At 37.7% G+C, this 70484-nt stretch overlaps 6 protein-coding genes and 1 long non-coding RNA gene across 16 annotated transcripts; 4 read left to right on the forward strand and 3 right to left on the reverse strand.

Moving 5' to 3' along the window:
* Window positions 1–912: 912 nt before the first annotated feature.
* On the reverse strand, window positions 913–1351 carry LOC120105767 (uncharacterized). Its single transcript, XR_015967902.1, has 2 exons — window positions 1211–1351; window positions 913–1113 (listed from the first exon to the last, which is right to left on the reverse strand). It is a non-coding gene; the product is annotated as an uncharacterized LOC120105767 (long non-coding RNA).
* A 240-nt stretch (window positions 1352–1591) lies between these two features.
* On the reverse strand, window positions 1592–8145 carry LOC120103824 (uncharacterized). Of its 2 annotated transcripts, none has more exons than XM_039120532.3 (3): window positions 7684–8145; window positions 7464–7569; window positions 1592–2064 (listed from the first exon to the last, which is right to left on the reverse strand). In XM_039120532.3, the coding sequence occupies exons 1-3, from the start codon at window positions 7879–7881 to the stop codon at window positions 1982–1984; spliced, it is 387 nt and encodes a 128-aa protein (XP_038976460.1). In that variant the 5' UTR covers window positions 7882–8145; the 3' UTR covers window positions 1592–1981. The 2 variants fall into 2 exon arrangements, with proteins under 2 accessions (XP_038976460.1, XP_038976461.1); XM_039120533.3 differs by lacking the exon at window positions 1592–2064 and adding an exon at window positions 5067–7010 and having other exon boundaries at window positions 7684–8025.
* A 1092-nt stretch (window positions 8146–9237) lies between these two features.
* Window positions 9238–16966, reverse strand: LOC103703711 (fanconi anemia group I-like protein). Of its 6 annotated transcripts, none has more exons than XM_088702711.2 (13): window positions 15844–16966; window positions 15669–15750; window positions 15367–15555; window positions 15007–15071; window positions 14430–14916; window positions 14225–14341; window positions 13853–14044; window positions 13676–13757; window positions 12594–13561; window positions 11340–11850; window positions 11071–11261; window positions 10468–10924; window positions 9238–9378 (listed from the first exon to the last, which is right to left on the reverse strand). In XM_088702711.2, exons 1-12 carry the CDS (start codon window positions 16833–16835, stop codon window positions 10475–10477), a joined length of 4326 nt encoding a protein of 1441 aa, XP_088558837.2. In that variant the 5' UTR covers window positions 16836–16966; the 3' UTR covers window positions 9238–9378; window positions 10468–10474. The 6 variants fall into 6 exon arrangements, with proteins under 6 accessions (XP_088558837.2, XP_088558836.2, XP_008784882.6 ...); XM_088702710.2 differs by lacking the exon at window positions 9238–9378 and adding an exon at window positions 9442–9727; XM_008786660.6 differs by lacking the exon at window positions 9238–9378 and having other exon boundaries at window positions 10258–10924; window positions 14430–14672; window positions 14757–14916.
* Window positions 16967–19528: 2562 nt separating this feature from the next.
* LOC120107306 (glyoxysomal fatty acid beta-oxidation multifunctional protein MFP-a-like) lies at window positions 19529–36465 on the forward strand. Of its 2 annotated transcripts, XM_089924746.1 has the most exons (18): window positions 19529–19997; window positions 20506–20577; window positions 20672–20728; window positions 20815–20871; window positions 20966–21033; window positions 21135–21216; window positions 22750–22805; window positions 22925–23227; window positions 23309–23395; window positions 33625–33799; window positions 33921–34042; window positions 34166–34329; window positions 34400–34654; window positions 34844–34965; window positions 35122–35243; window positions 35553–35701; window positions 35798–35936; window positions 36025–36465. In XM_089924746.1, exons 1-18 carry the CDS (start codon window positions 19904–19906, stop codon window positions 36058–36060), a joined length of 2160 nt encoding a protein of 719 aa, XP_089780872.1. In that variant the 5' UTR covers window positions 19529–19903; the 3' UTR covers window positions 36061–36465. The 2 variants fall into 2 exon arrangements, with proteins under 2 accessions (XP_089780872.1, XP_038976451.3); XM_039120523.3 differs by lacking the exon at window positions 23309–23395 and having other exon boundaries at window positions 19609–19997.
* Window positions 36466–37293: 828 nt separating this feature from the next.
* LOC108511163 (bidirectional sugar transporter SWEET16-like) lies at window positions 37294–40262 on the forward strand. The gene is made up of 6 exons (XM_017841920.5): window positions 37294–37485; window positions 37562–37598; window positions 37706–37916; window positions 38009–38170; window positions 38603–38722; window positions 39734–40262. Exons 1-6 carry the CDS (start codon window positions 37449–37451, stop codon window positions 40055–40057), a joined length of 891 nt encoding a protein of 296 aa, XP_017697409.4. The 5' UTR covers window positions 37294–37448; the 3' UTR covers window positions 40058–40262.
* A 6801-nt stretch (window positions 40263–47063) lies between these two features.
* Window positions 47064–56625, forward strand: LOC103703710 (bidirectional sugar transporter SWEET17-like). Of its 3 annotated transcripts, XM_088702715.2 has the most exons (7): window positions 47064–47208; window positions 47334–47370; window positions 47481–47691; window positions 47895–48059; window positions 52130–52249; window positions 54263–54332; window positions 56173–56314. In XM_088702715.2, exons 1-6 carry the CDS (start codon window positions 47175–47177, stop codon window positions 54308–54310), a joined length of 615 nt encoding a protein of 204 aa, XP_088558841.2. In that variant the 5' UTR covers window positions 47064–47174; the 3' UTR covers window positions 54311–54332; window positions 56173–56314. The 3 variants fall into 3 exon arrangements, with proteins under 3 accessions (XP_088558841.2, XP_088558840.2, XP_017697419.3); XM_017841930.5 differs by lacking the exon at window positions 54263–54332 and having other exon boundaries at window positions 47068–47208; window positions 56173–56625; XM_088702714.2 differs by lacking the exons at window positions 52130–52249; window positions 54263–54332 and having other exon boundaries at window positions 56173–56584.
* A 5038-nt stretch (window positions 56626–61663) lies between these two features.
* On the forward strand, window positions 61664–62581 carry LOC103703624 (uncharacterized protein At5g01610-like). Its single transcript, XM_008786537.5, has one exon. It carries the CDS (start codon window positions 61761–61763, stop codon window positions 62325–62327), a length of 567 nt encoding a protein of 188 aa, XP_008784759.3. The 5' UTR covers window positions 61664–61760; the 3' UTR covers window positions 62328–62581.
* Window positions 62582–70484: the final 7903 nt, after the last annotated feature.

Here is a 70484-nt window from a genome sequence, read left to right on the forward strand (position 1 = left end):
CAGGTAAGGATGGTAATTTATGATCCGATCCGTCAACCCACTTTATGAACGACCCACTTATAATATATTTGAGTTTGACATAAATGAGTTTAGATTGTAAATGAGTCAATCCGTCTAAAACTAAATATTAAATAAGTTGAGTTCAAATTTAAACCTTTTGGCCTATTTAATTCATTTCATAATCGGGTCAAGTTATAACCCAACCCATTTAACCTCTTTAAAACTAATTTAATCTGTTTGAAATCTATTTAACCTATTTCTGACTTGTTTAACCTAAGTTGCTTAACCTGTTTATTATGTTTAAATCCATTTAACTTATTAAAAATCCATCTAATCTATTCAATAAATAAGTTATGTGGATCAAATCAAATTATTTATTTAATAAACAGATTTAATTCAAATTTAAAATTTTGACTTATTTAATAAATGTCAGATTTGGATTAATAAATTTTTGATCCAACTCACATCTAATCCGACCGGATTGTTACCCCTACCAATAGATATACCCTACCAACAGATAGATTAGTGTCATATACAGTATTGTACATGCTTATACTTGAGTGGGATAGAAATATATAATCCTCGGATGAAATAAACAAAAAAAAAAAAATGCTGCACGTGCAATTCATGCGACTCACCAACTTGACTAAAGGCAAAAGTGGCGAGAAACGCAACAGTACAGACATCTCTCAAACCCCTCATTCGCGAGCATGATAGGATATTATCTACCGAGCAGTATCGTAATAAGGATGGCAGAGTGCCACGATCCTCGAAGTGCAGGGCCCCTTTTCAGCTCACCTTGCACACTCCGCACAGCTTTCAAAGGCGAAGTTGCAGCTATTTCTACCATTTTATCCAACAGCAAATCATGGCCTACAGTATAGACAATTCCAAATTAACGAACCCAGAGGCTAAAATATATTTTTTCGGATTAAAAAACAATGTTTCCATATAGTATCTCTTTCCTTCATGGAACAAACACCCTTCTCCAATTCCATTGCAGCAAGCAAAAGGTGCAGTAAAATCAGCAGATCTAGACCTTACTAAGTTACTAGGCAGACAACCACCATTGCACCTCTTAATTAATAAGCCTTGCGAATCCTTAGGGGGCCACTACAATCAAGATACAACCTAATCAAGAAAGATTGCAACTAACAATATCAGACTAATTCCACTCAAAAAAACAAAATATCAGACTATCACCAAGTACCTGAAATGGATTAGAATCCCTTAATCCTGAGTAAGGGAGGCTACGCTTGAACTCCGAAAGGGCCAAGTGGCTTACAGAGAAGTTTCCCAGCAGCTGGTGTCATTTGTTAGTAAGCAGGCGGGCCACATCTGGCTCAAGTTTAAAAACTCAACCAAGAGAAATTCTAAAGAATGCAGTCCAAATCCAATATGCTAATTTGGCTAGGATCAGATCAAACTCTCAACAGGTGCAAATAAGGCTCCAATAATCCTGCCAAGGGGTGAGAAATTTTGAAACCTACTGTAGTTAAGATCAGTTCATCACTGGTTCATGTTCAAGGACTCCAAATGACAATAATCCCTCAACCTTTGCATTACCATGGTCTGCTACATCTAAACACAATGAAGAGCAGGTCAAAACTGGCATCAAGATTGTATTACAAGTCACGCATTACAAAATCTTTTAGCTCTCATGTTTGCACAGAAATATTCCTGATTTAATTGACAAGGAACTAGCTCTGAGCTTACAATCAACATGCGCTCTCACCTGGCAACAATAAACATCATTAACATTTAAAATTTTAAGCTAACAGTAGTAAATACTTTCTAAGCTGATCAGTTCAGATTACATGTTCCAACGCATTGCTAATTGCACAGATCGACCAAGATATACAGGCAACGTGTAGGAAAGCCAGGGCGAGAATTTGCAAGCTAGGAAGCTCTTAACTAATAGGATACAGGTACTTTTACCAAAAATAGGATACAGGCACTGGCTGGAGCATCATTGTCATCGTCAACCAGATTTGAATAACAGCACTGCCTTCGAATCTACATAGAAATAGATGAAGTGGTTGGTCTCATGCGTCACATACGAACCTGTGCAATACAACCAGAAACCAACAGAAAAAGAATATTTACACTCCATGGACAGATTAACTAACAGAATGAAGCAAAATAATTACCTTAATCCATAACAATTAGTTTTAAAATAAAGCGACAAAAAGAAAGAGGGGAAAAACTTCAAGCCAAAATATGGAGATAACTATGACATAATTACAATATCTATGCATTGAGTAGAACTTCACAGTTACAAGTATACATAGTTCAGTCATAATCTCGGTTCTCCCCTCTCTCCCCCCCCCCCCCCCCTCTCTCTCTCTCTCTCTCTCTCTCTCTCTCTCTCTCTCTCATACTCAGTTAAGCCAAAAAAAGAAAAAGAGGTTAATATAAGACCTGATCCATTATGCCAATACTAAAGTAGCAGTACCATTTGTGATAAAGAAAAATTTTGAGAGATAAAAGTCCATATAACCAAGAATGAACTGATGGTTAAGCCGAAAGTCAAGAAGACAAGATGGTCTCTGCTATTAACAAGGGCATCAAATTTACCAAAAGTAAACTGCATATGTGGATTTTTAGAAGCTAAACGGATTAGAACTCAGCTGCTTTGGTGTTTTAGAATTTCCAAATATGAGATTTACCAAGGAGAAAGGGGACGGCGTAACGAGATGTAAAAGTGAGTGGGTGTGATGGAAAATATATGGTAGAAAGATGCAGAGCAATTTTTTTGAGCCGAACAATGGAATAGTCCAACATGCATTTCATAAGAAATGAAATGGAAACAAAAAGCAGAATAAAACAACAAGAGAGAAAAAGAAAAAAAGATAATAGCCTCGGAGCCCAAACAACAAGGTCCAAACCCAACCGAATTCCACCTAAAGCCCCCATCACATAACAGTATGTCCCAATTGAAAATGGCCCACCTGCAGGCCCAACAATTTGAATTCAAAATTCAAATGGGCCAGCTGGAATCCTCAGTCATCCAGCAGGCATCAAACTCTGTGCCGCATGATGGGGGACCAGATCTCCACCTACTCCACTATGATGCAGAACAATTACACGATCACATAAACACAACATAAACAGCAAGCCGTATCTTATCAATTTAGAGCAGGCAGTTTCAATTCCATTTCTTATTTCCTCTCGAACACAAGCTTGTGCTCCCATGTTTAAAACTTGAAGCAAATATGTTATTCAAGGATATGGTTCCAAAAGGGTATGGGCAGCATTAGAACAACAAACTTGTACAAAAGATGTTGTAGCTTGTCATCATTTAGAATTTGCATACTAGTTAAAGAAAGTCTTCATGAGAATTCAGAAAGTACATGGACATGAAGAGAGAGGAATAGAGAACAAAAACAAACGGAGACTGGAAATATCTTAATAAAATTCATTTTTAGAGGAATTCTTCATATGTCAGTTTGTGCATGTTATTTATCGTGCAAATATAGTGGGTGCCATGGATTTTGTGTAATATCATGAATAAGTCATCATTGTAAAAAGTGAGACGAATAATGATAGCGGAACTGCCAAGTGCATCATTAGCTTTTCCCTCGCTTCCATCCATATTACCTAGGATTGGTGAATTTTTCACAAAAATGATGCCACTCTAGCCTCAACAAGACCGCCACAAGAATGCCAAAAGTACAATTATTTATATAGACTTTATAAAACCAGCAGATCCCATATCACTAGCTGGACAGTTATATTAGAACAGCAGATCCATGACAGGCTATCCAGTCATGGTCCAAGCAAAGCATTATAAATAATCAGAAAATGGAAAAGTCCGTTCAAACAAATGCAGATCAAATTACAAAGCATGAGTTTGATCAAGAAGAATGTCATACAGTAAATCAATCTTGTGAAAAGAAAGGCATAAATCTACACAATTTACAGCTACAACAAGGACAATCAAATCATTTAGTTACAATAGAAGAAACCAAGAGAAATTAACTGATATGGGACAAGGAACCCCCCACCTCAGGTTCCATGCCAAGATCACCCAGGAGTCGAGTTACCTCAAATTATCACTTCAACAGAAAAGTAGCCCCTGGTGCATCAAAAACATCAGCCCAAGCTTTCAATCTAAAACTAATGTTCGATGGATATAGAATAGATATCCATGTCTTGGATGAACCCATCCTGGTAATACCAACCTAGATTCAGGGTCCTCGTTCGAGTTTAGTCAACATTGCATCTGCTGCAGGACATGATGCATCAAAATGCCTTAAGCATGCCTTAGCAATAATTTAATCAAACTTGAGTCCATTTCCCTTCCTGAGAGCACCTACAAGTCCTACTCATGGCAAAAGAACCTAAAAAATAGAAACACAGCAGGTTATCCCTCTATTTTTATAGGGAATTGTGTTATTCTTTAGTTGAGTGCCTACTTCCTACATTTTCAGGTGACTACATTGATTCCAAAAGAGCTTGGAGACAGCATGGTGTTGATCCAAGGAGGCTGATGGGCAGCCTGCTCCAAGCCAAGGCACTTATACCATGTTTGAGAGATAGTTCTCATAGTATGTCAATTAGCCACAGTATCCCTTTATTACTCATTTGCTTTAATACCCATATTATTAGTTATCCAATGCATATTTTACCATCACTTTAGAATAATAATTTTCCTTCTAGGATATAAGAGGGACTTCAGGTCCTGACTTCAATCAGACCCAAGCTTGTCTTCTACCCACAAACAATAAATATCCCATTTCCACAGCCAGTACTGCAATCAATTCTGGATGTGCTTGCTCAGACCTCACATGACCAATCCTTCTTATATGGTGCCATGTCATGTCATCTAGCCCAATAATTTGATTGTACATCATTCAGCATTAATTCAAGCAATTGTCAAATTTCAGCTATAAGACAATGAAAGGACAAGAAAATGAGGTTTTTCCATCTAAATATGGATGAAACCTACAAAAGAATGAATGCAAAAGACTTCACTTCTCAAATTCATTTATCTTGCAAACAAGTACAACCGAATGGGATCAACAACCATGACCATGCCACATGGAACTAAAATTATAAATGGATTTATTTATTTTTTTGCGCAGAGGAGGTGGGGGGGGGGGGGGTGGATTGCTAAACTTTTCTGCACTAAAAAACAAAATCAACCCAAACTTATAGGTATGGCAAAACACCAGTTACAGGTACAAAAATAATACATCAGCTATTTGGAAAGTGTATCTAAAGGTTATAGTTTAACAATTAGATAGTGAACACATCCAAAAAGACTTAACTAAAGTAAAAAAAAGGTTATGTAATCCAATAATCAAGTAATATCTTAGAAACAGAAGAAAATGTCAAGGATGTTTTACATTAACTAGAGATGCATTAGATTATCTGACAGTGTCTGCTAATGCAAATATTACAAAAATACCCATAACTGCCAAAAACGCTGGTGGCTTTGTGCTCATGCAGATCGACATATGAAATTTATTTTCAGGCTTACGGAATGATGAAAACATATAGCAAGAGAAAAGATATACACACAGTCTTTATAGGCTGCGGAAAACATGCATACTACTACTAAAAGTAGTTTGGTAACCATCAAAAAAAGGCAAGAGAGGTCATATACATATCATTTTAGATATGTATAAGAATACAGTGATATGTCTGCATGCAGCAAGAATAGTAAGTTCTAGTGGTAGTGGTAGCCTGCACCAGGAGTTAGGATTATGCCCTCATATCTTTTCATCTTAATAGAAAGACAGATGGTATTACATTGAACGTGATTATGTATACTATTTATGAATGTTGCAAAGTTGAATCAATGAGACAAAAATAGAAATTAATGGGAAAAACTTATAGAAACACGGATTGAAAAACATTTACTCCATCCAACATAGAGTTCTATTTCCAGGAGAATCTTGGAGTAACTAAGCCTTTATTACATTTATAATATATGAAACAGAGAGACAAATGGAGCATCCTATAGATTTGAAGCAGGTGGGTAATGAGAAGTTGGTTTGCCAAATCACCACATGCTGTTAAAACTTGAAGAAACATATTATAGAAAACAATAAAATGATAAGAATATATTAAACGAACTCTTGACATTGAAGAAGGTTCACTTAGATATATGGCTTGAGAACATGTGGATGTTGAAGTGCATATGAGATAAACCAAGGGATAATTATTTTACTACTTCAAAATAAAGTTTCGAGTTGCAATGAACAGGAGATTGCTTTTTCAAGAAAGGATTACGCAAACTTTGGCTCATAGGAAAACTAGGCCTTCTGATAGGTAAAAGAAGTTGATGCCTAATTCATTATCTTAGTCTCCAATGAAATGTTCTTGGTTACAGCAATGACTATTATAGCTTCTTCATCTTGGTGGCAAAAGAGTAGAGCATACTTTGCAATAGCTGACATGAATAACTCGCAAGCTGAAAATTTCACACATATGAAACAAGTTTTGGCAGCTTCTGACCTACATTAATACTGCAGTGATTGTGGAAAGCTAGATGCTGAGAGTCATATCAGACTCCCAAATATAGATACACATGGAACACTTCAGATCTTGTAATGATCATGAAAATTTGTGGATGGCTGGAATTAGCATTTCATAGTTACTTGGTAAGCTGATATCTTCATTCTGACATACTTTGAGCAAATGCACAGGAACAAAAATCCTAGTTGAGATAAAGTTGTTTTTCTATATCCAGATATGTTAAAAGGTTTTATATTGCAGTTTATCGAAGATTTCAGCTGACCCAGATTGCATGGATTGGCACATCAACAGGCAGGGACAAGCTACCATTTTCTTCAGTATGGACTCGGCATTCAAACCAGAACAGAAACCATCTCTGAGAAAACCTTGTAACAAGACTGTCGATGCCTCAGTGAACTTGTCCGCAAGAATAAGCATCAGGCCCTCATGGATGAACAAAACCCTCTTCTACTACCTTCAAAAAGATACTCTGACAGTCAAGGAAGAAGCGCTAGCTTTGCACAGGCATGACGTTGCCAAGCATCCTTCGTCAAAAAAGATATCAAAAAAAATGAGGTTCAAAAAAAAAAGAAGGGAGGGGACAAACATTCCAAGAACGCTTCTAATAATTCGCAATAACCATCATTTTTCTATTGATAATCCCAATTCACATATTAATACTAACTAAATCTTTTTCAGATAAACTGATAAATCTCCAGGTCATGCTTTCTCATCAACATTTTCTTTGTAATTCTTTTTTGTTTTCCTTTATCCTCGTGACAAGCACATAGATCAAGTTCTAAATCAGGTAACTTCTTGACCATGCACCAGTTAATTCATTACTCGTGACTTCATCCAGCTAAAAAGCATACAGATATAAGTTCTTGGAAGTTAGTACCTTCATCTCAGCAACAAAAAGAAAAAAGAAAAGAAAAACGAGGCTCAAAGATTGATATGAAGACAAATGGGAGAAGAAAGAAGAGATCATCGGTGGGTACCAAAGTTGCGACCGACAATGCAGTGCCAAGTTGGGCCGTGGTTCTTGTCGAACTCCTTCTTGATGTACTCCGCGATGTCCTTCTCCACCGTATACTTCTCGAACGCCTAATCAGAATAAACCCTAATCAAGAGACTCAAAAATAGTACCAGGAAACGAACTTTACGGAAGAAATCAAAGGGGGAAGCGGACGCAGAAGAGGAGGAGGTGGAGCAACGTACGATGCGAGCACATTCGAAGACCTCCTGCCGCATCTCCTCCTTCATGTCCGCGCTCTTGAAGGTGATCTTCCTGGCAGCGGCCCCCGTCCCCGCCCCCAGCGCCGCCGTTGCCGGCGGCTTCCGGTCGTCGGAGGAGGCACGCAGGTACGCCGCGGAGGGCGCCGATCCGGCGACGCCCTTCCTGCTGTCGTCCGCCATCTCGCCCCCCTTTTTCCCTTCCAGTCCCTTTCCAAGATCGCCGGCTCCAGCCCCGAAGACAACGCGGGCGCTCTTTCCCCCTCTTGTGCGTTTATGGAAGTTTCGGGATAAAAGATCTGGATCGTGTTTTATATCTGACTTGCAAGCGTCATAAAACGGTTTCAAATTTCGAATTTAAATAGTGAATCCGGGGGGGGAGGGGGGTGGGGGATTAAAAAGCGAAGCTTTTTGCATCCACCCGCCGGAGCCCGGATTGGAGAAAGTAAATTAGGCCACGCAAGATGCTGAAAAAGAGACGACAGCATGAGTATTTCGTACGATGGGATAGATGGTGGCTGGTGGTGATACCGCGTCGCGTGATGGAAAAGCAAATTATCTTGTGGAGGGGCTTGCACTCAGTGCACGCAAACGACAGTACTAGGGCTTCGAGAGGCCTGAGAACGCGGCGTTTTCCGACAGACCGAGCCAAGAGAGCAGAGCACCCACATTTGCACCCAAAATACGTTGTGACCAAGTCAGGCTTGATATATACTGGTGCAATCATTCCTTGAAATAGAGATGGGCTCCACTAGTTTATCATCTGATTGGGCCTCATAGCATCTAGCTCAAATTTATTTTGATTCAGTGATTGGTTATAGGCTGATCCAGCTTTTTGTCTCTTTTTTTTTTCGGAGGTCTTATAAGCTTGGTTCATAATTGATTAAAATAAGTTTCAGATTGGCTTAGTTATAATTAAAACGAGACTGGTCCGAGCATATTTAAATTTGAGCTTAAATTGTTGCTGTGGAATTGGATATGCAAATGAAAAGTTAGTACTTGAAAAGGGATGTGAATTTTTTCCATTGTAAAGTAGGTGTTTCAGACCTAAAAACTTCAGATAGTCAGCCACACAAAAAGAAAAACAAGACCTGGTGCAAATAAGAGCTATGGTTTACCTCAAAAAAATTTAAATTGCATAAAAAAAAGAAAAAAGAAATAAATAATCATGGCTGCACTCTTCATCTGTTTGGATGGAAGTTGTAAGTTTGAACCTTGGGAGGTGGTTCCAAATATTTAAGTAATCCTACGGTTGTGCTTCCATTCTGAAAATAATGATGCGTGATAATACGAAACTGAAAAAAACCATCACAAGAAAATGAAGAGCCACAGTGCTAAAACCAGATTAGATCCATCTCTCACCAAATCATTTAATAATTCAATGTAAAAATAGCTATGCATTATATATCGAGAAGTGTAAGATGCACAGCCACATGCACATCACACAAGAACAGGTGCCAGTTTCCCCTATTTCGCACAACCTGTTGCATGGCCAATGCAATAAATATTAAACTTTCTTTCATTCTCGAGTTGGTAAGAACATCATAGAGATAATTTTACAACGGGCGATCCATAAGAAATTTGCCAGTTGGTGAGCCGCGGATGACACCAATGATAACAACCTCTGCTCAATAAGCAGAGATTCTTTTTCTTGGTTGGTACACTCCCAATAATTTAAACCTGAATAGTCATAGTACGATTAGCTGTCCGTCCCTCTCCATCAAGAAAGAAAGGAGAAGAAAATTTCAGGTACGATTTTCCTTTAATTTACTTTTGATCAAAAAATACTTTATTGACTGTACATAAAAGCAAACTTGAAAAAAGTACATGCCTTCTCAGGCTTTATATAGTGAATAATTGGTGGACCATGAAATGCTGCTATTTTTCACATTGAAGAGTTGACAGCATCAAACTAATGTTTTTTTAAATATAAAAATTAATATTTAAGTGATGTAAGAAACTTCTTCCACAACGATGGAACTCCCAGCATGAGCAAAAGATACTGTTTATTTTTGTCTTCCAAGATGACCTGACGATTAAGCAACAAGGATGGAGTTACACTGTCATGCAGCGAACGAGTTTAAAAAGCTGAAGGTGCTTGGAAATCCTGTGGGGTTAAGATAAGAAACGAGCCGAAGAAAAGCTATCCTTGAAAACAGGTTCTTTCTGATGAGAGCCAAAACAATATAATAAACACACAAAAGAAAAATGCGCTCAAGCTGCAATAGTTAATAAGCAGTTCTGGGGCTGCAATATGCTTATGTCACATGATAATATCGTTTTCAATGCTTTATAATGTATTCTTCAAAATTTGTTAGGTCTCAGAAGCAAGACCTTGAAAAGCTACGCACCATTCATCCATAATCAGCAAAAAAAATGTTCACAAAACAGTGATTAGAGATAAATTGTTTGAAAATAGGCCTTAGTTCTCATGATGTATAACACGGAAAAGGCCTTAGCTAAGTGTTCAGCACGAAGTTCTGCAGCCAACCGTAGTCGTACTAGCATTTCATGAAATGATAGAATTTGTCATTTGTTAGGCTATTACAACCCTTAGTACTCAAACCTCAGAGTGTTATCCAAGCATGCATTTGTCCAGTTTTCTACTGGCATTTAACTCTTAGTGTCCACTACATAAGAATTACAAAAGAGAAACAAAATGATAAACAAGACTTACAGATAACAAAGGAACAAAGACATTCTATGAAGATGTTTCTGTCATATTTTCTAATTCCTTTATCAACAAGTTGAGACAAGTTAAGAATATACCTCGTCCCTATGTTTCTTCATCAGAGTCTTCCACAATCCTACTCATTTTAGCCCTCTTCCTTCTTAACACCATCTCTTGATCTTCCTTATCAGTCTCGGAATGTTCATCAGGAGTACCAGCACCGGACTCCGGGGATGCAACCTTCTCAGACGCATTTTCCTCATCTGGTCCTACAGATTCCTCACTTGATTCATTCTCAGATGATGTAGAATTGGCCTGGCTGGGATCATGTTCAGATGCCTCTCCCTCAATGGCAATCTTCTTCATCTCTATGATCTTAAAATCTCTTGCTGTGCTGCGCTTGGCATGCCTCAACAAGTTGACTTTAGTCAGCTTGCTGAGTTGGATGAGATATTTCTCATAGTCCTCAATTTGGAATATCAAATCAGGAATACATCTATTCTCCCTTTTGATCTTGCTAATGATTCCCCTCCTCTGAGCATTCTCTTGCTGGTTCTGAATTGCCAAACAAAGAAAGGGAAAAGAAAAGAAAGGAGATGAGGGAAACTTTAAAGGTAGAACAAACAAGCTTATATAGATCATTGAAACAGAAGTGAAAGCTAAATCGGACATAGGCAAAATAAGACTGCAGAGCTATTTACCCTTTGCACAAGAGCAACAAAATTGTATAAAGGACTGGTGAGCCTTGAGCAAGTCACTTCTGCTAGCTTCTGAAACTTGGGGCTAGGTAAGAGTTGCTTGCAACCTTTAGGAGCAATGCAGAGTTTTGTCATGCGAGCCAAAAGCTTGTAAAATCTTGCAGTTACCTTCAGTAAATGCTCTGCTTGAGAGTCTGTAAAATAAGGACATAAAAGTGTTGGTTGCGATGTAAAAGCAAAGCATGTTATTCATTGTTGGATGAAAAGCATACCCTTAAGGTTCATCTCCAGAAAAGAGGACAAGAGATATGCCAGTGCTTCTGACCTGGAGTGCAATGCTTCTTCCAATTTTAGTCCAGGTAGCCTTTCACCAAATTGGTGCTTCTTTTTCAGGCCAATGAATTCAAGATTGACAATGGAGATTGCCTTAAGTTTTGATACAGACCAGTCCAATTCAACCATGCAACATTCAACCACTTGTATAAGCATAGCAGAAATTGCATTTTTTGTTGAATGATTAATAATGGGAAATGTTTCAGATATCTCCTCTGGATCTTTATCTTCAGATCCCATAACTTTCAACAGCTCTAATGCCATGTCATGAGCAACAATCAGGTCATTTGGAGCAGGCATCAGATAAATGGCGAGTCCCGCTACACTTCGTGCAGCATTGGGGTTCTCTATACTGCTGCTCCTACAGATGCCCCCAGCCCAGGTTCCATGATAGGTCTTCTGTTGACGTGGCAATTTCTTCTCCATGATCACTATCAATTCAGCTAGAACCTAAACAAGAAAATGGGAATAAATTCACATCCATCTTCTACATAAGTAGATGAAATCATGGAAAGAAACATGAAGCAAACAAAATAGCAAAATGATGATGAGATTTTTCCCTCCTCCCTTCTTGAGGCCATCTCAGCATGAACTAACACTTCACTGGAGCTGAATACACTCCTCAAAGCACCACCATCCCCATGAAGACTTGCTGACTTATTGAACAAAAATAGAAACAAAATTTACCCTAGTTTTTTGGTGTAAATTTTCATGTAAAATATAACGATTAAAATGCAGTAATTTTTAATGGGTTAGTCTAAAAAGATTCCGAAAAGGCTTCATTTTATTCAGATGATGCATTAAAAACACTTAGTTCGGCCTAAATAATCAAGCTAGCTGAAACCAGCAGATTGATTCAAACAACTAAGTAACATAAATTCCAGACTAATTGTTTCAAATAACCATATAAGCAGAAAGGAGCAAGCCCTCATTCATCATATGGTAAGGCACTCCTCCCCATTGCAGGAAGATATCTGCGTTCTATTGTAGGCGAAGATCATAACAATATAATCATTCCGAAGTGGGTAATACCATGGGGGATGAGAAGTAGCCAAAAAATAACACAGTGCTATATTAACACAATATACTAGGGCTACTACATCTGTTAATCTACATTCACAATGGAAAAGAAATTGTAGTGTGAAAACAGGAAATATGCTTAATAATCAGCTACAGAGAGGGACTAGAGCTACCTCAGATTCATGGAAAAGTGAAAGAGCAAGAAGCTCTGAATACAGTGGCTTTATTATTTTCTCTAAAAACAAATGGAGTCTTCTCAAGAACTTATCCTCCGGCATTGAGCCTTGCCCATTGTCAATACCCTGAGCAGTATCTATTGTAGTTTCGGAATCCAACTCTGGTGCTTGCAGGATAAGCATATCCTCAATCAATTGAGCAAAATGAACCCCAGATGAATTTAGCTTGAACAACTCATTCAAGCATAACAATGATAGTAAGAGTTGGTCTCCTTTATTTTCTATGTTTGTCTTCCGTTTGCCTTCTATCTTTTTAGGATCTTTTTCTAGTTTTAGGCCAGACTTAAGCAGCCATACCAGCTGCATTATAAGTTGTCCCAGCTGTTTAACATCTCCATGGAATAAAGTTTTCAATGGATCATTATTTGATCCAGTTTTCATCAAACTGATTGATTGTAAATGATGAAGACAAGCCTTTAAAGCAAATGATATTAGCTTCAGACACTGGTCCCATGTCTTGCACGAAGATGATTGACTATGATTCTGAGAAGCAGTGTGTTTGTCATGATAATCAGCATTGCCTGACTTAAGCGCAGTCACTAGAAGCTGATGGATATTTGAGGTTGCAAAGAAAGGTCTCCTTGCTTGAGATAATTTTTGGAGGGAAACATGTGGGTACTCTTTGGACTCACTGTTAGCCTTGTCTTGGATATATCTCGAAGATCCTTTCCGGTTGCCACTCCTCTGTTTATTCATGATTGATTCTTTTTCTAGAAAATCATATGAACTAACAAGCTCCATTATTTCTTTTTCAAGCACTATCTTTTCTTCATCAGCTGCTTTCTCTAACTCTGAAGCAACAACATTAACGAACACCTCAATAATTCCAAGCAAAATCCAACCACGAGAACAAGTTTTCCCACCTTGTGATGGAAGAGAAGTATCTTCACTCTGGCCTTCACCATCTGATCCAACAATGGAAGCAATCATATCATGGTCAGAAGCAGAAAAAGTATCGAAATTGAAACAATATTAGCTCAACAAGAGTCAGACAATGAGAGTTGAAGGGGACACAAAACCATCTAAAGTGCATTTTCTTAGAGATCTCCGGATCTTTGATAATGCATTTGAGAACAGCTCACCAGATGATGTCCTTGCAACCTGCAATAGGTTCAAGAAAGGATTGTGACTGCAAGTTTTACAGTGACAACTTCAGATGTATCCATTGACAGCAAGGCAAGCCATGTCTCCCTTACCTCATTCTCTTGTGAAGGGGAGAAGTCAAAACATGGCCAAGAATACTCTGATGGATGGTCAGATTTATCATGTGGCTGAAGAAGAAGAATCCAAGAGACACACGATAAAAGATAGTCCAAAGGTTCTACCAGACAAATTTTTCCACTCTCCAACTTAAAGCATGCATCAACTCTAAGGGGAGAGTCTGCATCCTGCAAAAAGAATTTGTCCAAAATATGCCAACAATGTTATGACGTAATTCCTTAAGGATTATTGATGGTTTCATGAATTTTTACATGATCCTGAAGACAACACAAAAGAAATAACAGCAAATATGCAACTTTTGCAAACTACAGATAAAAATCAAAAGGATGAGGCAAAAGATAAAATACCTCTTTGTAAAAGTGAAGAAAGTGAGGCCAGAGAAAATCCAAGACAGAGGTAGCAACAAACGGGTCTAACACAACAAGTTTAATGAGACCATGGTACATGATTTCTTTAACTCTAACCTGTCTAAAGCAAGCAACTGCTATCAAAAGACTTGTTAAAGCTGGGGAAAAAGTGAAATTTTCATGACTATAAGTGCCTGAAAAGCACCTGTTGTGAAAGACATCTCTGAAGCAATCCACTGAGTTCTTGAAAGAGACCTCTGCCCAGCCCACAGGATATAGCTTGCTGGCTGCAACTTGCTTGGCTGGATGACTCTTGTAAAGAATTTATACCATCTTTCTTAGATCTGTTTTCCATTAAAATTAATTCAATGATAACATTAGTAGCAGCTATACGAACTGAATCTTCTCGTTTGAACATGGCCTTTCTTACAACCAAAACAACGTAATCCTGCAGATATTCATCAACAGCATCATAACAGCACTTGGAGTATTGAAAGATTACTGCATAGTGAGATAGTTTGAGAACCAACACCTGGAGATCGCGGCTGAACTTGATCAGTGGCAAGATGGCATCAACGAGAGCAACAGAAGTTACATCATTCATGAAAGAGAAATAGTCCAGTAATTCTTTCAGGTGAGCAATGTAATCTAGCATAGGGTAAGGGTAGCTTTGAACCAGATGACCAAATAACCTATTACAAGATTCACATAAAGATTGTATTAATATGTATCAGATTGTAAGAAAAGTGCTCAAAAAAATTATAATCAAACTGCTTAAATACTTGATGATCGGCATGCTCTCATGAGGCTTCAAAGAAAGAATCCGAAATTTGCACTGCTCAATTATCTGCAGCTCGGGGGAAATCAAATCCTTAATAGAAAATATTGAGAGGCTGCACTTCATGACAATATCAAAAAAGAAAGAAGGAACAAGGCATGATACATAAATGGGGCAAAGCACAATAACTATGAAAAAAAAAACCGCCGCATTGATTGCTATCTATTTTCCAGTTCCTTTTCCTTTCATTTTAAATTTGGCAATGAGCGATAAAAGGCTTAAATAATAATCACTGACAAAGTAAAGCATGGTTCCATACAGTTCATAAAGCTAATGGAATTGTACAAGTTCCAACCAAACAAACCTCGTTTCTTGCCATGTCATGGACCTCAAAAAGTGTCTTTAGTATTTGAATGCCGAGCTCTTCCATGCTCATCAAACCTCTAGAACCACCAACTTCTCCACTCCCACTATCTATTGATTCCAGCAAAACAAAGCCAAACTGAACAGTGCTGGGTACAACATGCTCCCGTCCATAGTTGCTCTCATTCACCTACAAAATAGTGAAGTGCCTCGATTATGCTTGATGATGAATTCAACTAGTATGAGCGGGTGCAATAATTCAAACATAAGGAAAAATAAGAAGCTGAGTGCAAAAAAAGTTACAGCTTTTATCAATGCTTTCTCCACACATTTAGCAGTCTCCAGGCATTCCTCTTTCACATCATCAGGCAACCACTTGCAATTCCTACAAGTTTCAACCTTTTAATCAAACACAACAAAACAAATCACAATCATATTTTTGAAGAGAGAAATGTCGCTGATTGGAAAGAATCCTCACCATGAGAGCTTATAGTCGCGGTGAGAGGTCACCACCGCTGACCTCAAAACACCAATAGACCTCTCGTTGAATCGTCGCACCCTGGCTACCGACAGCAGGATGGCGACCGCGAAGTGGTTAAGCACACCACGATCGGATCGAACAATGGCCAGCACCTCCTGCCCCAAGGAAGGGTCCTGCTTCACGGCGAAGTTCACATGCATCAAAACCGTCCCCTCCACCTGCCGCACAATCGAAGCCGGCCCCGTTAGGGACCCACCAAAAAACCCTAAAATCCCTCCAATCACCGCCCTCTTGTTGATCCCCTTGGAAGCGAGGAGAAGGAGCTGGTAGACAAGGGACGGCAGATCCTGGAGGTCCACCGCCTTCATTCCTCCGAATACCTTCTCGACGAAATCCAGAACACTAACCCTAGAAAGCGCCGGGAAATCGCGGAGGAGGGAGACGATCTTTACCAACAGGGCCTTGGACCAATCGGTGGCGAGGAATCTCTCGAGGATCGGGACGATGGATTCTTCTCCGGAGGCATCGATGGCGAGGTCGAGGAGGCGGGGGAGGAGGTCGAGGGGCTGGGCGTCGTCGGGGTCGGCGATGTCGGAGAGGTGGAAGGCGATGAGGTCGAGGAGGGAGGGGAGGTCGGAAGGGTCGAGGTTGGGGAGGAGGGGGGAGAAGAGGTGGAAGACGAGGGCGGTGTCGGGGCCGTGGGGGAGGCGGCAGGAGAGGAAGAGACGGAGGGAGGAGAGAAGGAGGGAGGAGAGGAGGGAAGCGCGTGGAGGGGATCGGGAGAGGAGGGAGAGGAGGGAGGAAAGGTAGGTGGTGACGGGAACGGAGGGAGAGGGGGAGGGGGAGTCGAGGAGGGAGAGGAGGGCAGAGGGAGAGGCGGAGGAGGGGAGGGTGGCGAATGGATCCTCGGCGAGGCGGACGATGTCGTCGGCGGTGAGAGTCGACGGAGCTGGGTGGTGGGTTCGGGCTGATCTGGCGGTGGTGGTCATGGCGCCGCCGTGGCTTGGTGGCGCTTCGTTTCTCTTCCTTGCTCTCCGCCTCGCTCCCTCAGGTTTGAAACTTGGGGAGCGTGTTCGCGCTTGCGCGGGAAATGATGATTGGAACTTGGGGTGGGGAAGAGAGAGAAAGAAAAGAGCGTGGCCTGGGCCGAAAGCCCGGAACCCGGAACCTGGCTTGAAGCTTGAGCTTATTGGGCTGGCCCAATTAACTTGATTTACTAAAATTGTTCCCAGAATAATGCTTGATACGTGGGGTGGCACCGTGTCAATGTTTAGCCCTTTAACCTGTTTAATTTGATTCAAGCCATGCTATATTCCCAGAATAACCTGATTTTTTATCTGCTTAATGAGAAAGTTTAGTTTTGGTTACTCTTGATGATGACCCAATACCAAACACCTCGTATTTTTTTAAAAAAAATAATATTATATTATAATAAGAATGGGCAGCAACTCTATCGAAGTTTGGCTTCACTTTCTCTAAAAAACATTTTTTCTCTTAACTCTTGGCATTTCATCTTGAATTGATTATATGCATGCTGTTCTCATATAGCTCGACTTTTGGCATTTTTTTTTTCCAATTTCCCATCATCACGTATATTTTATGGGCCACGTCTTGTAGCTTTTAGTGTGTTGCACATATGTGAGATTTTAATTTATTAACATCTCATATCATAAATATTTTTTTTATCACGGTTATTGTTATCGATATTGACTAAAAATATTTAAAATTAAGATGTATAGACTATGGTTCCATATTGCATTATTCTTATTTGTATTTTTATTCTTTTATTTCAAAAATAAAATATATTTTTTTTATTTTCAAATCATAAAATTTTAAAATAATTATTAAAAAAATATAAATATGTTGGTGGTGAACAAAATTATGACAATAGTTGTGAAAGCAATAGAGACTATAGTGATCTAAGGGGCAACGATGATGTAGTAATAATAGTGGTAGCAGTAATGGCTGCAGCAGTAGTGATGAAGATGACTGCGATAATGGTGGTGCGGAAAGACAACTATAGCAGTGGTAAAAATAGTGATGGTGCATACGACTATTTAAAAATAATAAAAATAATTTTTTCTTTTTATATATTTTTATAAATGATAAAAATAATTTTTGAAAATAAAATATAAAAATAATAATACCAAACATGTTCCCATCTTAGTTTTTGTGATTTTATTTTCTCAAATATAAATTTTAAAACTGATCCTATGCATATGTATTTTAAATAATAAAAATCGCCAGGTGTGAAGGTAGTGAAGTTTTACCTGCCTCTCACCAATAAGCTAGAATCTGGTAGTTCCAAAGTCATTGTCTTGCGCCATCCAGGTTATATTTTATACATAAATTACGTACGCAACAGACGCCAAAAATAGCGTTTCCAAGAAGGGCAGCGGCAGAACCAAAGTAAGTTAAATATTATAATCTTAAAATCCAAGATCAAGCAATATACTTAATAATTGCAAAAGTTCTTGCTCCAAAAAATAATATAAAAAAATTAGTAGAATACGACTCTTAAAGAGCAAAAGAAGATAGTGGAAACAATATAATCGGCAAGAATATGACATCAACAATGAACATTAAAGTAAGTTGAAAATATCATACAAAAAATTACACGTGAGGGCATGGATCAATATGTGATTTTTCATGTTCGAAATTTGTATCAGGTAGCACAGCTTATTTATAATTTATTTAGATCTTTTGAATGATCAATGATATTGTCATAGAAGAGATTGCTTTGCTCAAAGCTCTTTAAATGCCCTCTTCCGGGTGTAGCCAACTTTGCCATCTTAAAATGGGCACTAGAGAAAAATTTTCATGGAGTTTCAATATTAACCTATCTTTTTTACGCCTCGCCTCCTTCTTCTTGTATGTAATTATTAGCTCCCAACTTGGCGAGTCCAAGATGTTCATCTTGGAAACAGACGGCCCACCATCTCTTTTTCTCTAGTTATCAGTCAATGAGGCTGATTTGAGCGCCTAGTGATGATTTCTGTGGTGCTAGTTTTATTCAAGATGATATTGTTTTTGTAGTAATTAGAGGCATGCATAGATCGGATGATAATCATGTTAGGATTATTTTGAACCGAACCCATTTAAATCGGATTTTTAAAATCAGAACTAAATCAATTAAAAAAAAATTGTTTGAACGATTGGGCACGATTGGGTATATTATATTCATGTTCGATGAGTTGGGTTATAGACTAGGCTAAATTTAAACATAAATTTTTATATATATATAAAATGATGTCCAATGAGTTATATCAGACTAAGTTTAAATATATATCTTCTCGCTGGAGAATGTTCGATGCGGGTAGAACCTTTTTTACTTATATCCTTTCCATCCGTAGTAGAGCTCCACCAGCGTGGCGACTCTATCATCATGTGACTATGTGAGTACGTCATATCAGCACCACCTAAGTAAATGACAGACCAAATAGCGATTCCACCAGGCAAACCAAGCGAGAGGTATCCGGTCTCCACATTTAATCGACGTCTGCACGTTTCGAATCTGAGCCTTTTCGGTGGAATCAAAGCTCCATTTCCACCGTGCTACCACCTCGGTGGTGAACTATTTTTTTTTTTTTTTTTGATTGCGTAGGAAAAGATGAAGCTTGAGATACAGTAGAAATTATCTTTCTATGCACTAATTTTAAGACGGCAAAGTTGGTAATACATCAAAGAAGGCATTAAATTGCCCTGGCTCGAGCAATTCCTGCTAATTTTTCTAATTATTATTATTATTATCTGAATTAAAACGGAGGCTAGGGAGGGTGACCACCGGCTTTTATTGCCGAAAAACCCAGTACCAGCGGTACGACCACTCCCGGTGTGGTTGCCGCCTCCAATCCTTGTATTCCATGCCAAATTAGGCCGTCCGTCCCCCTCTGTCGGCCATTTTCGCATAGATCTTGTGGACCGTGCAGCGCCTCATCAGCCATCTCTGCGGCCACAGCGCCGAAGTTTCTCCTCGTAAAGAACTTTAGCCGCCGGGCTGGTCGCAAATTCCGCACTTCCGCAGTAAAATAAATCCACTCTAGAGAGAGGGAGAGAGATGGGAAGGGGTAGGACGGAGATGGAGGTGGGAGCGGACGGGGTCGCTGTCATAACCATTGTCAACCCTCCCGTTAATGCCCTCTCCTTGGATGGTACCTTCTCTTGCTTTTGAAATTTTCGCTTTGCATCCTTTTATTCCTGGGACGTGTATTTGGACCTAGAAAATATTATATATGATGTGTTTTTCAGCTTGGATGATGATTTCATCTGGTTTATGCGATTTGATCATTTAGATTTTTTTGAATTTTTCTTTTTCAATGGCCTTGCATTAAATGGTTTAAGTGAATTCACTCTTAGCAAAATTTAATGTATCACTAAGCTTTGTAGGTGGATACATTAAGTTTAGGGATAGTGTATCACTAAGCTTTGGGGTCAGTTGCTGCATTACTCAGCACCTTGATTGGTAAATTGGTTTGGCATGAGTTGACAAAGATACTGCATTTCATGTACTTTATCCATAATTATTTCTTTTTTTGGAATACCCTGATGTTAGATCTACTCTTATTCAGTATTGAAAAATTATGGTTTCCTTTGAACTGTTGAAGTATCATTTTTCTAATTAAATTCAATAGAAATATGTTGTCTGGTTTCTTTTTGCAGTACTAGTCAGCCTAAAAGAGAATTATGAAGAAGCTTTGAGAAGAGATGATGTGAAAGCGATTGTCCTCACAGGTATCTAGCAGTTTATGTAACAGAGTCTTCTGTTTTGAACAGATTTCTGTTAGACATTATATGATTACACTTACACCTTGTGACAATCGGACAGGTGCAGGAGGGAAGTTCTCAGGAGGTTTTGATATCAGTGCATTTCAAGAGGGAAAAAGTAAGATTAGCATGCATCTGACATTCAACATTTTTCCTATCATATGCTTTCTTTGTTTTGTTAATTTTACTTTTTTATACCATCAGCGAAGCAGGCAAAGGTTGATTTCTCAGCAAATGATTTTCTCAATGACACTTTAGAAGGTATAAGCTAGAGTTTTTAGCTTGATTCTTTTTAGCATCTATTATTTTTAGAAGATTTTATATCACTTTTTCCCCATATTTTTCCTCTTGTCAGGTGCTAGAAAACCTTCAGTGGCAGCTATCGATGGCCTTGCTCTTGGTGGTGGACTTGAGGTTGCAATGGTATGTGTTGGTATATATTACTAAATTACTTTTCACCTCAGTTTTAGTTTGCTTCTGAAGTTAAGCTATTTTATGTAACATGGTCATTTTTCCCTGGTCAGGCATGTCATGGTCGAATTTCTACTTCTACTGCTCAACTGGGTTTGCCTGAACTTCGGCTTGGAATTATTCCCGGCATGGGAGGTATTTTTGTAAACATGTTCTCCTTGCCAGTTTACAGAAGAAGAGTTTTTCTTGCATAATGCATGAACTATAATAAAGTGGGTTCCTTAAAAGTAAATTCTAAATTCATATATTAGTGAGATAGAACATGGTCTTAGGCATTTGGGAAATCTTCCTTGGAATTGCAAAAGTGGTTGCATTATTTCTCTTATAATACCATGTTGCACAGGTTTCTAGCTCTAAGCTTTCTATAATGGTTGAGCCGAACCACTGTCTCCATATGCAATGATGTAGGCTTGGTAATTGTGGAAGAATATGCGGCATACCCTTCAACATTTATATTTTGGTTAGGGTTCAAGTCAGAAATTATCTAGCACATGCTTAATAGCTTGGTTAGCTTTGAAACTATGAATAGGGTTTTATACATATTAACCACATACAGTAGAATGATCTTGAGAGTTTAGACTATTATATTTTCAAGGACCATTTATGTACCATGTTAAGCAGCTTATTATCACCCATTCTTATGAGTTTTCCTCCTTTTTTTTTTGCTAATAATTTGGTACTGCATGTAATACCTATTCACCAGTTAAATGTGGAAAACATATTTTGTGATTTTGGAGAACATAGCACGAAAATCCAAAGTACCGTGCCAGTTCGGGAGGTGGGATTTGATCACTTCAAATCAAATCGGGCGGTACGGGGCATACCGTACCGGTTCGGTACTGGTATGGGTGGCGTATCGACATTCGGTACGCTAAAAAAATTCCGTACCATACCATACCGACACCGTGCTAGTGTGGCACCGGTATGAGGTCTGGTACCAAGACGGTGAACCTTGCTTCAAATAGTGTTCAACCAGCATTTTTTTTTCTTTTGAGTAGGGGAGGAGAGCAGTTGTTAAATAGGCATTAAAGCAAATATATAGTATTTGGTGAATTGGCTTTTAATGTAAACTTGAGCATTTATATACCTTAGGTTGATGAAGGTTGATGATGTGTCACATGACAAGTGATGGATGTCAACACTCCCTCCATTATAGCTAACTCTGAACTTGCTAACCGATCGATCATTCAAGAAAAATAGAAGAAAAATATTTAAAATTTAACTCTATGACTAGTCGGTGCACACATAACTCATGTTATGTTACTATGCTATGATATTTCTGATGATACCTTAACAACCTTTTTTACTTAATTAATGTGCTATAGTATTGCTTATATTAGCCTTTTTTTTGTTTATTTATTTATTTTCATAATATCTCTTATCAACTGCCCTCGTATGATTGCTCATTTATGATGATGTATTTTACCGTAATTCTTCATGTTTATCTTTCATTACTTATTGCAATGACCTCTTTTTATGCATTCTTTTAAGTTTAACTAGCACAGAGTAAATACTCTTTTTATGGTTTGGTAATACTGTGCCCATTGACTAGCACAGAGTAATGAGGTAGGCAAAGGACTTTACAAACTTGTCTCTCTCATAAACAGGTTGTTGTGCTATTTACCTTTGCATTCTTTTGCACTATCAGACATACTTTCCTTGTTCCAGGGACACAACGTCTTCCACGCCTTGTCGGTCTTTCAAAAGCTCTTGAAATGATGCTGGTAATTTGCTCTTAATTTTTGTTGCCTATTATTGTTGTTTTTGTTAAAAAATCATCTACCTTCAGTTCTTAAGTCAAATTTCATGGATCATCACTTTCATATTCTATTTCTCTGCATAGATGTCCAAGTCAATGAATGGAGACGAAGCTCATGCATTGGGTCTTGTGGACGCCATTGTTTCACCCGATGAACTGGTCAAGACTGCTCGTTCTTGGGCTTTGGACATTGTTGAATTAAGAAGGCCATGGATTAAAAGTCTTTACAGAACTGACAAATTAGAGCCTCTTGGGATGGCTAGAGAAATTCTCAATTTTGCAAGAGATCAGGCTCAAAAACAAGCTGCTAAACTCCAACATCCTCTGATTTGTATTGATGTCATTGAAGAGGGTATAGTTTCAGGACCCCTAGCCGGACTTTGGAAGGTAAGTTTATTATTTTGCTGTATCTCCTAGTAGAGCCAGTTATCAAACTTTTTTCATTTGTCTAACATTTGGTGTTGACAGGAATTGTACTCTTCTCGGATGCTTCAATCTTCTGAGACAAGCAAGAGCTTGATGCACATCTTCTTTGCACAACGTGCGACCTCAAAGGTGTAGGGTTTTAGCATGTTATAATGCGCAGCGGAAGCTAGGGATTTTAAAAATTTCTTAATAAAGTCCCTATGCATGAAACCCTTTTAAGCCTAGATCACCTTAATGATTACAATCAAATGATATAAAATAAATGCAGAATTAGTAGAATACCTCAAACGCTAATCCAAAGTGTACAATCTCCACGAGGCGTCCAAGTGTCCGCCCTCCAATGGTGATCCACACGAAAACTTGATCAAGACTTTAGCTCCAAAGACTTTTGATCCTTAATGCAGAATTCTTCTAAAGAACTCTAATGGCTTGCTTTCCTTCCTTTTTATTTTTCTTTAGCCTTTTAAAATCACTTCTAATCCTTTTGTCCTAAAGAAGACCACCTTGTCTTGGCTTAGGACACACTAGAAGCAATGCTAGAAAGAAAGAAACTAATGTAAGAAAGAAAGAAGAGAGGAGTGGGGTGGAATTGGAATGATGAAACCCATGGAGTGCTAACCTATTTATAATAGGTGTAGGGATGCATCTCCAAGGGATGCATCCCATCCACACATCCTCTCATGAAAGGGCATCATCTAAAGGGCCATATCAAATAAGAGGAGGTGCAGATCAAGTGAGGAGGTGTATCAAATGATATGTCCTTTCATGTGGTGCCATATTTTGACCAAGTCAACATCACATGCTAATCACATGTCCATCACGCCTCACCTCTTGATCTTTCATGATGATGATCCAAGGGCTCCAATGCAAGGCGCCATTCACTTTACCCATTATGTCTTCATCCAATGGTGGGATTAAGATCCAATGGTCAATTATGGTAGCCATCCTCTAACCCAATCCAATTGGGTTAAACCAACTCTCCATTATGTCTTCATCCAACGGTAGATCAAGATCTAACGGTCTAGATTGAATGATTTATTAAATCTAATCCAATTAGACTCAAACCAAGCCAATTAGGTGCCAACTCTTGGCTAACCCATATTAGAATATGATCTAATCAAATTAGATCAATTAAGAATCAGATTCGAATCCAATACGAATCAGATTCGAATCCAATTCGAATTAGGAGCTAAGGTTTGCAACACCTGCTAGGATGTTTATCTTGCAAACATGATCTAATCCAATTAGACCCTTAATAAGTTTTCTTGTGTGTGACCCATTGGGTTCCATACTTAGCCAGCAATAGGTGTGAGTGCGAGTTGACCCAACTTGATTAGAACTCTTCTAATCGATTTAAGTCCAAACTGCGCGAACCCGAACTTAACAATTAGAATCCTTTCTAATTGGTGATCGAATTAACTCTTTAATTTGATCAAACCTATAAAACAAGATTGACGTCTAGCAACGTGTCATGTCTACCCGGAAAATATGGAATTTGGTAGAAATACCAAAAATACCCTTCAGTGGCAAGTTACCATGCAATTCAATCCTTTAATCAAACTGCATCCCAAATATGCATATGAGTATGAATATATGTCAAACTCAATTTCATATTCATATTTTTCTCAATCTTTTAATGATAATTCAAATAATGAAACATTAGAAACTCTTTCTAATTTTCATTCTACTTTGATCAAAGGTTTCCTGAATTATCATATGATTAGAATAAATAGGATGCTATCTTCTCTTACCAGAAGTGATTAATTCCTTGTTGACCTACTCATAATCTTCGTACACAATTCACCATATCCAGAAGACCTCGTACATAACTTATTGTCATGAATGAGTGTAAACCAAAATATGGGTTCATGTGCACAAGATACCATGGTGATCTCAGGTCATAGGATCAGTTGCACAACTCCCACTAAGAGAATCATCTTTTGACATGTAAGTAAGACTTCATAAGATTTTTCTTTGTAGGTCAATTCAGTGAACTCATTCCTCTAATGAGCACCCACATCTTTGTATTAGTGTCTCCACACAAATGATTGTGAGATCAATCATCCTCTGCATCGAGCATACATAAGACATGCCAGTCTTTCCGGTAATCATTGATCCCCGACTCAATGTACCAATGACTGGGAATATTTAAGATTAGGATTTTAGGATTTTAAGTCTCACTAGTATGATTTCATCATAGTCTTAAAACCATTGCCCTAAACTAAGGAGTTTATCATAAATATAATCAACAGCATATGATAAAACATAACGCCTTTATTCATATTTAAATGTCATGTACATGATTTGGACAAATCAAAAGAAAAAACCTTTCGCAATACATATTGCGATTGGCTTGTAGGGCATCTACTCTTTCAATCTCCCACTTGCACTAAAGCCAATCGCTCTTATATTTTATCCCCATACAATCGAGGTGGCGATCGAACTGCTGTTGTGGTAGAGCTTTAGTGAACGGGTCTGCTAAGTTGTTCTTTGTGTCTACTCGTTCAATGACTATGTCTTGTCTCTCGACGATCTCTCGAACGAGGTGGAAGCGTCTTAGAATGTGCTTGGATTTGTGATGAGATCTTGGTTCCTTTGCTTGAGCAACAGCTCCAGTGTTGTCACAATAAACTGAAACTGGTCCAGCAATCTCAGGAACTACTCCTAACTCAGCGATGAACTTCTTCATCCAGACAGCTTCCTTAGCGGCTTCACTTACAGCGATGTATTCTGCCTCAGTAGTTGAGTCAGCTACAGTTTGCTGCTTGGAACTCTTCCAGCTCACTGCACCACCATTTAGGGTAAAGACATACCCTGAAGTGGACTTGCTATCATCTGGATCTGATTGAAAACTAGAATCAGAAAATCCTTCTAGTTTCAACTCAGATCCTCCATAAACTAGAAAAATATCTTTAGTCCTTCTTAAGTACTTAAGAATATTTTTCATAGCTATCCAATGATTTTCTCCTGGATCAGCCTGGAATCTGCTTGTTATGCCTAAGGCATAAGCAACATCAGGCCTAGTACATAGCATAGCATACATAATTGATCCTACTGCCGAAGCATAGGGAATAGAATTCATTCTATTCCTCTCTTCAGATGTCTTAGGAGACATCTTCTTAGAGAGACGTATGCCATGACTCATAGGTAAGTAACCTCTTTTACTTCCTTCCATGCTGAATCTTTTTAGCACACGATCTATGTACTTAGACTGGGACAAGCCTAGCATCCTTTTAGATCTATCCCTATAGATCTTTATACCAAGTATATAGGATGCTTCTCCCAAGTCTTTCATGGAAAAGCTTTTTGATAGCCAAGTTTTGACCGATTGTAACATTGGAATATCATTTCCAATGATTAGTATGTCATCTACATACAATATTAAGAAGACAACGGCACTCCCACTAGTCTTCTTGTACACACATGGTTCATCCACATTTTTGATAAAACCAAACTCTTTGACTGTTGTATCAAAACGGATGTTCCAACTCCTCGATGCTTGCTTTAATCCATAAATGGATCTCTTAAGCTTGCATACTTGATTTGCTCTCCCACTTGAGACAAATCCTTCTGGCTGTGTCATGTAAACCTCTTCCTCAAGATAACCATTAAGGAAGGCGGTTTTGACATCCATCTGCCAAATTTCATAATCATAGTATGCAGCTATTGCAAGCAAAATCCGAATAGATTTAAGCATGGCAACTGGTGAAAAAGTTTCATCATAGTCAATTCCTTGCTTTTGCCTGAAACCTTTTGCCACCAATCTAGCCTTGTAGGTTTCTACTTGGCCATCTGCTCCAATCTTCTTCTTATAGACCCATTTGCAACCTATAGGGTTAACACCTTCTGGTGCATCAACCAAAGTCCATACTTGGTTGGTATACATAGAGTCTATTTCGGATTTCATAGCTTCTAACCATTTGTTAGAGTCATTACTCATGATAGCTTCCGAATAGGTCAGAGGATCATCATTTTCGATGATGTGGGCTTCATCATTCTCAATGATAAACCCATACCTCTTAGGTGCATTTCGCACTCTATCTGACCTTTGGAGAGGAGATGTGTGTTGTGGTTGTACTTCATCAATGGGTACATTTGGTTGAAGAATTTCTTGTGTTTCTATTTGTAGGTCTTGAACTTCATTAAGTTCAATTCTTCTTTCACTGTCCTTTTCTAAGATAAACTCTTTTTCTAAGAAAGTGGCATGCCTACTAACAAATACCTTTTGTTCAGTAGGGTGATAGAAGAGATATCCAATACTTTCTTTGGAATAACCTATAAATGTACATTTATCTGATCTAGCACTTAGCTTATGTCCAAAATTTCTTTTGACATATGCTTGGCAGCCCCATATTTTAAAATATTTAAGATTGGGCTTTCTACCTCTCCATATCTCATATGGAGTACTAGATACAGATTTTGAAGGTATCCTGTTTAGCACATATGTAGCAGTTTCTAAGGCATAACCCCAGAAGGAAATAGGAAGATCTGTAAAGCACATCATGGACCTTACCATATCTAATAGAGTACGATTCCTCCGTTCAGCTACACCATTTAGTTGTGGCGTATACGGAGGTGTCCATTCAGAGAGAATGCCCTTTTCTTTAAGATGATTTAAAAATTCACTAGAAAGGTATTCACCTCCTCGATCAGATCGAAGGATTTTAATACACTTTCCGGTTTGTTTTTCAACCATACTTTGATACTCTTTAAACTTATCAAAGGCTTCGTATTTATGTTTCATAAGATACACAAATCCGAACCTTGATAAATCATCAGTGAATGTGATGAAGTAAGAGTATCCACCTCTAGCTGGAGTTGTCATAGGACCACATACATCTGTATGTATAAGTCCTAATAACTCACTTGCCCTTTCTCCATGTCCAGTGAATGGAGACTTGGTCATTTTTCCCATAAGACAAGATTCACAAGTTCCTAATGATTCATAATCATAAGGATCAAAGAACTCTTCTTTGTATAACTTGTTAATTCTTGATTCACTTATGTGACCAAGTCGGCAATGCCAAAGGAGGGTATTATTCACTTCCTCTCTCTTTCTTTTATTGCTTTTATTAATATGAAAGACATTGTCATTAAGTAATAAAACTAGAAGACCATTTTCCATAATGCCATTGCAAAGATGCTTATTAGAAAAATAAATAGAGCAACCATTGCCCTTTCCATTAATTTCAAAACCTTTCTTTAACAACAAAGGAATGGAAATTACATTTCTAATAATTTTGGGCATATAATAACAATCTTCTAATTGTAGGAGCTTTTCCGAAGGCAATTCCAAGTTGTAGGTTCCAACAGCTTCAGCCTGGATGGACTCTCCTCCAGCGCCATACAGCTCGAAGTCACCTTTCTTCAAAATTTTAATTTTCTGTAGTCCATGCAAAGATTTGCAAATGTGAAAACCACAGCCGGTATCCAATACCCATGAATTTGAATTTGAAGAACTTAATGACAAGTTGGCATGTAACATAAACATACCTTTTGATGCAACTCTTGCATCGGTCTTCATACTTGCAAGAAAACTCTTGCAATTCCTTTTCCAGTGGCCAGCTTTGCCGCAATGAAAACAGGTACTTGATCCGGAGTTTTTCTTTCCTTTTTTCTTTTTGATGCTACTCTTGGGGTTCAATCGTTTCTTAGAACCCTTATTTCCCGATTTCCTCATAGAGGTGCTATTTATAAGAAGGAGTGGACCTTTATCCTTCTTAATATGCCCTTCAGCTGTTTTGAGCATATTTAACAACTCGGGCAGGGAGGTGTTCAGCTTGTTCATGTGAAAGTTCACAACAAACTGAGAGAATGAATCAGGCAGTGATTGCAGGATCAAATCCTGACTGAGCTCACTATCCATAGCAAAACCTAATTGACTTAATCTGGTGATCAAGTCTATAACCATAAGAACATGGTTTTGCACTGAAGTTCCTTCATTCATTCTAGCACGGAACAACTGCTTAGATATCTCATACCTAGCAGTCCTGCTTTGTTCTCCATACAACTCTTTTAAATTGAGAAGTATGGATTGAGTGTCCATGCCTTCATGTTGCCTCTGTAATTCATTGTTCATAGAGGCAAGTATGATACATTTGACAATCACACTGTCATTTTTCCACATCTTATGTGTGGCAACCTCCTCTTCTATAGCATCATCCCCTAGATCTCCAAGATCAGGGGTTTCAAGTATATAGAAAATTTTCTCCTGAGTGAGTACTATCTTTAAATTCCTCAACCAGTCCACATAGTTTGGTCCGGTCAACTTGTTGGCATCTAAGATGCCTCTTAGTGAAAGTGAAGAAGCCATTTAATAATTCTACATATGCAAGAACAAAACTAATATAAGCAGACCAATCATGATGACATGTTTGCAACTAGATAAGGACTTTAATCTAATTTGTCTCCTACTATTTTTATCGAATATCATAGCCCTCCCCTATGATAAACGTGAAAATATAATTTTTCTTAGTAGGGTTGAGATCCTAATTCATCATAAAAAGCCTTGTGTTTACACAACAAACTCTTATGAGTTCAAAGGTAGGAAACTCTTTCCAATTGCATCTCATACAATTCTCAACTTTATCTTGTCCTCTTAAAATACTTATTGCCTTGTGTTAGCACAACAAACAATAATATTTTAGTTAAGTCAAACCCTTCATTTCCATATAGTCATATTCGAATAATATTGCCCTTGTGGTTGCACAACAAGGCAATATATTAAAATATGCCATAAGCATCTTAATGCACCAAGACAGTATAACATCAGTCCCCATTGCAAGTCTTGTGTTAGCACAACAAACTAGCATGGATCTTGACATAATAATATCGAGGCATGAAGGAAGGCTATCAATAGTGTTATATCAATATTAAGCTTATCCATAATAGGCAATCAAATAATTGGCCAGGTAAGCAGGTGGGAGGCTCCCCTTACTCAGAGAGTAAGGTCCTAATTAAGTAACCACCTTTAGTGCTTTCCTTAGACACCAATTAGATTAATTGTTCTAGAATGGGTTAGCTCAAAGTTTTTCAACACTATGACTTAATATAATTTTTATTGAGGGCTTACTAGTCTCTAGCACATTCTTTAATTGTAACATACATTTAACATGTCTAAAATAAACTATTATGCATCATGGCTATCTCATAGCATGTATAAATCATAAGCAATTAATTAACATGCTTCAACATATTTTCATATGGAAAATTTCATATCATGATATTTTATTACATAACATATCATATATTAATCATACATTTCAACATTTCTCTAAGCATATGACATTACTATCTCATAGTAAATTAATAATCATACATCATACATAATTATTTGATTGAACCAATTAAGGATGGCTCTGATACCACTGTAGGGTTTTAGCATGTTATAATGCGCAGCGGAAGCTAGGGATTTTAAAAATTTCTTAATAAAGTCCCTATGCATGAAACCCTTTTAAGCCTAGATCACCTTAATGATTACAATCAAATGATATAAAATAAATGCAGAATTAGTAGAATACCTCAAACGCTAATCCAAAGTGTACAATCTCCACGAGGCGTCGAAGTGTCCGCCCTCCAATGGTGATCCACACGAAAACTTGATCAAGACTTTAGCTCCAAAGACTTTTGATCCTTAATGCAGAATTCTTCTAAAGAACTCTAATGGCTTGCTTTCCTTCCTTTTTATTTTTCTTTAGCCTTCTAAAATCACTTCTAATCCTTTTGTCCTAAAGAAGACCACCTTGTCTTGGCTTAGGACACACTAGAAGCAATGCTAGAAAGAAAGAAACTAATGTAAGAAAGAAAGAAGAGAGGAGTGGGGTGGAATTGGAATGATGAAACCCATGGAGTGCTAACCTATTTATAATAGGTGTAGGGATGCATCTCCAAGGGATGCATCCCATCCACACATCCTCTCATGAAAGGGCATCATCTAAAGGGCCATATCAAATAAGAGGAGGTGCAGATCAAGTGAGGAGGTGTATCAAATGATATGTCCTTTCATGTGGTGCCATATTTTGACCAAGTCAACATCACATGCTAATCACATGTCCATCACGCCTCACCTCTTGATCTTTCATGATGATGATCCAAGGGCTCCAATGCAAGGCGCCATTCACTTTACCCATTATGTCTTCATCCAATGGTGGGATTAAGATCCAATGGTCAATTATGGTAGCCATCCTCTAACCCAATCCAATTGGGTTAAACCAACTCTCTATTATGTCTTCATCCAACGGTAGATCAAGATCTAACGGTCTAGATTGAATGATTTATTAAATCTAATCCAATTAGACTCAAACCAAGCCAATTAGGTGCCAACTCTTGGCTAACCCATATTAGAATATGATCTAATCAAATTAGATCAATTAAGAATCAGATTCGAATCCAATTCGAATCAGATTCGAATCCAATTCGAATCAGATTCGAATCCAATTCGAATTAGGAGCTAAGGTTTGCAACACCTGCTAGGATGTTTATCTTGCAGACATGATCTAATCCAATTAGACCCTTAATAAGTTTTCTTGTGTGTGACCCATTGGGTTCCATACTTAGCCAGCAATAGGTGTGAGTGCGAGTTGACCCAACTTGATTAGAACTCTTCTAATCGATTTAAGTCCAAACTGCGCGAACCCGAACTTAACAATTAGAATCCTTTCTAATTGGTGATCGAATTAACTCTTTAATTTGATCAAACCTATAAAACAAGATTGACGTCTAGCAACGTGTCATGTCTACCCGGAAAATATGGAATTTGGTGGAAATACCAAAAATACCCTTCAGTGGCAAGTTACCATGCAATTCAATCCTTTAATCAAACTGCATCCCAAATATGCATATGAGTATGAATATATGTCAAACTCAATTTCATATTCATATTTTTCTCAATCTTTTAATGATAATTCAAATAATGAAACATTAGAAACTCTTTCTAATTTTCATTCTACTTTGATCAAAGGTTTCCTGAATTATCATATGATTAGAATAAATAGGATGCTATCTTCTCTTACTAGAAGTGATTAATTCCTTGTTGACCTACTCATAATCTTCGTACACAATTCACCATATCCAGAAGACCTCGTACATAACTTATTGTCATGAATGAGTGTAAACCAAAATATGGGTTCATGTGCACAAGATACCATGGTGATCTCAGGTCATAGGATCAGTTGCACAACTCCCACTAAGAGAATCATCTTTTGACATGTAAGTAAGACTTCATAAGATTTCTCTTTGTAGGTCAATTCAGTGAACTCATTCCTCTAATGAGCACCCACATCTTTGTATTAGTGTCTCCACACAAATGATTGTGAGATCAATCATCCTCTGCATCGAGCATACATAAGACATGCCAGTCTTTCCGGTAATCATTGATCCCCGACTCAATGTACCAATGACTGGAAATATTTAAGATTAGGATTTTAGGATTTTAAGTCTCACTAGTATGATTTCATCATAGTCTTAAAACCATTGCCCTAAACTAAGGAGTTTATCATAAATATAATCAACAGCATATGATAAAACATAACGCCTTTATTCATATTTAAATGTCATGTACATGATTTGGACAAATCAAAAGAAAAAACCTTTCGCAATACATATTGCGATTGGCTTGTAGGGCATCTACTCTTTCAAAAGGTTAATGGAATTCTGTGTGGCATTTGAGGTTATATGCATTTAGTACATTTTTGCTTCTCCATGTGCCATGTTTATGGATTAAACTTTGTTCTCAGTCTTCTAATGCTGTACTCATGTCCTTTTTTTTTCTAAATTTGATGCACCATAATTCCCTGTGATCCCATCGTTAAGATAAATAAAACTACTACCACATGAATTCATGAGGTGATGTTTGCTGCCAAACTGACAAAATTAAGAATGACAATTTATTGATCTAAGGATTTGATGCTTGAAACAACAAACAGATTGTATACCATGCTTCTATATTTCTAGAAACTGGTTTCTTGACAACTCTGCAATAACCTTGGTTTTGAAACGGGCTAGTTTTTAAGGTACAAAATCTGTGCACATGCGTAGGTAAACCTGATGGTATAGCCTACTGGTCCCGGAACTTTCTCTTAATCATTTTGATTAACTGCAGCTATTCAAGTTTACTTGTTTTGCTGTGATTAGTTATGGGAAACTATTGTCAGTAGACATTTTCTCATGTGATCCTGATGAAGTTTTTCCAGAAAGCTCCTTGATAATAGAATTTCGTAACAGATATTGTATAGGAGGCTATTTTCCATTGTTTTCATTGAAGAATATTGCACTATTTTGGAGGCCATGCATGTTTAGGAGGCTATGTTGAGTTTCTTTTTCAGTGAACCTATTAGTTTGTACACTTTGTGATGTGATAGGTTCCCGGCATTACCGACATAGGCTTGACGCCCAGAAGAATACGTAAAGTTGCGATCGTTGGAGGAGGTTTAATGGGTTCTGGAATTGCCACTGCACTGATACTGAGCAATTATTTGGTAATCCTAAAAGAAGTAAATGAGAACTTCTTACAGTCAGGGGTTGGCAAAGTCAAAGGTTACTGTGACTTCAATTAACCTCCTCATTATATAGGGGACATTTTTTTTCTAAATTCTATATCTCTTTCTTTTTCACATGCATGATAGCTATTATACTTACTTTCTAGGTTTCTTTTCAGCCAATTTGCAGGGTTATGTCAAGAAAAGAAAAATGACTCAAGAGGAATGCGGGAAGGCCCTCTCTCTCCTCATAGGTGTTCTTGACTATGAGCACTTCAAAGATGTGGACATGGTCATTGAGGTAACTTCATAGTTAATCTTTTCCTTTTAGCTTTCTCATTCCAATCCTCTGAAACTTTTATTTGTCTTTTCAACTCTTGCTTTTTCTGTTTGATTGGCCTTAAACATTTGTAAGTTGTGACAGGCAGTTATCGAGAATGTGTCTTTAAAGCAGCAAATATTTGCTGATCTGGAAAAATACTGCCCTCCTCATTGCATACTTGCTAGTAACACTTCGACGATTGACTTAAATTCAATCGGAGAGAAGACTATGTCGCAAGATCGTATTGTGGGTGCACATTTTTTTAGGTAATGCGATTTTAAGCGCAACGTTTCTTTTTATTTTTGTACCTCCATCTGATGTGTTCTTATTCTGCAGTCCTGCCCATGTCATGCCGCTTTTGGAGATAGTTTATACTCGTACAACCTCTCCACAAGTTGTTGTGGACTTGCTAGGTGTTGCAAGGAAGATTCATAAAACCCCTATTGTTGTTGGGAACTGTACTGGTTTTGCTGTCAATCGGATGTTTTTTCCTTACTCACAGGCAGCCGCTTTACTTGTTGATCATGGCTTAGATGTGTATCAGATTGATCGTGTGATTACCAAATTTGGAATGCCAATGGGGCCTTTCAGGTATTAATAAATCTTACTTTGAAACTGGAATTTGGATTTATCTTTCTTATTAGAACTGTCCATATTGCATATGACTAGGCAATGGATTTGATAAGTCATCTGGTCTGAGGTTGGGGAGAGCAGAAAGATTGTTGCTTGTTTCCTATGTAATTGAGTGACCTAAGGCCTTTTATTGCTGTGTCTACACAGACTGGCTGATCTGGTTGGGTTCAAGGTCGCTGTGGCTACTGGTACCCAATACCTCCAAAGTTTCCCTGAGAGATGCTACAGGTCAATGTTGATACCCATTATGCTTCAGGATAAAAGGATAGGTACTAATGTTTTTTTGACTGCTATAGAATTAGTGCAAGATTATGTCAATATCCTCCTTTAGGCCTTATGGCAATTCACTTGCCAATCCATCTACCGCATCAGAGCCCAAAATTTCAGTACCCATACACCTTTGTAAGTTGTAACATTTATGACAGGTGAATCTTCGCGCAAGGGGTTCTATGTGTATGATGAAAAATGGAAGGCTAGTCCAGATCCTGATATAAAGAAGTACATTGAGAAATCAAGGAGCATATCTGCTGTTACCCAAGGCCCCAAGGTCTCCTTGTTTTCTCTAAAAACTGAATCCTGTTCTTATTTTAGGACTAAATTTTACTTGATTACTTCCGCCTTATCTGCACATAGTGTCGAAACAGTCTGGGTTTCTTTGTTAAACTTCATCCTTTTCCCATGTGATAATCAACATCATTGCTATTAATTCAAATAATATTACTATTTGCAACTTGTTGATTGTTGATATAATTATTTTGTTTCTTATGCTGTGCTCCCACAATTAAACCAGAGTTGCCACTTATTGGAAACTTCAAAATGCATCAGATGCATTAATGTATTTTAGGGATGAGTGCAGGTGATCGAGCTAGCAGATAAAGATATAATAGAGATGATATTCTTCCCTGTTGTAAATGAGGCTTGTCGTGTCCTCGATGAAGGAATTGCTTCCAAGTCATCGGATCTTGATATTGCCTCCATCATGGGCATGGGTTTTCCCTCATACAGGTCATATTCTTTGTCATTAACATTAGTAAGTGATTCTTGGTTACTTGCTAAGTAGGCTGCTACAAAGCTGCACTTGACATCATTTCTTGACACCAGGGGTGGCACTATGTTTTGGGCCGACTCTTTAGGGGCAAATTATGTATTTTCTAGACTGGAGGAATGGTCAAAGATGTATGGCGATTTTTTCAAGCCTTGCGCATATCTGAAAGAAAGAGCCACAAGAGGCATACCTCTGGTGAGAGTTGAATTCTTTTCTTTGAATGGTGCATTGAGCAATGTAGTTTGTCCATTTCATCATCTAAATGTATCTTTAATGGATGCAGAGTGCCCAGGTTAATCAAGCCAAGTCCCGATTATAGAGTACTAGTGCGGCGATCTTTTCATCCTTTTATCCATGGAATTGATGGCAAGTTATTTTTGATGGTATTGTTCTCAGCTAAGTGATTGATGAACAACATGGACATTGTATTGTTTTCAAGCTAAGCTGTGGAAAGAGCCCATGTTTTTTATGATGATCCCAAATAGGATTAGCATATGGTAGCTGCAGCATGTTTTTTCCCCATCCCTCGATTGTTGTGAGTTATATTTAGTATGCTTGCTTTGTATAAAAGACGAGTGGCTATGTGATGTGCCATTAGAAACACAAGGAACTGAGGTAGTGTGGATTCACCAGTAACCAGATCTTGTGTAATTTCTGTTTCATGACAAATTGGATCCCTTTACCTTACTTATGGTCATGATTCTAATACTATGGATTTCAAAAATACTAATTGTCGTTTTGAATTAATGTTTTTCTTTTTCATCTTATACTTTGCGAAGATTTGAGTAACTCCTGCAAGCATGGTACACGATTATCTTTTCGTAAAAATAATCTCGATTATTAATGCATTTAAGGCCCTCAAAAAGGATGGAGAAAATCAAATGATGATTTCTTATGGTAACTCATTTCTTGAGAATGAATTGGATAGAATCATCTCAAAAAGAGAATAGAATGGAATCGAAGAAGATGGTTAAAAGGGGATGCCTGCTGGTGCATGGAAATGTATCAATTAGAATTATGATTCACATGAGGCGTAAAGGCCTTCCTTTTACATCCGCCACCCACCACCAAATTCAACATTAATGATTGAAAAATAAAATTATAGGCTAGCGGATGTGATCTAAAAGGTCTTAAAATATCTATGTACAAAAAAATCGTACGATGTAGAGATTACTAGTCCATATATCAAATCAATTGAAATTACAACTATATATTTGAGATGATTTGATGCATAAACTAGGATTCTTTAAATCATATATATTTTAGATTTTCGATTATTAATATTGAATTGGATGATGGGTGCAAAGTTTTGTGTTATATTTTTTGTGTATTGTAATTGTGCCTTTAGTTAGAGCGAACAAAAATTCAATCATATATATCAACTTCTTTCTGCCTACCGACGATAGTAGTGGACAGTAGCAATGCTCCTATCACTTAAGTCGGCAAAATTAGACCAAGACTGTACGTGAATGAACTATGGAACCCCTTCGCTTTTGGCGTAGGGGGAGACAACGAAAAGGACAGAGGGATAGGGACACCACAAAAGAGAGGCACGGGACCCCATTCGAAAAGATAGGGGAACCGCTCTGGATCGATGGAGTTGGTGATGGATTATTGCTCTTCTTCTGCCAACCACATATTCTATCCTCTCTTCATCCGCTTATACTTCCCTGGACTTCCATTTCCTCTAGCTCCGAGGTCCATGCCATGGCACTAGATCCAAGCTTCATTGTTGGAATTGTGGGTAAGTCTCCCTTCTTCCCAAGTACCTCTTATCATTTACATGGCGACATATGATGAGTTGCTTGGTTTTTTGTCAGGGAATGTGATATCCATACTAGTCTTTGCTTCTCCCATGTGAGTTCATGAAGCTCCCCTTCTTCAAACACTAAACAGCTGTTATTGTTATATTATCACTTCTTACTTAGTTTTGAGGTGGTGTTTTGTTGGATGTGATGGTTCAGAGGCACCTTCCGGCGGGTGGTGAAGAAGAAATCCACCGAGAGTTTCAAATGGCAGCCTTATGTCACCACTTTACTCAGTACTTCACTGTGGACTTTTTATGGTCTCCTCAAGCCTGGAGGTCTCCTCGTGGTCACGGTTAATGGCATTGGAAGCGTGTTGCAGGCCATCTATGTGACTCTTTATCTCGTCTACGCTCCAAGGGACACAAGGGTGATGGCTTTGTTTCCTTCTCTTTGTCCATGGAAGAAAGTGTGAACTCAATTAGGCTGGGTTATATTTGGCTGTTTGATATTTGATTTCAGGTGAAGATGGCAAAGTTGGTGGCAGTTTTGAATGTGGGATTTTTGGGGTTGGTGATACTGGTCACTCTTCTGGCAATCCATGGGAGTGTCCGGCTTACTGTGATAGGGTTCTTGTGTGCAGCTTTGACCGTGGGCATGTATGCTTCGCCCTTGGCAGCTATGGTATGCAAAGCAAATTTTTTGTTCCCCTTGTTAATATCAACCCACGCGGATTACACAATATAAATGTGGGAATTGAATAAGCTATATTTGATGCTTAATTTGTATAATATCATAAATGCTTCTAAAATGTGTAATGTATTAGCATGACCAATTCATTTGTCTTTTGAGCAAAGACAAATTCATGCAAGTTATTAGTTTCTTTTAAGATAACAAATATGTAACCCTGTAACTCTCTTTTCAATTATACTGGCCGGAATGATTGTTTGTATAACACACCGATAAACAAATCAAAATATAGTCTTTAAACTTTATGTTGCTTGGTAATGGTGTATAATGTTATAAAGATACATAACTGTTATGCACTGCAATACCTATACACTCATATAAATTTATTGAGGCTGAGACCAACTACATGATCCCTTTGTTATGCAGAGAATGGTGGTGAAAACGATGAGTGTTGAGTACATGCCCTTCTTCCTCTCCTTCTTCCTCTTCCTCAATGGTGGAGTATGGAGTGTCTACTCTCTGCTCGTACAAGATTACTTCATTGGTGTAAGTTCTTTTTAGTTGATTTTACTATGCAAGAAAGTTTTTCTTAAGCTTGTAGATACAAACTTTCTGTATGATCTCCCTAACCATCAACCATATCTAAAAGATTCCAAGGAAAATGTATGAAAAATGATTAAAAAAAACACAAGGAAGCATAATAAAAGATATAAGTAATGTAAGGAAAAGACTACATACTTTGGCACATTAGGTCCTTCAGTATTTCCCAATGATTAGTAACTTGTGTCCATGAAAATTTTGTTACTTTGCCCATTCCAACAGAGGGTTCAGATTGATCCCTGCCTTCTTCATTAGGGGTATAGGTTCATCTAAACTTGGTTTTAATCTGAATTCCAAGTATTGATTCTAGCACATGAGCTCGCATTGCTTTAAAACTAGCAGTCTAATGCATAGATTGAATAATGGTGCTACCTACTCTGCTAGTAAAAGTCTCTTGGTGATTGCTAGGGAATCGAAATTGTGTAGTAGAATACTACATTGTCATGTCTGGGGGTTAGGGAGTATTAGAGGAGGTATTCCTTCTGTTCTGTAGCCTATATTTTCCCATTGGCCTAAAGTACAGCATGCATGAAACTTGTCCCGAGCTAACCCTTGGTTTGCACAAGCGAAATTTGGAAGATCTAAATCTGCTTATGGTGGAACACTGAGAGTGAAAAAAAAGAGGCTGTTCATCCATAAGGTCTAGAGAGAGCCAAACATACAAAGCTAATTGATCCCTACGTGCAAAGGTTATTTTCATGTTTTGAATCCACAATACTCAAGTCCTAGCAAGGCAATCTTAACGTTGCGCCAAGACTTGCCCTCTATAGTACAACATTGAGAGTGATCTCTTAAAAGTTGAACCTTGTCTCAAGCAACATTTATTTGGGCTGTTAAGTTAATCTATGAAGATTAAATATATGGTCTACCAAGCAAAGGACTCAAATAATTAAAGTTGAACCAGGAATTTAGATTTCGGGTCACTAATTTGATATTCTAAGTGATGTTTTTTTGTAGGTTCCAAATTGTGTTGGTTTTGCATTAGGCTCGGTTCAACTGGTCCTCTATGCTATATATAAAAGGAAGACGCCGTTGGCAAAGGCAGCAGAGACAGATGAAGAGGAGGGCTCAGCACACCTTGTGGGCGAAGTGGAGATGCAAGGATATGAAGGCAAGAATAGCTTCCATGCAGCTCAACAGAGGCATTTGAACAAAGGTAGCAGCCTACCAAAACCATCAATACCCCGCCAAACTAGCTTAAACAAAGTTGTGAGATCCTTGTCCATGACTGCTTATGAGCTGCACTCATATTGGCACCAAAATGATCGTTTGGGGAGTTAAGAACATAGCACCTCTCAAGATGATCCAACTCTCTTACAAGTGAGGGAATCTTATAAGCTAGAGGTACTTCCAATTGTGCAACTTGTTTTGAGAAATCTAAGTTCTTAATGTGGATTTTCTTGTTAATTTAGTTTAGAATTTTTCTTTTGTATGTATACCCTCCTAAATATATGAAATTGCATGAATACCCTATTTGTATGTATATCTTCTTCTTTTTTTTTTTGTATATATACCCATACTATTTAATGTTGTTAAAAAATAAATAGCTTAAAATTAAAATGACTGAAAATATCCTTATGGGTAGATATACAAAAGAAAGTTATAAGGGTATACATGCAAATAGAAGCTTTACAAAGGTATTAATGCAAGTTTTTATATTTAACAAGATATATATTAAAAAAATCAAAACTCGGCTGAAATTTGCCAAGCTTTTTATGATTCAGTTGGATTGGTAAGTCAAAAAAAGATCGAGCCACATTATCAATTTTTTTAAAGATTTTTTACATGAATATCTTTCTAAATATCGGATTTTGCATGAATATTCTTTCAAAATTGATATTTTCATGTATATCCTCGTAAAATACTTGTTTTGCTATTCTATCATTTTTTATCTTTATTTTTGCATATGTACCCATACCAGCTGACGCTGTTAAGAAATTGTCGGTTTCAAATTAAAATGACTAAAATGCCCTTAATGGATAGACATGTAAATAGAAATATTTATAAAGGCATACAAGCAAATAATAATTTTACAAGAATATCCATGCAATGTTGCATACTTAGAAAGGTATATATGCAAAAAAGAATTCTAGTAGATAAAAAGAATTTAGACACATTAATTAATGTGATAGTTTTTAGAATTCTGTATTTATTAGTTAATATCATAGCCTTCAGAATTTTGCATTTATTAATTATTGTTATAGCCGTTAGAGTCATGCATTTATGCTTCTATACAAATAGGATGAATTAATATACTATAAATTAACATAAGTCTCAACATTTTAAGTGGCTCTTGTATCGACAGTTTTGAAGTAGTCAAAGAAAAATTAAGAGCTCTCGAGAAAACTTGTACTCTCTTTGCAAAGTGATATGTTCACAAAGAATGAGATGTCGATGCTCACTATAATTTTTTGTCTTACAACATCTCATAAATCAAGAACTGATCTATGTCTAGCCTCATAAATCCCAGTATTGAATAACTTCAAAAGATTGTTTGTTATATAGGAGCACTTAGCTGTGATGCCAAACTGAGATCTACTCCATAAACCAATATTTTCAACATTAAGATACTTAAATGCCTCCAAGTTGGCCTCCTTAATTTAATTGATGATATCTTCATATTGGACTTTTGTATATGCCCTTGCATCTCCCCATACCTTAATTTTAAGCCAGTGTCCTGGAAACTTTGTTTGAAAGTTTTTGTAGAAGTGTCTTATACATTTTCTATATTTTGTTTGGGATATATATGTTGTACTGCTTCCTTCAATCCTTTTTGTCGATCTGATACAAGTACTAGACTTTCTGGAGTTAAATTAATTTTTTAAGTGCCTCCAAAAACGAAGTCCAAGTATTAATTCTTTTCAGATTCTGCAATACCAAAAATAGCCGGAAACAAACTATTATTTCCATTAAGTATGTAGCAGCCATCATCATACCCCTTAACTTCCACTTTAAGTGGCAGCCATCCAAGCATATGAAAAGCCTACAACCAGCTAAAAAGCCTGTATTGCAATCTTATAGGCAAATAAAAAAGCGGTGGAAGTAATGCTTATTGTTCATGCATACAAAGTGTATGATTTTATAAAATAACAACCATACATATTAACAAAAATAATGATTTTATCAAATCCGCTAGCCAAAAATAACCAAACGATGACCAAAAAGTGAATGTTGACCTTGCTGTCATCTACCAATTCCACTAGTTGGGGTGTCTTCTTTAAGTTGAGATCGGCTAATAGTTGTATCTGAGAATAGGATCACCAAGCCATAACACAGAATTAGCTTATTTTTCAACACACGTAAACGCAGTACTGACTTTGTATAGCTTTGACACTTTCTTTTTGTTTGTCTGCGAGCGAGAGAGAGAGAGAGAGAGAGAGAGAGAGAGAGAGAGAGACCAATTAAATGAACGGGGTTCCAAATAAGCTGAACAACTCTATTATATGCTAAAATGAAATGGATTTACCCATCAAATAAAAATAACTAGTGTTAGAGCAAGAAAATGGATGGCGTCCCGCGAGAGATATTGTCCGCTTTGGGAATAGACTCTCTTGGGCGGTGTCCGCTCTTATAGGTCCACGCTTTTCTCACGGCTTTGTCCTTTAAAAAGACGTCTCTCTATGAAAGAGTGTTGAAGCAGCTCAGCTCAAGAGAATGTGGTATTGTCTGCTTTGGGGTTTGATCACGCTCGAGCCCAGTGGGCTCTTTGGGTGCCATCACCCCGCACAGTTTTGTCCCTCTTATGAGGGCGCCTCTCGGAGGAAAGGAATTTTGCTCTTCCTTATAAAGCACAATCCTTTTCGTTACTCAACCGATGTGAGACTAAAGTTCCGAGTCCCCATCTGCTTCCCAACACTAGCCCCCCTAGCGGAAAGGATTCGTGCGGAAAAGTTACGGCGGGACACTTCCTCTAGCGCCATTTGTTATAGTAAGAAAATGGATCGCATCACTTTGAGAGATATTGCTCGCTTTGGGGATGGACTCCCTTAGGGAGTGTTCGCTTTTATGGTCCACACTCTCCTCATGGCTTTGTCTTTTAAAAAGGCGCCTCTCGAAGGAAAGGGATTTTGCCCCTCTTTATGAAGTACAATCCTTTCCGCTACTCAACCGATGTGGGACTAAAGTTCCGAGTCTGCTTCCCAACAACCAGCATTTATCTTTATAATCTAAGAGATCAAACCAAGCACAAGGTGGCCGCTGCGTTGAAAAGAAAAGGATTCAAATCCTCATAAATACAGTTATCTAGAAAGAAGAAATGAACTTCTTCATCCGTAAGTAAAACCACAAACTCAGATTTCAAATGGAAATTGCAGATAGTTATTATCCAATATAATACAGGTGGGAGGGTGGTATCACAATCTCAAACAACAAACTGTTGAGTTTGTTTGTCACATGATCCTAGTGAGGTGAGCATGAGCCACTGGCTGCAGATTTCTTGATCAAATACACTCTTTGGGAGTGAATCCATGAAAGCTTTAATTTGAGAGATCCAAGTTGAAAAATGAAATGGGTTGAAGATCTGACGTAATTAAAAGACCATTTTACAGTGCAATGTGCGCGTTGGGAGTAATTTAAGGTTCATTACCATGTATTTATGTTCATCCTAGTGCAGGAAATCAAGAACAAACCAAGCCAATAAATAAAATATAAATAAAATGAGAAAAGTGAGAGATCCATTCTCAACACTAATAGTATTGTAAGGACCGGTGTGGGCGTGTATTTAGTTCTACATCGGTTATTTACTGGGTAGATTTTGGGTACTTATACAAAATTAGGGAACCCAAATAATACCTTTCGGCTAGCCATTTTGGGTGAGGTCCTGAGTTGTTATAAATGGTATTAGAGCGGACCCGACCCATAACCTATATGGACTAAGGGACACTGCAGCACGGATCCATTGGGGCTGACCATGGGCCGATCGTGGTGTTTGTAATTAGATTTGAATAGATTTAAACCCTTACGGGGACGGGGATGGAGATGGGGCAGGCTCGGGCTCGGACAAACGAGCTTTACGAGCCCGAGCCCGAGCCCAATACAAGGCTCGGTACCAAGCCCGAGCCCGAGCCGGAGAATTTGTGAAACAAGCCGAGCCGAGCCTGCTCGTTAACAGCCCTAGCTCCATGCCATGAGCATGGGTGCCTTCTCTCAAAACTTTTGGACCAACGAGAAGCAAAAGCACGTCAAAGGGCTTCTTGTACCCCTGAAGTCTGCAGTACTGTGGCTATTAAAAAAAACGGGTATTGATGCTTGGGGGTAAAATTTAAAATTTTAGATTGAATTAAATCCTTTTATGGATATCAAGGTTTTCTCGTGATTGGATTTGTTGTGGTTTAAATTTGGCCCGAGGGTGACCACGCCGGAAGGGTCGAGAGAGCCGCCGGTGATTGGAGAAAGAAGATGGAGGCCACCTCCTGCGTGCCGGTAGCGGCGGACCTGCACAAAGCCTCATCGGTGTTTCCGGTGAGGAGTCCTCCGACGATCAAGTTAGAGTGGGGTAAATTTGGTCCAGCCAAAAGTTTCTTGGAAGTTACCTGACCGTGTTATTTACAGTCCCGGTGGAGAGGCCCAGATGGTAGAGGCACTGTCCGCCCTCATCATGAGAGGGGGGTGGCTCTGAGTCAAATGGCGCATAGCTAAGGCTGGCCGGTGGCGTGTAGTGCTGTCCGTTCTCGAGAATGGTAAGGTGTTGACAGTCGTAGCAGGGTATGGCTGGAGTAGTCATGGTGCTGTCCTTTGACTGTCGAGGTCTAGCTATTGAAGCGTGGCGCGATAGCGTTGTAATGTACGGCCACGTAGGATGGCGTGGGCGCACATATGGGTGTGGCTGCTGGCGAGGCCGAACCTGTTGAGAGGTCGCATCATGCGTTCGGCGAGGTCGGCTAGACGGGTGCTGAGAATAGTTCGGCTCCCCAGATTCAGAGGTGTGCTCGGTGGAGCGCTCTAAGCTCGAGAGTCGGAGCGTACTACTGAAGTTGTTCGCCCCGAGCTCGGTCAGTCGAGTCGGCAAATATTGGTGGTCGGTGGAGCTTTTGACGGAGTCCGAGGCCGGACCGATTCTGGGTCGGATTGAGGATTCAACCGGTCGGTGTTGGTATTTATTGGGCGGTCTTTTTGTTGTGGGCTAGACGATCCATTTCGCCCCCCATCAGGACTCAATCCCTCTTCCTCCCTAACAGGTGGTTTCTCTCCTATATCGAGGAGGTGAAGCAAGTAAATATGAACAGCTTAAATTTTAAGTTGAATTATGTTTCAACAAGCATCACCTCCTTCTGGTGTCCTACAACAGCTATTGGAGCTTAGTTTTGAACAAGTAGGTGGATAAAGGGGCTTGCTTTTGACTTCACTTCGAGTTCTACTCTAATTTTAATATCATTATAATTTTTTTTTTTTTTTTTATCAGCAGTCTTTCTTTCCACTCCATTGGACTCTCTAACCTGTCTCATTTCCGGTTTTTCCAAAGACATGAAAAATATCACCTCACAGTAGATGGCATACCTCTTCTTTTGAAGCTGGGTGTGCCGAGCGATCATTTCTGCCAAAGAGATTCTCCATGCGCTTCCAAACTTTGGCACAGAGTTGTCTTGGAGATTGGATACCCATAAGAATATGCCCATAATTTAATAAGTTTTAGTTACTTGCATATGCTTCTTAGAATGGATATTTAATGCATTCGAGTTAATGTGCCGACAAGAAAGCGTGGGATAATGATTTTAAAAAAAATTATATATAAGGTCATGTTCTGAAAAAAGTTATTTTAACTCTAGAAATTGATTCGACCACACAAAAACCCCAACAACCGGTCCCCAACCCCACGTACCTTTCCTGCTTTTGTTTTTTGTTTTTTTTTTCTTTTTTTATCACAGCCCATAACCATAACCATGCATGACTTCAAGTAGGCTCCACCAACTTTGTTCTTGCAAACCCCATGGCATGAGACTCGCACAAGCTTGGTTTTAATTAAGCTTACAGCAACTTCATCCGGACGTTGATCATGTTATATATCCATCATTGATTTTGATTAATTAAGAACCTGCCCATATGGTGTTGTCTGTCAATTTTCTTTGGATGAGGCATCAGATGTGAGGGGAAGGGATGGTCATATGGAGGCATGCATGAAGATACAGCAAATGCAGCACTTAATTACGAAAGACAGTGTCCAAAGAATTAGAGAAAGGGTTGGCCCAGTGTAATCTACTTGATATTCATTGAAGATATGATTTATAACTTATGTCTGCTCGTCAATCATTGTAACGTGCAGGGATGAGAGGTGCGAGCTTGGGCATCTTAATTTAATCACTATGCTTCACACTCATCAGATCACCAAAGTCTACAGGTTGCATTTTTCCTATAAATCAGGTGATTTAAGAAAAAAATATATTTCTGAGGAACATATTCTACAAGAAAATGAAGTCCCTACATAAGTGGGTTATTTTTCGTGAAGTATTTTACTCCTCAATATTTGTGCAGTTTAGAACCGTCGATCGAGAGTTTCCCATAAAGAAGTAGGTGTCGCTCGCAATCTACATACATAGAGATTATTCATGCATAACATGGACCATTCTTATACCAATACTAGCATACTCATCTACAACAATAGCAGCAACAATAACAAAAATAATAAAAAAAAATAAAAAAAAATAATAATAATGATGGCGGCGGCGGCCGCAGCAACAGCAACAACAACAATAATAATAATAAAATTAATTAAATAAATAGGTAATATGTTTTTTTTTGCAAAAAAAATGAGAGATCTTTGTGGTGATATCGTTCACCAATGAAGTAGGCATGACATTTCTTTTTGAACATTTTATGCAATCTTGCTTGGTTTCTTGCCTAGATCAGTTTGGTACTCAAATCTTTTTTATTTATTTTTGGTTAAAATAGATGATTCATACATTTCTAGTACAAATATATCTAAGAAAGTTAGAAAACAACAGGTTTTGGAGTGTTCTAGATAACTCCCTCTCTCCAACCTATAGGTACCCCAGAGTGACTAGCTACATACGAGGTTATCCAGTCCGCAGCTCCGTTAGCCTCTCTGAATATGTAGTTAATCTAAAAGGCCACACCATCACTGAACATAGTTCAGATGTCCCAAAGTAAGGGATGGCACCCTCATACGCCGCTGGTGCCACCCAGGATCCAGGTGCTCAAACCTCAAAGGCACATCCTTACCAAAAAGAGCTAATAAGATGACAAAATCTAGCGAATTGAAAATCTAATCCATTCGTTAAGGGTCATCCCTGGCGGGTCCCCACGCAAAATGGACGGAAAAGCTTGTCCCAAATGCACAGAATTTTCGATCATGAATGGCAGATTAGAGCACGTTCTTCTTATCTCTCCCTCCTCCTATTAGTTAACCCCAAGCCCAGACTTCTCCTGCCAGACTCTTCTCATCATGGAAGCCCTTCTCTTCTTCATTGGAGTCGTTGGTGAGCTTCAGCTATCCCCTCCCACCCACCCCCCCCCCGAAACTCTCCCATAGCTATCTCCCATATATTCAATGACCATCTCATAACCGACTGTTTTTTCTTTCTCTTAACTTCTATTCTTGCAGGTAATGTCATCTCTGTCTTGGTCTTTGCCTCGCCCATGTAAGTATTAATATTTTAGATTGCTCTCTCAGAATTTCATAGGCTATCTATCTTCTATACCTCCTTTGGGTCTATACTAATGGCATGTTGATGACCATATATCCATACAGCAAAACATTTTGGAGAATAGTTAAAAGCGGATCAACCGAAGGATTCGAGCCGGCTCCCTACGTCGCGACCCTCCTCAGCTCCTCCTTATGGGTGTACTACGGGATCACAAAACCTGACGGCTTCCTCGTTGCCACCGTTAATGGGGTGGGCATTGTTTTGGAGGCTATCTATGTCACCTTGTTCCTCATATATGCGGCTCCATCTCTGAGGGTAAGATCTTATAATAACAATCATCAAGGAAAAAAATAGATCAAAATCTTAGAGCCTAGATTCAAGCTTACTACCTTCTCTATGGACGAAGGATGCAAGCACTAGGCCAGAGCCTAACTTGTTCTTTTCTTTTCCATTCTTCACTTTATTCTTTGAGAATAAATGTTTGATTTTTCTTTTTTTTTGTGGCTTATGTTTATTAGGCTAAGACGGCTATTTTGGTGGCACTCTTGGATTTGGGAATTTTTGGGGCGGTGGTTTTAGTTACAAGGTTGGTGGTGATCGAGGAGACCACGAGGGTGATAGTGATCGGAGCCATCTGTGCGTGTCTCAACGTATTTATGTATGGATCTCCGCTCGCCGCAATGGTAACTTTTTTTTTTTTTCTTGTTGCCCCTCTTTTTGTTTTTTTTTCCCGCCTAAAGGTCAATTATAAAATAGTAGTTTGCTAGAACTTTATAGGTGTAGCACAAGCCTATACTTATTTACAGCATTAGGGTTTGAAATCACCACTTATTTTAAAAGCTTAAGCTAATAAAATATGATAGATTTATTTATATATTTAATATTTTCTTACAAGGGTTACAACTATATAATCATAAAATGGGACATGAGAGCTTAAGACTCGGCAAATCTCTCTCACTACTTTGTTGTTTCTTCCGAACGTTGGACCTTCCTTCTTCTCGGAAGGTTAAATGGCTGAACTCGGAATTAATCTTGGCATTTGTTAGACCGTGTCCGGAAAATATACTGCACAATTCTTCTCTCAAGTTTTAATGAAAAAATTTTTAATCCATGCGAAAGCTAGGCAGAGGGGACGATGTAGAGTGCAAGATAGTTATTATTAGCCGTGGATAGCATGTAAGGTAGCCATCCATCCACTAATGGCAGCCATCAAGCACTATGGTGCAAATTGTGCACTGCACAGCAATAAAATATAAAATATTTATCTAAATATTTTTTAATACTAAGTAGATACTAGATATTAGTATGCCAAAGAATTATCTAAATATTTATCTAAATATTTATCTAAATATTTTCTAATTTGATAAATTAGCCGTCATATTAAGTTGTGCAAAGAAGTGCTGAGAGGCCTCAAGTTGCCTTCAGACCCGTGCGTCCTATTTTTGCCACAAAAGAAGCAAAATCATGGCTGTTTCTGCTGAGACCGCTGAGGCAGACGCAGAACTGGACCACGGAGAGGGGACAGCAAGTAGGATCGCCACATCAGCACGGACAGGCCATTCATGTCCTCCTTTTTATTTTTGAATTTTGGTGGCACACGGCATGCATGGTTAAATGCCTAGTGCCATAAAAAGCACAAATACGGAGTTTTCTTTTGCCATACTTTGTATCCATTTTAAGTGAAAAAAAACATGAGGTGATTCCCTTAAAAAAAAAGAAAATGATATCCAGCGTTCTTTAACTTTATGTAATTAAGTATAAATATGATTTTTTTTCAAAAATATGAAAACTTTAGGTTGCAATACCAACATATTTTATGCTTGCAGCATGAAATAATAAGATGTGTTTTGTCCTCTGCTGCAAATCATCTGTCATTTAATCACACCTAATGATTTGTTTTCTGAAAAAAAAAAATCAAGACTTTTATTTAATCTATCAACATCTGTCATTTATCCAAGTAGTAGAAATTTTCTGCAACATGGATGGCAGAGAATCTGCCTTAACTTGGGGTCTTTAGGATTTAAGAAATGAAGATGCTAGCAGTCAAAGCACTCTTATGACCGAGTTAAGAGAAAGAAGAGAAGTTGAAATTAAGATCTAAGCAACAAAAGTTTGAGAAGCAACCACCACCGTTTTGTTCCGTTCTTTGAGTAGCTTATGAAATTGGCCATAGCTTAGTAGGGGCGGTTGCTTGATCTTTTAGAATTTGTTTGGTTCGCAAAAAAAAAAAAAAAAAAAAGCATGGTCAATAAAAAAATAAAAAAATATATTACATTTCATAGGATTTTTAAAAGAAAGATGAAAAGATAGCTTTTTCATGGAATAAGATTCTTACACTTCATTAAAAAAAAAAAAAATCTATATGAGAAAGTCTGATTGAGATATTTTTTTTTTCAAAGTATCTTTAAGCTTTTAGATATAATGGGGTAAGATCTTTTTCTTTATTATAGATATAACATATATTTTATATAATTTGTTGTAAAAAATAAATACTCAATCAAACATAAGCTATTTTAGAATATGTTATTTTTTTATGGTCAATTAAATATATAAAAACTATTTTTTTGTCATTAGATTCTCAAAAAAAAATATTCTAATAACATTTTTTTTTTCTGCGAACCAAATAAGTCTGAAAATCATGTCTCACGATAAGAAAGAGAAGAGTAGTATACGTTTTTTTTCGTTTCTTGCACAGTAGCTTTTTTTAGTCCACAGTAGGAATCATCAGAACCCTACTTCTAATGTCCAATATGCCTTATTTGCATGTGCAGCCCACATGGTACTACTGTATCGTCATTTAGAAGTTGCAAGCTGACATGATCAGTATTTTGTATTTTGTATTTGATTTAAGGTATCACTTGTACCTCTCGACACAGGTCATCATAATACCTCTAAGGTATCCAAGTAACGCTGAGCCCATCTCTCAAATAATCGCACAACCATGGTTAGCCACATAGTTAGCCGCACTATCGACTTTCTTATAGATATGCCAAGCTATACAAGCGATACCGAATGCGAATCTCCAAATATCTACCAACTGGTGGTGACCAACATCCTGATGTTCTGCCTCTCTGTTGATCCATGATCCAACCTTTTTAGAGAAATTAAATAAATCAAACCATACGGCCCACTAATTCAAGTAATCTCCATTCAATTGCATGAGTTCAAGAACGAACAAGAGCAAGGTATTTGGCCTTGGAAGAATTTGAACTCATGCTGTCACCAAAATTTATATTACGTATAACCTACGGCAGCATGCTAATATTGGTTATTAAGGACCTAATCCTATATACCTGATCATGGTCAACCGCAAGGGATGCCACTTTAGGGTTTATATTTGACTATGTTGAGGTCATAGAAAATTGATAAAGGACTAAAAAATTGAGAACGTGAGTCATGCGACCTGACGGAGGCCACATTCTATATAATAAAAAGCTTAGAAGCAAATACTAATAAAAAATTAAGCTCGCTACTCATGTGATTCTGGATTGCGACTTAAACTATTATTTATCTACTATTTCTCTGACAAACAAGATAATTCAGCCTATTTTTAAAATTTCAGAAAAGACAAGCTAGTAAGTAGAAACCGGAAATCATGGAGAATGTTATAGAGGCTTCGTTAGGTGCACATGAAAATTTTCCAGGCCTCCTAATATTAAGATGGCAATTTAGTATTGATTCATATTAGTGATACCAACCTCACTAGAAGATTGACAAATTTCACATTCATATTTGGTTTTTGGGTAGAAATTTGTCCCAATTAATAAATGGAATCCATAGTCCTATCATGATTGGCTTCCAAAGCTATAACGAATGGTCTTGTTTTTATTCTTTCTAGTTTGAGATGAAATTCTTATTCAAACCTCAGCTTAGTGCGAGAAACTTCATTTTTTGGAAAATAAATCTATCGGGTTGCCTCATAGCCCGTCTGGAAGGAGATGAAATGCCATGAAAGTTGTAAAAAAACTGCAGGATAATAAAAGAAGATATATATATATATATATATATATATATATATATATATATATATATATATATTACTATAAAAAAAACAAAAACAAAAAAAAGACACCTTATGAACTTTAGAAATTTTACTACCAACCATTTTCCCATGACTTCTCGTTCATTTATTGCTTGTTTGACAAATTTTTCTCATAAAATATAACATCGGCATCATACTTTACACATATCATTTCCATGTACAATACATAATTGGACGCAAGTCCAAAACATAAGCTTCTTGTTATCATTTGTACTTAAATATCGCATTAAATTAAGTATTTTCAGTGAACAATAGTGATCTTCAAGAGTTAATGATCCATAGAAAGTTTAAATCTACTAATGAAGAAAGGATCAACATTTGATTCCAACTATTATTTGAATTAAGATGCAAACCTATTTGGACTTAAAGTTGGAGCTTTTTGTAACTTCCGCAATGCATATAATGTATGTCCTTTGGTGATGAGCTCTAAATGGATCTCATTATCAAAATCAATTTTTTCCTCGCCCTTTACAAAAGCTAGAATGGCTAAATTGGGCAAACCTATGCAAATGGAGTTGCATATGTAGATAACTCATGTTTCTTTGAACTAGTATTTTCTACTACTTCTAGCTATTTAGTGGACTCCATGCTTATTCTGACCTAAGTTTGAGGTATCACATTTCATTGCACCACTAATTCCTTGTGAAAGAGAGATTAAAATTATCTTTCTCATATATGCTTTCCTTTTCATGCCTAATCTTTATGCAACAGAAAACTGTCATCGCCACGAAGAGTGTGGAGTATATGCCTTTCTTCCTCTCCTTCTTTCTCTTTCTAAATGGTGGAATCTGGACAGTTTATGCCGTGCTTGATAGAGATATTTTCCTCGGAGTAAGTTTGCTCTCAACTTCTTGACAATACTATTAATCTAATAAAGACACTGAACAGAGTAGGTCTTTATGTTGATTAGAAAAAAAAGGGGCAAGTCCTCAACTTGTTTTTCAGCAAATCTTTCATAATTCTCATCATATTATTAATCTCATCCAAATAGTGATGATTCTTTACTACATAAGTCGCATAAATGTGGTATTATGTATTTATGACAAATAGCTGGATCTTTCTTTAGGAATTTAAGATGCCAAATTCGCTTTTAGGTTTATATTTTTAAATTAAATTTTTTTTCATAAATACCCTTCTAAAAATTTAAATTTGCGTGAATATCTTCTTAAAATTTATATTTATTTCTGTAACCTCAAAAAATACCGTTTTTGCACAAATGCAGCTAATATAACAGTTCTTCTAACATTGTTAATAAAAACCATATTTATTTTACTTAAAAATAAATTAAAATTTTGAAATTACTTTTTTATTTCCTACTGCAATCGCTTTATAAACATTTCTTTTTGCATATCTACCCATTAAGGGTATTTTAATCATTTTAATTTGAACAAATTAATCTTTTAATGGCATTAGATGGCGTATATAGGTACATATACAAAAACAAGGATAAAAAAGGGTAGAATAGCAAAACAAGTATTTTACGAGGGTATACATGTAAATATCAATTTTGGGAGGGTATTCAAGCAAAATTTGATGTTTAGGAGGGTATTCATGCAAGCAAATCCTTTTACATTTAAAGAAAAAAAATTATAGTAGACATTTTTTTTTAGTGAAAGGCAGGTAACAAGGCAAGCCACCCTATTTATCAATAAAGAATAAATAATACAAAGATAATGAAAGAGGAAGTTTGACTTAACCTAAATCATTCATATACATAAGAGAGGAAGTATCATTAAATGAGGCCAAAGCCAGCTTCAGCACTAAAGAAGATCATGGTAGCTAATTGGTCAAAAGCATTTCTTCAGAGAATATCTCTGGGTACATCTCTTTCTCCAAAAAGTCCAGAAGGTGTTGAATGAAGCAGGATGGGACTATATATTCAATGCGTGAAGGATCGATGACCAACTATATATATATATATATATATATATATATATATATTAAAAAGCAGCAGTTCGAGAAGGTTTGATCCAGTGGCCTTGAAGGGCCATTTCAGAAGCAACAACCACCCTAGATTTGTATCCAGTTTCTTCCTTAAGACATATCTAGTATTCAATCTATTTTCGAAACCTAAATAGAGAAACACTTTGATTTTTAAGGGGATGTTAATTTTTCATAGGGTTGGTGTAAATGAACATTTGAGGCCACCTTTACTGTTGAACCTTAAAAGATTTTGCAGAGAACAAGCCGCTTCTTTCTTCTCTCCAAAACAGTTTGTCTATCTTTGTAAGAAAAAGATGTCCCAATGCGTGAGGCTACGGTCACTATGAGACTTTGGGAAGGGCCAGAACGTAGCCTTACATCTATCTACGTGAGTAGAGGTTGATTTTGTGTTTCAATCACAATGGAGTAATCTTACCATTATGCCGAAGCCTGCCTCTATTGCTGAAATCTCTATTAAATTCTACAACTCATAAGAAGCTACTCTGTCTAGGGAAAGTTACATTTTAATATCATTTATTCCTTCTGTTCCGATGAGCAGCAATGGAGGTATTTTGATTGAAACATGCTAGAACTCCTTTGGTCATTGAGCTAGTAAAGCTTGTATTAATTGCCAGGATTCTCATGTTCCTAGCTGCTTTTTTTGAATGATATCCTATAGTCAGATCATGCATGAAAACTACTTTGATATAGCTAGGGAAATGCTAACAGAAGCTGTACCTTAAATGAATGCGAAAAATTCTTTTACCATTAGTTAAGTGAATTTGAGAGTGCTTAATCAACAAGCTGAATTTATAGTGGCAATTCTTTTGAGAAAAATTACTAGGATGATTAGCTCTATTTCTACAGCTAGAAAGCAGCACACTGTTCTCATTTGCCAAGCTATGTGACTTCTCTTTTCAGACAGAGAGGCAAGGTTGCCATTATGCGGTTCTCACCAAAAAATGTTGATGAGAGGAGATATGCACAGAGAGTAAGCATGATACTAATCCCACATTTAGGAAACCCTTTCATTTGAGAAGGTCCTAATTTCAAATTAATTTAGGCATTATTTTCTGAAGTACTTGAATAATTCCCACATCATTTATCCGAAAGAAGCTACTATTATAAACACAATTATCTAAATCATTCTGTCATAATATATGGAAACTTGTTATGTTTATGTCAAAATTCATAAGTGCCATTGCATATTTGCATTATTTGAAAATCGGTGCGAGAAGGGAGAGCTACTGACATCCACATAGTCCCCATGTCAAGGTATAGATAGATAGATAGATAGACAGATAGATAGACAGAAAAGGCTTATGAACCGCTCTTATGTGTCGGAGGAGAAGACCATAGTGACCCTATTAGAGGTGGTTGCACCAAAGGCCGTATTATGGGTATGTTGGGACATTGGCAGAAAGAATTTATTCCGATAATATTTTTTCTGAGAAAGCACTCCTATAATATTTCAATGCCTAAATTTTTAATTAGCGGTTCCCTTGGTAGATTGGTGATTAAGTTTTCAATTAGCAGTTCCTCGGGCAGATTGGTGATTACCTGGAACTACTGGTGAAGTGATTTCTCTCTCTCTTTTATTTAGTCCAACTTTCAGAGAAAAAGTATGATTCCCAAGTCACGGTGGAGCTAGGGTCAAACTATTATGCATGACTTCTTTTTTAATGCTAATATTGCTAGAGTGAGTGAAAGCATGGTTGGCTGTGATTTGTCTCACTTAAAGAAAAAGTAAATTTGTGTATTTATTGAAGATGAGAGTATCTAAAGTGTATATATGCATGGGAGAGTAGAGACATTCAAAGACTTAGATGTCTAGATAAACAATATGCAAAATAATGCGAACATAAATATTTTCGTTAGAAGGTATTTGGTCACAAATATATCTCTTCAAACTTGAGTTTTATGTGAAAATATCTTTCGACTCCAACCATCCTAGTTCTCCAAAATTTTGATTTCTACTATTACATGCTTGTGTCTCTGCTTTTGTTTTGTACATATGCGACTGTAGATTTATGAAATAGACCTATCAAAAGAGGTTTTATCTTCCTATTCTTCCTATTCACATACTTTAGGTAGATTGTTGGTAAATCTTAACGAGCTAGTATGAGTTCTTTTGCTTTGCGAAAGTCTACACTAGAATCTTTGCTCAAAAAAAAAAAAATATTCGTACTAGATGCTTCATTAGCAACATTCTCTAGCGTCATTAGCCAAGCATAACTATATAAAGCTCGTGTTTGTAAATCTAAACCTTTGATGGTCTTTCATGCATTGTCATATGAAGAACTTGTCGGAAGAAAAGGGCTAGTAGCTTGTTTTGCCTACAAACTAAATTTTCCCTTTTTCATATCAAATTAAATGCCTTATGATATTACATATTGGTTCCTAAAAAAAAGGATACTATGTATTGCATTAGCCGAGTGTTCCCATGCTGTAAATTTATATAAATTGATAAAAATGCTCTCCATAGCATATGATGAAAATCATAGAAATCAAGAGCATAAGAGATTTTTTATGCTTTATGAGAGAAAACTTTGAAAATTAAAAGTAAAATTCAGTTTATTATAGGAGCAGAAGAGTATGGATCCTTCAATTTTGTGCATTTATTACAAATACAGAGATTTCTTGAAAGGTACACAATATTGCCATTTTCTTTTGGTTTCTTGTTGTATAATTCATCCTGCTGATCTATTAAGTGCAATATAACTGGCCTGGGTTTCATCACACGGCAAAGATCAAGATCTAGGTCTAATTCTTTGATTGAAAGAATCTAAAATAAATACACAACTTTGCATTAATGATATGCTTACTTGCAGATACCAAATGGAATTGGTTTCTTCTTGGGCACCATTCAGTTGGTTCTCTACATGATCTACATGAATACAAAGGTGTCAAAACACTCAGGAGAGGCAGTCGAAGGACGATCGCAACAGCAGCGACTCCTCGAGCCAGATGGTGCATGCAGGCATGATGAAGAAGAAGGCCAGACCTAGAAGGCTTTAAGCTTCCATTTGATTTCAATATTTATCTTCTATTTTAGGTGTGAAGGGAATAAGAATTTAGTTATTGGATTTGCTCTTGTTAAAAATTTAATGTGGGTTGCTATGATTGACGCTGTTATATGTATTGTAGAAAGCATCAACAAATAAAAGATTTTCCCTTTCTTCATTGACAAAAGAGAGGAGGAGAACTCTCCCACTTCATTAAGTAAATGAAGTATTCATCAAAGTATATATATAAAAAAATTATATAGTTCAATTTTGTGCTTATTCAGGCAATGCTACAGAGTCCTGATGAGTCATAAAGAAAATTCTTTGTGCCAAATGGCGCAAAAGGATTAGTGCTACTCATGAGGAATTCGTGTATGAAATTTTGGAGCTAATTGAATTATGATGTGCCATGTCGCCGTGAAAACTTTTTGCATGACCAATGTGACCCATGGTAGTTTTCGTCCTCTATGTATTTCTTTTTTAATGAAATCAAACATGTTTGGCATAAATATTTTGATTATGAGATCCTCATGGGCCTAAGTTGAGAGGGATCGAACATGATATTGACCAACTCCAAGTTGGATAATTCACTTTCCTCAGAAGAACAAAATATATGCATGCAGATCATAGACTTGCTCTGCCTCAGTTCGATTCTATCATGTATAAAAAACCAAGAATGTATCTGATCAAGATTTTCTTTTCTTTTCTTTTTCTTTTCTTCTGCGTGCGTGCGCATGTATATGCACGTGCATGTGTATGTGTGCTTGAATTAAAGCATGCATGCCTGCTTGTAGAAACGAGGGGGTTAGTCCATCCAAATACATTAAAATGATTTTGGTGGTAGAAATTCATCAAGATGATGAAAGAGAAAAATTCAAGATACCTTCCACACAAGTCTAATAGGGGGAGAAAGAAGAGAGGAAAACATTTCTCTTCCCTAAAAAGATATTTAAATTTAGCAGCTCTCCTATGAAGGTTAAACCCACCAAAGATCCTATTGGGAGGTATTAATCGCACCTAGGTATGGGACTGGGGCATTGTATCAACAATCCTTGATACGGTATTTGCCCTATCGAGGTAAAGTCCAAGTTATTTTGTACATGAAGATACTTTTACTATGCATTCTAATGAATGTTTGGATGTCTGCATGCGTCGTCCCACACTCTACAATAGGAGTGTCAAACAATGCCTCATCATTGTTGTCAATAGCTCCATTTGCATAACGTCCGTCCATGTCTAGATTGGTGCATCATCTAAAGCAATCCTATCATCATCATAGTCCTTTATAGTCATCAATGCAATGAAGTGGTTGTGGTCTTAAGTTGTCGTTCTTAATAACATATCTTTACTTCTCTCTATTCAAATTCAATTTTTGAATTCGAATTATTGTCATAATCTTCTTCTTATTTAAAATTTAAAATTTAAAATTTAAAATTTGAATTATTGCTGTAATTTTTTTCTTATTTTTTTTTCTTCTATAATCACTCTTGTACAAGCTATATATATTCAATAGATACTCAAAAACATTCCAACCAATCAACTCGGATTTTGGCGATTACATTATGTCTCTTTCTGTTCTCATGGATATAAACTTTAAATTTCTTTTACCTTATTATTCCTTGAGTCCATCCAAATGGTATCCAAAAAGCTTACTTCATGCCATTCCACTATATTTTAGTAATGAAAGGTGAGTTGTGTAAATGATGTCAAATTATGCATGAGTTGTGTGCATCAAACAATTGAGAATCAAAAAGGGAGTTCTTTTGTAGTATCATTTGCAAGAAGCGTTCACTGGTGACCATCGATGCAGTGGATATAACCCATGGAGGTTAGACCTGAAATAGGTGTAGAGCTTGGTTCCATTTATGTAGCAGAGTATAGATGTTTAATTCCACTTTTTGCTCCTTAATTTATTATCTCTTCAAAACCTGAGCTTCTTGTGACTGGTCCAATGAATCTCATAGCTTTGCAGGAGAGACCTATCAAAAGAGTTCGATCATCTTCCTCTCAGACATCTCAGAAAATCAATGGCTGATCATATTTCATAGTTCATAGGATTATCTATTAGATCCTAAAGATGGCATTTGCTACTTAGCAATATTTTTTATTTTTTATTTATTTATTTTTTGAGAGAGAAACTACTTAGCAATCTCATGATCTAGTATAGCAACTTTAGTCAATCAGTTAACATAATAGTAACCTGATTGTAATTTTCTCAAACAGGAACCTGATTGTAATGCTGCCTTCGCAACAGAGCACTAAACAACCATGATCAGAGCCTTATGTGTACTGTGGACCACGTTGTTTTTGGTGACGAAAGGCAAAACAGGGAGGCTTCTTGATGGTCCGAGATGATCCAGTCCAGGCCTGTCCAAGGCCTCCCCGGCCCAACTTAACAAGGAATTCAAGCAGCCTAATGGCCCAATATTTGCACCCTCATATGGATTTATTTCGACTGGGCCTAGCACGTGACCTGCAGATACAACACATGATCGCAGTGAAACTACGTAATATATATAATTAAGATTTTAAATTTTATAAGACAGGCCGTCTCAATTTTTCTATGGAACAGAATATGCCGCCATCCTAATACTTGGGATAGGGATATCTTAGGACGTGCCAATCAGAATATTTGTCCAGGTACTTGAATGTTAGGGCGCCCGGCATCTACGCGATGTCCTACTGGAATTTGAAATTATGCTTGTAATTCTATGTATGGAAAAATAAAATTATAATCATAGACATGTGTACGTATGTGTGTTATACTTGTAAATAAACTTGCAATGTGTAATTGAACTTGCATAACTACGCTACTTCATTATTTAATGAATCTTGAGTGATATACACTGTTGATGGTGCCCATGCAAGAAAATTACCACAAAATTGATAAAACAGAATGGGTATCTCATAGATGGGAAGGAGAAAATGGGCTTCGAAACGGACGAATAGATGGTACAGACATAATATTATTGATGGTACACCCGTGACGAACTTATCATAAAGTAGATAAGATAAAAAAAAATATGTCTGTTGACAGGAAAGTGACAATAGCTTCGACGATAGCTACCGACCTACTTCGTATGTACGGCCAACTGAAATTCTAGTAGCTTAAAGAAAATTGGAAGATTTTGATACATATTAAGATACTATCTAAAAATTCAGATGCTTAGATGAATGAGCTAGATAAGAAATATAAATTTTTTTAATCTATCTGATGTAAAACTATTATTTTTGAGTATATCTAGTTCTTTCTATGTTAATACCAATTACAAATATATATTTTCTATAATTTAGGGAAGATATTATATGCTGCCTTTTGAATTTAGGGTCCACATGTTCTTTATTTCATGAGTGTTAGTGCATGGTTTATATGTATATCATATATGTGTATGTGAGTCATGAGTTCGGTATGATATAAAAAGTGAAACTAGGTAATATAAATGTCACAACCTACGATCTTATTTAAAAGGCCAGCAAAAGTTATTATTTGAATTTTTTAACTCAGTAAAAGTATTCAAGATCTACCTAGTACGTAGTTGATGTGAGACTAAATATATGTTCGCATATATTCTCACATACTCCTCTCGTTTAAGACCTGACGTCCTTGTTTATCTAAGGGTTTAAATCAATTTAAATTTAATCACAAGGATCATGATCGGCTTTTGGTTAGCCTCCATGGATCCGTGCTGCAATATTTACTAGTTTAAATAGGCTATGAGCCAGATTCGCTTTGATATTATTTGTCATAATCTAAGATATTATCCCAAAAAACTAATTAGAAGGTATTATTTGGGTTGCTTGGCCTTGTATAAGTATCCAAGATCAATCGAATGGATAACCGATGTGGAACTAAACATATGTTAGTATGAATTCTCACAATAAAGCACTAATTCTATCACGAGACACGGTTATGCCCTGCGTATCACTAATATTTCAATCCCTATTTTATACCACCATAGCCATGTGGCTTTGAAGCTTAGTGCCTTGACACCCAATCAGCTAATTCTTTTTCCCCACGCTTTATTTCAAATAAAAATCGAATTGGATAGCAGGCATTTGACACATCGATTTCTATCAAGTATTTGATCCGACTATTTCAATCTAAATTTACTTTAGTTGATGCTGCTTTTAGAAAGGGATATAGCAAACAAATAGCAGTGCAGCTAACGCAATCTAGCTTTTGGGCTCATCTACCACACGTATGAAAACATCCAGAAAATATTATTTGCCATCTTGGAGACAAGTACTGTAGCGCTACTAAATGCTTGCGGATGCTTACAGCGACCCTCTCTGCGGTTGGAACGGACGAACATGTGATGAGGACCGACAAACATCAAAAAATGGAACAGTTTGTGGCCCACGGTACGTGACCATGGATTTCACATGCCCTGTGCGCAGCTTCCCAGCTGCTCTCTTAGCCCCAAATACAATTATATATATAGCCTGCGCCAATTAAACTCCTTTACTTCATCATTAATATTTATATTAAATAGTAAATTAAATGGTGTCGCGGTGGACATAATTTATCGGACAAGTTTTTACTTGACATTGGATTATTCTTCTCCTTTATTTTTATTTTTTATTTTTACTGAAGTAGATATATCATACACAGACGGGTACGAATGCATCTAAAAATGTCAAAAGATAATAAGTCCCGAAGTGCACCGAATAATTTTCTCTCTCAGCCAAAAGGTCTTTTTAGGATAGTTAGCCACAAAAAAAATTACCCACTTTGCTGCTCCATTAGCTTCATGGTACACATGCTTTGCTTGAAAGGCCATCCCCCACTCACCATCATTCGGATATTTTTGAGCAGCAGGTAGTTGTCGCCCACCTCATTCATACTTTGTTGTATCGAGCTAATAATTGTAGTTGAGTTGCCTTCCAACACTATAGCATATACTTGCAATAAGCGCCGGACATAACTTAAATCGGATGAGGCTGCCCGCAAGTCCGCCCCAAATTCTTCTCCATTACTTTATAGATTGGTTTTTACGCCTTCCGCACAAACCATCACCATTCATGCTTTGGGATATGTGATAACGGGACGATTAGACACGTGATCATACCAAAGACCAAGCGTGATCCTCGATTTACCTTGACTACCAATCACCTTATGCCACGTCCTATGCCATCAGTGCAAGGTGAGGTTTTGGTAAGACAATCTGAAAATATACCCACAACCTTCGAGTCTTCCCCTACCTACCAAACCCAAACGGGAACCGATTTCGGAGCACGTGATCTCGTGACTCTCTCGCTCGCCACGGGCCCACGGCGCCACGCCCTTCTACTCCTCACCCCCTTCCAAATCCAAACAGGAAACGATCGCATCTCGGTGGATAAAAACCACGGAAACTGAGATAAAACCACAGAACCAAACAAACAACCAAGAGAAAAAAAGATAAAAAGGAACCATGATGTCCTACGGCGACGGGCAAGAAACCATGAGGTCGCTCCTCCGCTTCTCCGTCCTCCTCCTGCTCTCCCTCTCCCTCGCCTCCTCCTCCTCCTCCGCGGTAACCTCCTCCACCTCCGATGACACGAAGCCGAGCGCCTACGAGGTGCTGGAGTCGTATAACTTTCCCATCGGGCTCCTCCCCAAGGGCTGCTCCGGCTACGACCTCGACCCGGACACCGGCGACTTCTCGGCCTACTTCAACAACACCTGCAGCTTCTCCCTGGAGGGCTCCTACCAGCTCCGCTACCAGCCCACCATCTCCGGCCACATCTCCGCCGGCCGCCTCTCCGACCTCCGCGGCGTCAGCGTCAAGATCCTTCTCTTCTGGATCAACATCATCGAGGTCTCCCTCCACAACGACGAGCTTGAGTTCTCCGTCGGCATCGCCTCCGCTGACTTCCCCATCGACAACTTCTTCGAGTGCCCCCAGTGCGGCTGCGGCCTCGATTGCGTCACGGCCAACGACGGAGCTGCGTCTTCTTCTCCTTTTCGAATCAAATTGAGGGGTGCCTGGCCCTTCTGATCCCATCGCATAGTTAGTTGATGTTGGTAAAACTCGTTACTCTGTTACTGTTTAATCGGAGTTTTTATGATTTCTCGAAATATCAGCGAGAAATTTCTATAATTTCTCTTATGTTTTAACTATATGGACATGGATTAGCTAGGGTTTCGAAATGGCCCTTTTAATATCTCTCTCTTTTAGTTCGATTATTGAGCTATATGGTTGTCGGAGTTAGTGAAGCAATCATATATTATCTAGTTAAATAATTTAAGTTATATGGTTCTCTGTTGTCGGTCGGAAGCTCTTTGGACTTTGGAGTCCAATGGCGAAGCTCTTTTGTGATGTTATCTTTGATTATCCGCGGTTTGGTGGTTCTTGAACTGTGTTGCTAACATATCTTCTGTTTGTTTTGCGGTGAAATGTGGAATGATTCTTCTGTAATGTAGCGTATTATTTTTTGGTGCTTAGTATATGGTTTAGTAGTTGGCATTTTTTAGTAGATGGATGTATTGTGGTTTGTATGCACCTGATTAACTCTGTGCTTATTGGGGTCCCACAAAGAGAGGAAGAGGTTGGGTTTTCTTGATGTCAGATTTCGAGTAAGTATTTGTTGGGAAGAGAAGTGAGGCTGATCAGCTTGGTAAAAACCCTTATCAGAAGATTATATGTCCACTTTTTATTGATTCCTTTTGGGCTTCCTGTTAACATGGAGGACTGTTGAGTGATAGTGGATGAGTAGGAATATGCATGTTCCTACATAGTATAAAAGCCATGAGGAGCAAATTTAGAAAACCATGTCGTGGATGGGTGGAGAGTGAGAGAGGTTAGGGAAGAGAAGGGCATTTAGCATTTAGCAGCAAAGGGTGGGAAGTGAAAGGGCCTTTCTTCAGTTAAGTTCTTGTACCACGGGTGGTGTTATTGGTGTGGTTAGATGGATAGGGTATGGAGTTTTGCATTTCCATTTGAAATATGCTTCTTCTTGTGGCAGGGTGTCAAAATTTGGACCATTTTCTTGCATATGGAATTTTGTTTAATAGGATGGTTTCAACAATGCTTGTGATGTCTATTACTAGCAGGATTGAAACATTCCCCACCTTTTGCCTCATTGTTGGTTCACCTGGTGGTTCCATGAGGTTTCATAAATTTCTTCCGTCTCCAAGAATTGTTAAAGTTGAACTCCATGTCCTTAAGATATATAATTTAGCTTTCTTAATTTATACAAAGTTCAAGATGGGTTGGCATCTAATTTGCTGTAAAGAAACTAAAGATTATAGGTGATTGGTTGATTCGTGGACGGCTTGATTACCCATATTTGACAGTATATGAAAAAAAAAAAAAACTCGTTAGGATACCCGTTTTATATTATTAGGATTGATTGTAGTTTTTGTGGTGAAAATTTGGGAACTTTTTGCTGTCTTTGAAAGTCCTCAATCTTGGCTCAACTAGCTCACAGTGTCTGTGAGAAATCTCACCCTAAATCATCAACAGCCACCTGATTAGATTTTTCACCTCCCTTTTGGTATATGCATGCCTTCCATAGCACCTAAGCTTGAAATGTTACCATATTTCTGTTTATTGTCTCTTGGACTGTTTTGTTCTATCAAGTTTCTTGACTATCTTGCTTTTGTAATCAACTGCACTATGAGGGAGGTATTTTCATCTAATCACAATGAACGAAAGGCAATGATTTTCTTAGCGTGCAAGTTATCAAAGGATGTATTCAGTTATATCAAATCAAGGATTCTGTTAACTTCAGGCATGCCTCAAAGATCTTCTTTACATCGTCCTCTCTTTCTATATGCACCTTCACATCCTGACATGGAGATAAGCTTGATTCTCTCCCTCTCTCTCTCTCTCTCTCTCTCTCTCTCTCTGAGCTACAAAATATCCAACTCTGTAAATTGGTAGGCTTGCATGGAGATTTCCTACTTGATCCCTTGAGTTATAAATCTTTTAAACATTTTGGCCATTTTATTCAAGGAAATCTAGCGATTCTAGCAATCATTTACACTCCTTTAGACCATTTAACATTGTAAGGGTCAGTGATGCATAGCTTCAATTGGCTAATATCCACCAAAAAGATAGCCCTCTAGATGTGATCTAGAATCCTGAAAGAAAACATAGATTTCTTGGTATGTGGATTTCCAACATTTGAAAGACGGCTATAAATATTAGATAGATTATATTGCGTAGATCATGGTAAATTAATGTAAATCTTCCCTTACACTGTTAGATCATTGAACTTATTCATCTATATTCTTCTCGAGTAAAGCTCTTTGGGTATATATATGTATTATATCAACCTTTTCTCCACTGATTCTATCTCCCTGTCTACTCTGAATATGCTTGTCATCCAAAACAATTTTGTTCTTTTGGATTCCATAATTTTTAACTTCTTCATCACTATCTTTGGTTACAAAACCATGATACTTCTGCTCTTTTTAGTGCCGTATTAGCTTACCTGCAGAGCTACCCTATCAACAACATTACACTGTTTTGACTCTTATTCTCCAGCTACTTGGTACTTCTCACTGGTTGTGACTGCTCTTCATGAGGCATCCTTGAGCATTTCCTTGATCCTTCTTTTTCTTGTAGATTGGCTACCTAATAAACATACATGCCTGCACCTATTTGCTGCAAATGGCTTCGTATGTGCAAGCATGTGGATGTTTTGCATGTCAACGGCATGCATTCTTCTATCCTTATACGAGGAAGCATGTGGATTGCATATTGTAAGAGTTTGTAGACTTTGGAGTGTTTATCTAGGGCATTTCCTTTGTTATTGCATTAGCTTGAATCTTGATCTTATGCGTTGGGAAAGTTGCATTATATTTGTTACTTGCTCCGTAAATTTCATGTAACATTTTAGAGAAGATATATGTTGTTTGTTTCATCAATTATTGCAACTGACATAACAAGGTGATCACCAAGTACTTCTTTGGATAGTAGAGCTGTTAGGCGATCTTGATGTTACATTTGTTGCATCAAGGTTTGACAAAATCAACTATATCAAGAAGATACAATTTAGTATGGATGATGCATCTTACTAAATGAGTAATGTCTTCTATAGCGGGTTGTGCAAATGCATCAGTTTATATTGTGAGGTTTAGCAAACATCTGTTTTCACAACCCATGTTTTTTTTTCTTCTGAACAACATATTTTTTGGGGACAACCCATGTTACAAATGAGAGGGGCCACTGGAGGAAAGCATCTTGTGTTGAGCTGGGAGGAGTTTGCTGTGAGAAAAGGATGGTGAGCTGGTGACAATGTCTGTTGAAAATTTGTTCATCAACCTGTTCTGAGGTAATAGTGAAGACTGGGCTTGTTTTAATATTCTGCATGCCCAAGGAGGAAGAGAACTCTCTGAGGACAACAGGATGAGAGAAAAGTATATGAGATACTCATGGCAAACAACACCATCCCCTAATTTACTTGTTCGAGTTATCGAACTATTGTTGACGGATAAACAATTTGAGGAAGAATGTGCTTACTGATTTACAAGACTCAACTAACCTATACTTAATCCATATAAGTGATCTGAGGAAAAGAATACTCTAATTTGAGCTTCATTACTATAAATATTCTATAAATGCATGTATGCTAATAGCGGAAGGGGTGGAAATCATGTCAATGATAGAACAAGGGACCTAAAGGTTTCTCTGCTTCCGGGACCTGATATTACATGCAATACTGCTCAAGGTGTACATTTAACCGAGTTTAATTTTTTTCCTACTGGCCAGTCATCATGTTTGGACTCTTTGAATACCTATTTTTCTTCCTCTAATATTCTCTATTTAAGGCTACACGCTTATTCCTATCATGGTTGACGTCTCTGTTGTCATATTCTAGATCTGAAGATATTAAGATATTCTAGGGACAGGTATATACGCATCTTACCTGTATCCTTTTTCTTCCCGTCAATTCACCCTATTTGGACTCATTCAACACCTTTTTTCTTCTGTCAATGTTTTCTATTTAATGCTACGTGCTTATCACCTACCATGGTCGATGTCTGTTGTCAAATTCATGATATGAAGATATTGCAGGGCCAGATGCCATATACATGTTATAATTAGCTCCAGAAAAATTATACCCCATGTTTAAGAGGATGGTTTCAACATAGCTTGTGATGTCTATTACTAGCAGGATTGAAACATTCCCCGCCTTTTGCCTCATTGTTGGTTCACCTGGTGGTTTCATGAGGTTTCATAAATTTCTTCCTTCTCCAAGAATTGTTAAAGTTGAACTCCATTTCCTTAATATATATAATTTAGCTTTCTTAATTTATGCACAGTTCAAGATGGGTTGGCATCTAATTTGCTGTAAAGAATCTAAAGATTATAGGTGATTGGTATATTCGTGGATGGCTTGATTATCCATATTTGACAGTATATGAAAAAAAAATAAACTTGTTAAAATACCCGTTTTATATTATTAGGATTAATTGTAGTTTTTGTAGTGAAAATTTGGGAATTTTTTGCCGTCTTTGAAAGTCCTCAATCTTGGCTCAAGTAGCTCACAATGTCTGTAGGAAATCTCACCCTAAGTCATCAACAGCCACCTGATTAGATTTTTCACCTCCCTTTTGGTATATGCATGCCTTCCATAGCACCTAAGCTTGAAATGTAACCATATTTCTGTTTATTGTCTCTTGGACTGTTTCGTTCTATCAAGTTTCTTGTCTATCTTGCTTTTGTAATTAACTGCACTATGAGGGAGGTATTTTCATCTAATCACAATGAATAAAAGGCAATGATTTTCTTAGCGTGCAAGTTGTCAAAGGATGTATTCAGTTATATCAAATCAAAGATTCTGTTAACTTCAGGCATGTCTCAAAGATCTTCTCTACATCTTCCTCTCTTTCTATATGCACCTTCACATCCCGACATGGAGATAAGCTTGATTCTCTCTCTCTCTTTCTCTCTCTGAGCTACAAAATATACAACTCTGTAAATTGGTAGGCATGCATGGAGATTTCCTACTTGATCCCTTGAGTTATAAATCTTTTAAACATTTTGGCCATTTTATTCAAGGAAATCGAGCGATCCAAGCAATCATTTACACTCCTTTAGACCATTTAACATTGTAAGGGTCAGTGATGCATAGCTTCAATTGGCTAATATCCACCAAAAAGATAGCCCTCTAGATGTGATCTAGAATCCTGAAAGAAAACATAGATTTCTTGGTATGTGGATTTCCAACATTTTAAAGACGGCTATAAATATTAGATAGATAAAATTGCGTAGATCATGGTAAATTAATGTAAATCTTCCCTTACACTGTTAGATCATCAAACTTATTCATCCATATTCTTCTCGAGTAAAGCTCTTTGGGTATATATACGTATTATATCAACCTTTTCTCCCCCTATGACCTGAATAGGTCCAAACAGGTTCTTCTTTCTTGTCACACTTAAAAAAAGTCTTTTGGGACTGATTATATCTCCCTGTCTTCTCTGAATATGCTTGTCATCCGAACCAATTTTGTTCTTTCGGATTCCATAATTTCTAACTTCTTCATCACTATCTTTGGTTACAAAACCATGATACTTCTGCTCTTTTTAGTGCGGTATTAGCTTACCTGCAGAGCTACCCTATCAAAAACATTACACTGTTTTGACTCTTATTCTCCAGCTACTTGGTACTTCTCACTGGTTGTGATCGCTCTTCATGAGACATCCTTGAGCATTTCCTTGATCCTTCTTTTTCTTGTAGATTGGCTACCTAATAACCTTACATGCCTGCACCTATTTGCTGCAAATGGCTTCATATGTGCAAGCATGTGGATGTTTTGCATGTTCCTTGTACAAGGAAGCATGTGGATTGCATATCGTAGAGTTTGTAGACTTTGGAGTGTTTATCTAGGGCATTTCCTTTGTTATTGCATTAGCTTGAATCTTGATCTTATGCCTTGGGAAAGATGCATTATATTTGTTGCTCCGTAAATTTCATGTAACATTTTAGAGAAGATGTATGTTGTTTGTTTCATCAATTATTGCAACTGACATAACAAGGTGATGACCAAGCACTTCTTTGGATAGTAGAGCTGTTAGGCTACATTTTCTTATCTTGATGTTACCTTTGTTGCATCAAGGTTTGACAAAATCAACTATATCAAGAAGATACAATTTAGTATGGATGATGTATCTTACTAAGTGAGTAATGTCTTCTGTACTGGGTTGTGCAAATGCATCAGTTTATATTGTGAAGTTTAGCAAACATCTGTTTTCACAACCCATGTTTTTTTTTTTAAAAGCAAACATCTGTTTTCACAACCCATGTTTTTTTTTTTTTGAACAACATATTTTTTGGGGATAACCCATGTTACAAATGCTGGGAGGAGTTTGCTGGGAGAAAAGGATGGTGAGCTGGTGACAATGTCTGTCGAAAATTTGTTCATCAATCTGTTCTGAGGTAACAGTGAAGACTGGGCTTGTTTTAATATTCTGCATGCCCAAGAAGAGAACTCTCTGAGGAAAACAGGGTGAGAGAAAAGTATCTGAAATACTCATGGCAAACAACACCATCCCCTAATTTACTTGTTCGAGTTATCGAACTATTGTTGACGGATAAACAATTTGAAGAAGAATGTGCTTACTGATTTACAAGACTCAACTACCCTATACTTAATCCATATAAGTGATCTGAGGAAAAAAATACTGTAATTTGAGCTTCATTACTATAAATATTCTATAAATGCATGTATGCTAAAAGTGGAAGGGGTGGAAATCATGTCAATGATAGAACACGGAACCTAAAGGTTTCTCTGCTTCCGGGACCTGATATTACATGCAATACTGCTCAAGGTGTGCATTTTTTTTCTTACACTCCAGTCATCATGTTTGGACTCTTTGAATGCCTGTTTTTCTTCCTCTAATATTCTCTATTTTAGGCTACACGCTTATTCCTATCATGGTTGACGTCTCTGTTGTCATATTCTAGATCTGAAGATATTTAAGATATTCTAGGGACAAGTATATACGCATCTTACCTGTATCCTTTTTCTTCCCGTCAATTCACCCTATTTGGACTCATTCAACACCTTTTTTCTTCTGTCAATGTTTTCTATTTAATGCTACGTGCTTATCACCTACCATGGTCGATGTCTGTTGTCAAATTCAAGATATGAAGATATTGCAGGGCCAGATGCCATATACATGTTATAATTAGCTCCAGAAAAATTATACCCCATGCCGCATGCACCACACCAATCACCCAGTCTCTGGGTCTTATTTATTATGTGCTCATCTCAGTAATTGGCCATAGAAAAGGAGCTGATTGGTATGGTGCATAGCCACGTTAGTACACGGCGTAGGGTATAATTTGCCCCCCATGTGGTAAGTTAGCTCTGTGATATGTGCTGTGAACTTCTTGATGGGCACCACATCATCCGATCATGGAGGATGGTTGTTAAATAAGGTGCAGTGGGTCACATTAGGTTTTGTGCCATACTAGGCGCAGATAAATTGAAGTGCTTAGTGGTAAAGATGAGACATGGACAGTGGCTAAATATGGTGAGAACTTCAGCAACTTAATCAGATAAACACATCCTAGATATTTTGCCAAGCTTGACTCTCCTATATTCTACAAGTCTTTGAGCTTTGGCATATGTCCTCATTAGAAGATGACCCAACTTTGGCTCATGTCCCAAGCTCCATAGCTTCCGTTCCAGATAGTTACTTGCATCCACATTTGCACGCATGCTAGAATATTTGAATCTTAGAATCCCTCTGAGAGAAGGGGAGCCCAAATTTGCTAGGCTAAGCTCTGGTTGGTAATTGGGACCATTTTGGATGGAAACCATGTCTTTCTCTGTAGTCATGGGGTTAGTTACATGTTAATTCGCCCGTTTATTTGGTGTGTTTAAGCAGGGTTGAAATGGATGTCTTCAGTTGGTCGTCAGGCCTCCATCCGAGGATGGTTCCATAAGCAAGTTCGGCATTTGGCTGGAATCGTTTCATTGATTTCATGATCATGTCTGGGTTTAGACAAACTTTTTGGACTGAAATTGGTCAGGGCACTGGCGGTATTCTCACGCATTTGTCGTATGGGAACACGTCTGATCCCTAAGAACTAACACCATATAGCAGGCCTGCAACAGATATGAACCTTTTTTTTTGATGAAGTTATATGATCTTCTTAGAAGATGTAACTCAGAGTATACATGTAGATCAAAGA

Source organism: Phoenix dactylifera, chromosome 8 (genome assembly GCF_051530095.1).
Source record: "Phoenix dactylifera cultivar Ajwa chromosome 8, Ajwa_hap1_PhDact_Kaust_v1.1, whole genome shotgun sequence".
Classification (NCBI taxonomy): Eukaryota; Viridiplantae; Streptophyta; class Magnoliopsida; order Arecales; family Arecaceae; genus Phoenix; species Phoenix dactylifera.

Coding starts and splice junctions, on each gene's coding strand:
- LOC120103824 (XM_039120532.3), bottom strand. CDS start 7,881: ATGGCGGACGACAGCAGGAAGGGCGTCGCCGGATCGGCGCCCTCCGCG. Junction 7,570..7,683: donor TCTTCGAATGTGCTCGCATC/GTACGTTGCTCC, acceptor TATTCTGATTAG/GCGTTCGAGAAGTATACGGT. Junction 2,065..7,463: donor CATTGTCGGTCGCAACTTTG/GTACCCACCGAT, acceptor TGTATTGCACAG/GTTCGTATGTGACGCATGAG.
- LOC103703711 (XM_088702711.2), bottom strand. CDS start 16,835: ATGACCACCACCGCCAGATCAGCCCGAACCCACCACCCAGCTCCGTCG. Junction 15,556..15,668: donor AGAAAGCATTGATAAAAGCT/GTAACTTTTTTT, acceptor ACTATTTTGTAG/GTGAATGAGAGCAACTATGG. Junction 11,851..12,593: donor CACTTTTCCATGAATCTGAG/GTAGCTCTAGTC, acceptor TTTCTTGTTTAG/GTTCTAGCTGAATTGATAGT.
- LOC120107306 (XM_089924746.1), top strand. CDS start 19,904: ATGGGAAGGGGTAGGACGGAGATGGAGGTGGGAGCGGACGGGGTCGCT. Junction 20,729..20,814: donor TGCATTTCAAGAGGGAAAAA/GTAAGATTAGCA, acceptor TTATACCATCAG/CGAAGCAGGCAAAGGTTGAT. Junction 33,800..33,920: donor AGGGGTTGGCAAAGTCAAAG/GTTACTGTGACT, acceptor GTTTCTTTTCAG/CCAATTTGCAGGGTTATGTC.
- LOC108511163 (XM_017841920.5), top strand. CDS start 37,449: ATGGCACTAGATCCAAGCTTCATTGTTGGAATTGTGG. Junction 37,599..37,705: donor CTAGTCTTTGCTTCTCCCAT/GTGAGTTCATGA, acceptor GTGATGGTTCAG/AGGCACCTTCCGGCGGGTGG. Junction 38,171..38,602: donor CTTCGCCCTTGGCAGCTATG/GTATGCAAAGCA, acceptor TTTGTTATGCAG/AGAATGGTGGTGAAAACGAT.
- LOC103703710 (XM_017841930.5), top strand. CDS start 47,175: ATGGAAGCCCTTCTCTTCTTCATTGGAGTCGTTG. Junction 47,371..47,480: donor TTGGTCTTTGCCTCGCCCAT/GTAAGTATTAAT, acceptor ATATCCATACAG/CAAAACATTTTGGAGAATAG. Junction 47,692..47,894: donor ATGCGGCTCCATCTCTGAGG/GTAAGATCTTAT, acceptor TATGTTTATTAG/GCTAAGACGGCTATTTTGGT.
- LOC103703624 (XM_008786537.5), top strand. CDS start 61,761: ATGATGTCCTACGGCGACGGGCAAGAAACCATGAGGTCGCTCCTCCGC.